Source organism: Amphiprion ocellaris, chromosome 10, assembly GCF_022539595.1.
Source record: "Amphiprion ocellaris isolate individual 3 ecotype Okinawa chromosome 10, ASM2253959v1, whole genome shotgun sequence".
NCBI classification, from domain to species: Eukaryota; Metazoa; Chordata; class Actinopteri; family Pomacentridae; genus Amphiprion; species Amphiprion ocellaris.
In genome coordinates, this window is record NC_072775.1 from 1,025,742 (window position 1) to 1,097,830 (window position 72,089).

Below are 72,089 nucleotides of genomic sequence, written 5' to 3' on the forward strand. Positions count from 1 at the left end.
AAAAAGGAACCTCCACCATCTACAACTGCTTCACCTGCTGGGCTGTGGGTGGTTGAAGCCCACTGTCTAATGACTGCCTGTCAAACACTGGGAAGCAGAGACACATTCACACCTACAGACAGGAGAGTTTCCAGTTCACTTACATGTGTTTCGACTGTGGGAGGAAGCCCACACAGGCACAGGGCGAACATGCAGCTCCTCACAGGAAGGTCCCAGTTGACCACAGTGGGATCAAACCAGGAGCTTCTTGCTCAGAGGCATCGGTACTCAGCATTTGATGGAAACGGTCTTTTAGGTATATTTCTTAAATGTGCTAATGTGTTTTGTGCCTCTTCTTCTTTCTACAATCCATGAGCAATGGTAGCCTGCTAATTTAAGATGTTTCCCAGAATCCCACTGATACAACTGTGCAGAAAAATTCAGCCTTGGAACGGAGCCATTCTCAACAGTAGGTCGTGTTGCTCGCTTATCCACATTTAGATTAGCATCATAGTGCTTCCAAAGCTGCTGTGGCCGACAGCTGTTTATTTTACCAACCTTTAACAAACAGCATCTCCCATTAATGCTCCATCTTTGTGGGCTGATGCCACCTTCATGTTGTGTTGGAGTGGCCATAATTAGCTACCTGCCTGTAAATAGTGTTCATGTCAACATCTAAGGTGTAATTGTTACTGTAAAAGTTATGTAAGACTGTTTTTAAAAGCAGTAAAACAAAAAATTGGTATGTAATAGCAAGAGAAAAGCAAGTCAAAATGTCTGCAGTGCAAAGGTCTAGAGCTGAAAATGTTGTATTGACACACTACTACTACACTAAATGTCCAACTCTGCAGCACTCATTAGTGGATGTTGTTACACTTTTCAAATCACACTGCTGTACAGTATAGTTTCCCGACTAGGTAGAATGATATTTTAGCAAATGTAGCCATAACTGAAAGCATGTTAAGATGATACCAGTACCCTTGAGTGGAAGGCACCTCCAGTGCAAGGCTAAGGCATAGCTTGCACTCTCTTTTGCAACATGGCATAAGCCTGTTAATTTGATAGCATTGGTTCTTATATTGGGTGTTTGCAAGACATATTGGATACCTCTGCTGTAAAAAGTGCAATTTAAAGATATAAAATATAAGGATGATTTATTAATTAAAGCTGCAAACAGAATTGGTCGGGTCCTCGCATCAGGAAATCTGAGTCCACCAGGTGGCACTGCAACTGAGAATGTATTTCAGCCTCTGGCCTAATTGATGGCGATCCATCAAGACTGTCCTCCAGGTGGCGCTATCACTGTGAATGTACATTGGCCTATGGACGTGATGGGGGCGGGACTCTGATCACACATGCAGTGTTTGAGGCAGATTCACGCATGTACAGGCCAGTTACACAGTATTGTTGAAATTCCACCGGCTGCCATTTCCACGTCCTTCAAATTTGCGATTTTAAATGCAACAGAAAAAAAAGTAAAAATAAATAATAATAAACCCATGCATTCCAAGAGTAATTAGCTTATTCTTTAGGCCATAGTGTTCTCTGTGGTGTATCTGAAAATTGCAGCTCTTTTTAATGCACAATAAAAAAAGTTCTGCCAGTGCTGTTTTGTAATGTTTTTCAAAGTAGCCCGTCTAATTAGGATGTTTCTGATCTAATTAATTCAGTTCTGTGTTTCATCAACATTTTTTTTACTGATATTTGTCAAAACCCAAAGACGACTTTCGACTCTGGTCTCTGCTCGGCCAAAATCAGCCATGAACACGACATATAATAAAATAAATAGACGTCAGGTGGCCTCAACATAGAGCCACACTGTGTCTTCTCACCGTTCATCTGGTTTTACAGCAGGGAAACAACTGAATGAATGTCAGGTCCAATTTTCCTGCAGGCCAGCAAATCAATATCAGCTCAAAAGAAAACTCTTGTGAGTTTCTTTGAATATAAACATAAAAAGACACAAGTGTCTGAAAAAGTCAAAACTCTAAAGTATTCAGCAAAATTGTAAAGTTCAGCACCTGCAGAGTTATGAATTTTTCAATTTCAACAAGTGGAAATCTGGACAGCACCACTCTGCCATCCACGTTTACGGCTGGAGGCTGTATTTTCATACAGACTGGTAAAGTTATCAAGTGCTGCCCTCGATCCCCTTTAACTGTCACAGCATCACTAACATAATGCAGCATCAAGTGCATCAAATGAAAACAGCAACGTCTGTATTAAACCATCACCCTCAGCTCTGTGACTGTAGATGAGCAGAGAAACTGAACAACTCTGTGCTGAGCTGCAGAAACAGAAGTTCATTGTTATCAGTGTCATGTGATCTACTGTTGATGGGAAAGTATTGATTAGCACTTTGGCCTTGCAGCTAGAAGGTCCCCGTGTCGGCCTTCCCGGGATCTTTCTGTATGGAGTTTGCATGTTTTCCCTGTGCATACATGGGTTTTCTTCCTCCCATGGTCCAAAAACATGCTCAGGTTAATTGGTAATTCTAAACTGTCCGTTGATATGAATGCAAGTGTGATTGTTTGCTTCTATGTGTAGTCCTGTGATACACTGTTACCTGTCCAGGTGAACCTGTGATAGACTGTTACCTGTCCAGGTGAACCTGTGATATACTGTTACCTGTCCAGGTGAACCTGTGATACACTGTTACCTGTCCAGGTGAACCTGTGATATACTGTTACCTGTCCAGGTGAACCTGTGATATACTGTTACCTGTCCAGGTGAACCTGTGATACACTGTTACCTGTCCAGGTGAACCTGTGATAGACTGTTACCTGTCCAGGTGAACCTGTGATACACTGTTACCTGTCCAGGTGAACCTGTGATATACTGTTACCTGTCCAGGTGAACCTGTGATATACTGTTACCTGTCCATGTAAACCTGTGATAGACTGTTACCTGTCCAGGTGAACCTGTGATAGACTGTTACCTGTCCAGGTGAACCTGTGATAGACTGTTACCTGTCCAGGTGAACCTGTGATACACTGTTACCTGTCCAGGTGAACCTGTGATATACTGTTACCTGTCCATGTAAACCTGTGATAGACTGTTACCTGTCCATGTAAACCTGTGATAGACTGTTACCTGTCCAGGTGAACCTGTGATACACTGTTACCTGTCCATGTAAACCTGTGATAGACTGTTACCTGTCCAGGTGAACCTGTGATAGACTGTTACCTGTCCAGGTGAACCTGTGATAGACTGTTACCTGTCCAGGTGAACCTGTGATAGACTGTTACCTGTCCAGGTGAACCTGTGATAGACTGTTACCTGTCCAGGTGTCCCCTGCCTTCACCCTCAGTCAGCTGGGATAGACTCCAGCTCCCTACGACCCTAATGAGGATTAAGTGGTGTATAGATAATGGATGGATGGATGATTAGTGCAGCTTCAACTTCCACAGAAGTCATACGTCAGCACTTGATGTCTTGGTTCAAACCAACTTAACTCTCATGTTTTTGGACCTTTTCACTCTCCACCACATTATGTGTCTCCAACTGAAGGCTTGGATTGATATTTTTTAAGCTTTAATTATTGGTGCAGATAGGATCGCTACTTTTATTTCAGCTAAAATGAGTATCCTCAAGATGCAGGGTGCTTAACTTCCTCCTCTCCCTTCATCCTCTAAATGATCTCGCTGTTGTTCTGCCCATAAACTGCCCCTATTCTCTATTTTATTTGCATTAAGCCCTTCTTCCTAATTAAAGCCATTCCTTTGTTGATGATGAAGCAGATTCCTGAGGACAAAAGAATGTTTTTTTCCTCATTCTGCTTGTCTCTGCTTTGTACGGGCCTTGCTCTCATTATTGGATGTTAGGAATGATGCTAACGCTATAAGTTGTTGCACTGCGTCACCGTTTTGAGAAGTGCCCTATTAGGGAAATGTTCTTTTTAGAAAAGTCTGTAAGTGTGTGGGTGCTGCCATATTTTACACTGGTTGGCTCTGTGCTCCAGCACGCTGAGCTGAAATGAAACAATGGCTGTGTTTCCATTTAATTATCAAGTTAATTGAAGAAAACTTTTGAAATGTCGCCAAATTTTTTTTCATTTGACTTAGAAACATTACACTGGAAATAAAGTCAATTTTCTGTAAACTACTGGAAGACCTTGAAGAAGCAGAAGAAACAAACCAAGGTTTGTCTGTCTTGGACAATGTTTTCAATCTGGAAAGTTGTAATTATTCTTTATTGTCAGCTAGTGTTGAACATGGTTTATGATGCTTGTAAGAAAAGATCAATATAGAAGTTATTTGAAAAAAAGTGTAACCGTTTCCCACGAAGCATATTAACTCTTTTTGAGAAAATCATGTGAACTGAGTTAAATTTGCAAACTAAAGGTTTTTGTTTTATTTATTTATTGATATTTTTATTAAACTTTTTCTAATCAAATTCTTCAAGATGCACATAAATATGTGTGTATATTGGCTCAGCACCACTAGCTGTTATGGAAGGCAAATTACACAGAATATTTGTGAGAACATCCTCAACACATTGGCAGCAGAAAGAATTTGTGAGAAGACACGGAACATACTTTCAATGTTTTTTCAGGATCTACTTTTGTTGTACATGGAAGACATACTGAATTAGTTTCTAACAGATCATGTATTAGAAATATGTTGTCTATTTGTTTAAAAGGTACACTTTATACTTGGATCACAGTGCATTAATTTGTTAATGGTGTTTTGAATTTGCAAACCACCTGGTTTTTGTTACGGAATCACAGATCTTTTGTAAAAACACGTTGGAATGATACCAAAGTGTTAATTTTCTTGAAAAACTGGGACAATTTCAGTTGTTTTAATTTGGCCATTTTTTAATATTAAAAATGTAAAAACAAAACCATTTTTTGTTGTCTTTGTCATTTAGAGCCAAAAGATATCTACTGGTCATATATAAATTCACTTTGAATCAAAATTTTACACACACTAGCGTTCAAAAGTTTAGGGTCACTTAGAAATGTCCTTATTTTTAAAAGAACAGCATTTCTTTTCAATGAATATGACATTAAATGAATGATAAATCCAGTGTAGACATTGTTAATGTGGTAAATGACTATTGTAGCTGGAAACAGCTGATTTTTAATGGAATATCTCCATAGGGGTACAGAGGAACATTTCCAGCAACCATCACTCCTGTGTTCTAATGCTACATTGTGTTAGCTAATGGTGTTGAAAGGCTCATTGATGGTTAGAAAACCCTTGTGCAGTTATGTTAGCACATGAATAACAGTGGGAGTTTTCATGGAAAACTGAAATTGTCTGGGTGACCCCAAATCTTTGAACGGTAGTGTAGGTCTGAATCATATCAGGCAATCTAACCACTAGCACCTAATCTAAATCCTCTGATTCTAATTTATGGATATCTGTTGTTTTAATAGCAACATCACTTTCTCCTTCACAATGCTACCTATTTTGTCAAGTGGACCTGTCCTTACTGCCACTCAGCACCTCCACAATATGATGCTGCCTCTACCGTGCTTTCACAGTTTTGGTTGTTTCCTTTGGCTTGCAAGGAACAATCAACTGAGTGTAGGTAAACTTCGGACCCAATTCAGCTGTGATATAGTTGATTTAAAGTGAAATGATCTGGCCAAACAATTGTTTATGAAACTGTGTGCATGAAGTCGATGTCTTAACTGATTTGCCAAAAATATAATCTGCTAACATAAAATCTGTGGAGTGGTTAAAGAGAGACAGATGATTTTAATGTATTAATGTTTCTACTCATCTCCATTCATGTCAAAAGAACATTCCATGGATGTTGTTGGCTTTTTTTTTTTTACATATTTGGACAAGCAAACATTCAATCCTTGTTTATCCTTTCAGTGCCTATAGTTAAAAGTGATATACTTCAACAACACCATAATGAAAATTAGCTTCTTGCAAAAACCTTCATCTACTGCCGTCAGACATCTTCTAAAAGAAAGTATGAAGTCTATGGAGTGGCTAAAAAATGAGTTACCTTGTAGCATCCATCCAATCCATGAAATGCCACAAAAAGGAAAGATAACAAGAGTAAGTGATTCTTGAACCATTTAATAGTCTGTGAATCCAGAGTTGTTCTAGTGGAATCAGGGGCTGACACACGTTCTATATGCAGCAACTGGGCATTCCATTCTATACACCGTCACCACAGTCACTTCTACTGTGAACAAGTACAAACCATGTGAGGGTCTCTCAAGAGAAACTGTGTGAAAGAGTGTATTGTTGTCAGTCATCAGTATTTGTCGCTTCGTCTTTAAAGTGAGGGTTTGGTATGGAAGTGTGTGTGTGTGTGTGTGTGTGTGTGTGTGTGTGTGTGTGTGTGTGTGTGTGTGTGTGTGTGTGTGTACATGCATGCCAGTACTTGGGAATAAAAGGTGTACGGTATGTACAGACTTTGCAGACCTTTTATACAAGGACTCACTGTTGTCCACACAGGAATGGTGACGTTGTTTCATGCCCATGGCCACATTTCTTGCAACATTAATGTGCTGAGCTCTACTGTATACATAAACAACATGGATCAGCATTTTATACACCAGCTTTCCGTTGTGCACATGTGCAGCATGCATGAAGAAAACATAAAGATGTATTTTCATTCAGCGGATGCTTACTATCCCACGAGGTAAAAATGCTGCAAAGGAGACCAGAATTGGACTTTTAGACGTCCTAGAATAAGTATAGAAAACATTGTATTTGCATTGTGTAGCAGTGTTGAGAACAGTTCACAAGAATCCAGGAAGCACACACACATTGCTCTAATGTATTGTTAATGAAACTAAAATTTTGCAAAATGATCTGTGCAGATGTAGTATTAGACCTATTAGCTCACTGCCCCATTTTCACCAAGAAGGTATAACCCTTATCCAATGCCAGTACATTTTATGTTCTGTCCAAATTGCCTTTTTATTTGACCCCTTGCATTGAAGGGAATAATTGATTAAATGAACAATAAAAACAAAACAGAATATGTACTGAAACAATACAAAAACTGTAAACTGTAATGCTGGAACTCCATTACTCAGATTACTGATAACAATACAGTAAAATAGAATTTTGGCCACTTTAAATAAAAACATACCATTGTAATATAGCCTAAAACACACCCATCCTATTATTTAGGACATTTGTTCAAAATAAATGCATTTTATAACAGTTTGTTTTAATGGAACATTATGTTGGTAGCAATTATACAATATTCATATATATTTGCCATTTCCGATAAAATATTGTCAGAAGGGTGTGTCTTATTCCGTCATCACACGTTTTAATATTCACAGCAGAATAATTATTTTGAAACCTCAAAACATACTGAAGCAATACCTTATATTACTGTAAAAATGGAAAATGTGTTCATTTTGTGTCTGGATTGATTTTAAAATACACATTCACATATTTAATGTTTCACAGTAAGAACTTAAAGTGATTTCAAGGCAACACATTCTTTTCCAGCTGTAGTGTAGCTGACTTGATATCCTGAATTGCCTGTTCCAGACAGACAGGAATTCCAATCTTTGGAAATTCAAATATCATAAATTGAGAGTCTATCAAAAGTCCTTAGTTTTTTGGGGGGTTCTTTGTTGTTGTTTTTGTTTTTTATTTTCCCACAGCAAATAACAGAAATAATGGGGCTTGAAAGCAGTCACTTCGGTTGAGATGGATTTGAGGAACACTAGTTGGCCTACTGTAAGATGTCTTTGTCTTTGTCTTTTAGAGCTGCCTGTTCACACGTCTGTCTGTAAAAGGGGTAGAATGAAGAATGGATTGTTATAAATAATGTGATAACTATTGGCTGAGTGTACGTCACATCTCAGTATTTAAACACTAAAACTTCAACTATCCAAGACTTCATTCTGTATTGTGGACTGTTAAGTGTATTGATCTTCACTTGGGCTAATATTAACTGACTGTACCAGCATCATTCAGGGGAGAGGAATTTAGCAAAAACATATTGTCTTGTAGACAGGTTTCAATTAGGATTAGTGCTTTTTAATAAATGCAAATACTCATACATTTTGTGATCCATACGCAGACAACTCACAAATAAAAAGAAAAGCCTCAATGACTAGTCCCTATGTTGAGCAGACCTGGGGGCTCTATTGTGCTGTGGGGGGCATTTTGCTGGCATGGTTTGGGTCCACTTGACCCCTTAGAGAGAAGGATCATTGCAATCCTATATGCTCTGCAAGATTATATTTATCCTATGATGAAACTTGGTGGGAACGATCTCCTCCAAGATACCAATGCACCCATCTGTATGGCACAGGGGTGGATTTACCAGTTTGGTGAGCATGAAAGTGATGCGAGTCATATATTATGGCCTTCACAGCCAATAGATCTCAACCCAAATAAACAGTCATGGTAGATTTTGAACCGACAAGTTAGACAGCGCTCACCATCATCCAATCACCAAATGGAGGAATATCTTTTGGAAGAATGATGTTCCCTCGAGTAGGGTTCAGACACCTGGAGAATCAAAGATGAAGTGAAACCATTCTGGCACCATGTGGTGACCCAACACCTTACCATTTATGGTGGTTCTTCATACATAGTCTTCACAAATATACATGTATTTGACCCCCAAACTCAGACGTAGACTCTAAAATTTATTCTGCCACTTCATAACCTGCGGGGCCGAAGCCTGAACTGCCCCGTGAAGGTGTTTTTAATATTCCTGAGCAGCTATAACAATATACTATAGTCCATCAACAGAACATCCAGTTTCACACAGTGACTAAAATGTGACTGAGTTGCTGCTGTTCAGTATAGATGCACACTCACAAGGATCAAAAATAAACATTCTAATTCCAGTTATTGTAACCACAGTGGCAGTGTTTTCCAACTGCGTACTGCTTACATGGCTTGTGCATTCTGCCGAACGCTTCCCTGGAATGTAATTGGCATAATATATTAAAGAAAAAATGGAAAAGGAAAGGGGAAAAAAGCACAAATATGGATTGCAGTGGGGGTATAGCAATTTAAAATACTGCATATGTAACTGCAGTTTAAGTCTGGTTGTGGAACTTTGATGTTAACCGTCTGAAGGTTAATGGATCCCTGTGGTGAACAGAAGAAATGACATGAAGTTAAACTGTGTTCCATGATATGAGCAAGTAGCGCAGCCATTAGACAGAGGGGACCCACATTCTGCACGATTGTTATTTTGGCATTTTTCTTGTACTGGATAGTTCACAGTACATCAGTGAGGTAATGACAGGAGGAAGAGCGATTGGTGTGCCCCTTAATAAAAGTGTTTTTTTTTTTTTGTTTTTTTTTTACTGATTGCAGACTTTTCCACACCAACGCTGCTGTTGTCAGCACATGTTATTGAAGCATGCCACTATCAAGCTTAAGACCAATATCTCCTTGAAAAATTAAGTGCGCAAATGCTGCCTGACTGCTCCTTTTCTTTTCTCACACTACGGAGCTTTTGCATTCTTATCCTAATCCCAGCAGGTAGCAAATATGAACAATACAAAGCAAGGAATCAAGCAGTGGGTACACCAGGAGAAAAAAGCTGAAATGAATTACCCCTGTGAAAGCTTCTATTACTACAAAATTACAGGAGGTAAGTCAGAATGCAGAGAGATGACAAGACGATGTCAAACCATGTCAAGATGGCGATTCAGTGCATCACGGGGGCAAATGCATTTCTTTATAATGGGTTTTGAAAGAAGACAAACACAACAAATGCCTGAAAAAGCAACTCAACCATGCAATCAGGGCGTTTTAGTGGAACTCCAACTGTATTTTATGACAGGCGGATAATGGGATGACAAGAAAAGCTGCGCATATGTTCGAAAAAGAGACTCGCTTATAGATGTTTGATGACATTCAGAAACTTGTTAGATTAAAATTTTGTGAAAAGAAAAGCTGTGAGATAAACTCAAAATAATGTTCTCCTAAAATATTCTGATATTTTTGGGAAAGGCTTCAACAGGATGGTTAAAAGATATGACAATAACAGAAGGAATACCAAAATGAATGTGGCAGTTGATAAATACCAGCTAAAATTTATCTAAAAATGAGAAAATTGCAGGTGCAGTCTGGTATTGAGGAGGCTTTTTACTCAGAAAGTGCTAGTTTTCATTAAAGGTGAAGGTATAAAGTATTTAAGCTGCCAGACGGGCATTAAGAGTGTCCTGGAACACAGCAGACTTGTTACCGTTGGTCTTTGACGTCACTCACATTGCCTGTCAGGTAGCTCATCCATTGGACAGTTTAAGTGACTTTTAATTCAGAGACATCAGAGTATGTGGAGCCGCATGGGACAAACAAAATCACTTTACTGTGTTTGCCTGACAGCAAATCATGATGAACTGAAGTCTGACTGTACGCTTCATTGTCTCTGGTGGTCTGACTGGCTGCAAGCTCACAATAAAATAGAGATCAACTGCAGCTCTACTGTGGAGCCCCAAAGTGTTTGATATTAAATTAAAGAACACATTCTGAAATAACTGAATAAAACCGCAAAACATATAAACAAACCAACAATTTGTAAGGAAACTAGAGAAATTCATAAAACTGTTTTAATGGAGATAAAATCTTTAGCTGAAGGAGCAGGAACACACCTTAATCAGTCCCCTTCCTGTCCTATGTCTATACATACCACTTTGCCCTTCTTACTTGTTCATTCTCACTTCTCATGCCCCACCCTCCCTTTACTTCTGCCTCCTTTTCCTGTCTTCTCCTTTTCTTTGGGGGTTCATCGGACTGGGAGTGGCTGCTGATCTCCGACTAATCTTTTCCCTCCACACAGCGTTAGCTCTACTCAGTCGTCACCAACAAAGCGATCCTTTGCATCCAATAAACTATCAAGCTTTACATCAGAGGTTTGGTCCTTGCTAGTGAAATGTACATACTTTTTATTTCAAAATAGACTTCTTCAAAAGACTCTTATTTTCATAATGGCATAAGATTCAATATCACCTTTATGTCAGGTGTTACTATCACATTTCTCCATGGCCTTTTTTATTTCATGACGTCACTTTTCATGATGCCTCGACTTCTACACAAGCGTCACATGGCGATGCAGTGGTTTGCTCTGGGTTCAAACGTTCTGGTCAGCTGGGGCCTTTCTGTGTGGGGTCTGCATGTTCTCCCTGACAACATACATGGTTGTCTGTCTCTGTGTGTTAGCCCTGTGATGGACTGATGGACTGTACTCTGCCTTTCACCCAGTGTCAGCTGGGAAAGACTCCAGGCCCTGCGATCACCTACAGGATAAAGCAGGTGTAGCTAATGGATGGATGGATGGATGGATGGATGGATGGATGGATGGATGGATGGATGGATGGATGGATGGATGGATGGATGGATGGATGGATGGATGGATGCCCTCAGCTTAAGCTCAATGGAGTCTCCCGCTTTGAAATTCCTCTGGTTTTTGGAAGTGTTTTTCCTCATTGTGTAAAAAAAATACCCTTGGACCACAATTATTAAACAGCTGTCTGTAAAACAGGACACCTTCAACTTCTAAGAGGATCACTTTTCACTGTTTTCATTATGAATTTTTAATCCACTGAGGTTTCATATTTGTAAAACGTCCTAGACAACAGTTATATTTTTGTATCGGTGTCACAATCTAAAGTCCATGAGTGGAGCAAAACAGCACGAAGGAAATTCCTGTGCACTAAACTGGCTTTCTTCTAGTGGCCAGTGTGCTTCACATGATAGATCTGGACATTTTAGGAATGATGAAGTTGTATTAATGCGTTGCTAAAATTGGCCTGTCACTGGGGTTTGGCATGTGCAGAGTGCCTTAAAATGTGGAAGTAAACTCAAAAAATAGAAACTTCTTGAGCTCAAGTCTTTCTGAATCAACCACCTAGAGATGATATTTCTATAAATTCACCTGTTAAACCTTAGTTTGTACTCATGCTCTGTAGCTAGTTCTCTGGCAAGGCCAGCTTTCAGCTTTTGTTATCACTCAAGATTAAAATGAAGAGCCAGCCCCAGCAGTGGTAGGTAACCTCTGCTGGCTGGTGTCAACAGGTCTGACTGTCATTGTGCACTTCAATTTGTGTCGTTCTTCAAGGAATTTATTTGAAATCAAAACATTTGCAGAGATGTGGCTCATATATAAAAACTATACGACTTGTGCTACATCCCAGCTGTCTAGGGTCGGCTGGGAGTAACAAAAAACGTGTTCTGGGTTGGGAAAAGCTATATATTGCTTAGTGATGTAATTAACAAACAAAACAGTGAGAAAACTATGAAGAAAAGAGAACTGGTGGGTGTTGCTAAGTGAAAGAATCAAATACAATTGTAAAATTTCATGTAGCAGACACTTTTTTCCAAAGCGATGTACATCTGAGAGTAGATACAACACAAGCAAGGATCTAGTCAGGAGAAAACAACCTGGATAAGAGCCATAAAACTTCAAGTGTGATAGGACTGAAGAAGGTGAAAAAATGAAACAAAACAGCAAAGCAAAACTCCCTAGCCAAACTTAAAGGCACAATAGCAACACCCACATTATAATATATGAGCGCAGTGTACAAAAATAACTAAACAAAGTAGTGCCTCAGAATGAATACCTACTCGTAACCATTTTGGTCACTACAGGACACAGAATGAGAGACAACAAGTAACTTCTAGACTAAGTTAAACAGCTGCAAACAGAATTTACATTTTACACAAACTACACGGACAACGAGAGGCACCGAGGCAAGCTGCTGATTCCTGCAGTGGAATACGAGAGGAAACCAATCAGCCAAATCGGTGGGTGGGGAGAAGGTCTGAAGCTCCAGGACAATCATCCCTGATGTCTCGAGTCTGGAGCTCTTCAGCCAGCTACAATCAAGTCCATGTCAACACCCTCCGCACATAGAGGCCACAAAGGATCAGACCACCACAACAGAAGGCATCCAGCCACCAGCAGCCATAACAACTTGATTTCCAACGATGTTAGATAATGAAAACAATCTTCAATTGACACCAAATGTAATCATAGTTACAACCTACATATAGCTGTGAGTCATCTCCACACTAAGTCTTGTTTGAAATACTCATGAACTCATCATTGCATATATATGTAGGTATCTAGAAATTTTCAAATCAATGGATTGTGATCATTCATTCAAATGAATTTATATAGTGGTATAAAAACTAACACTTAAAGAGCAAAGTTATAGATTAGATATAGGATTTCATAACAGCACTGGACTTTTTGGTTCATGGAGGTTTCAAACACCCTCACACATTTTTTAAAATTTATTTCCCTCTACTTGACAGCAGTAGTGGAGATACAGATGGGAAACATAGGGAAAGAGCAGGCTATGACATGCAATAAATGTCCCTCGGCCGGGAGTTGAACTGCTGTAGATATGTGGTATGTGTCTCAACTATTTGGCTGCTATTGTAGGTATTGATCCTGGAGTGTTAAAAGGAATCAAGAGGTTGGCATCCCCAATGTGTCAACCACAAGTCAGTCCCTGGTTCCTCACGCAAGAATGGTTTCATCACAGTCATAGCAAAAGGTTGAATATCGACCATCCAGTCACCTCATGATGTCCTCATTTGGTCTACAGGAGCTACATGCTGAAGTCACACAAAATTGGATTTTGCTTGTGCACTTTAGGACACGAGAATGTGACTCATATCACTGCGGTCAATGGAACTCCAAGTGCTAACAGCCAGGCCTCCTACTCATGCTGCTGAGAATCAGGGGAGCTGCATTGCGGTATAGAAAAAGCTGCCGTGCACTGATGCTGACAATAGGCTCTTGATTGGTGGCAATGGGACTCCTCAGCAAGCATTTGAAGGTAATAATTGTCAGACCTTTATGGAGCCATGATGAGACTTAAGTGGTCGTAGTCTTGAAACAGCTGCAACATTCATTCACTCAGCAGCTCCTAATGTTGGTTATAGGAAGAATGGTGAAAGTTAAAACTGAAAAAAGCAATATCAGGCTTGGGCAAAGAGACAAAAAAAATTATCAATTATTCTGACAGAGAAAGGTTGGGTCTAAGTGTTTTAAACCAAAAAGCTAATTAGCTAAGAGTTGTGGTTGTATTATAAGAACTGGATACTTATACTGGATACTGGATACTTAAATATGGTCTTCACCCAGTTGATGAGAATTGCTCAACTGGCACATGAACCGAAACACTTTTCTAGATTCCGTTTCCATGTTGTGCCACCCACTGCCTGCCACAAAGACAAACACACTATTTTAGATGCTGGGGATGTGTAGGAAATATAAAACATCCATTGATCAAAAAAGTTCATAATAAAACAAGTAAAAGTTGTTTGTTGAGGTATCAGGGCTTTTTGGGCGTTTTGGTAAATTAGCAACTAAGCTAAATGGTGGTGCGATAATGCATCAGTGGCTGACGTTTTCCCAGTGGTGCCCAGAATGTTTATTACAACAATACAACTGAATTAAACACTAGCAAATGATAAATGATTTACATTTATATAGCGCTTTTCCACCTTAGAGGTATTTAAAGCACTTTATAATGTTCACCCACACACATCAATGCCCAGTGCTGCCAAAACCCTTCCATCTTCTTCATATATCTTCTCCACAGCAGAGTGTATAATATTTTTTAACAGGAGAAACCATTTCAGATTTTTCATTGTCACATAAGTTTAGAATAACTTTGCTCCCCATTTGGTGAGATTTTGCTACCAGCCTTCTTCCTGTCCAACTTCCATGAATTGCAGAGCATCATAAATGTCTCGGTTCTGGTAAACTATGATCCACAGTGTAAATATTGAGGATTGATGTTACAGTAGATGGTTTCAGATCAATACAGATTTGAATTTCTGATCAACTAATCTCAGCTGTTCAATATCATTTAAATTATTAGTGTATTTTTAGTCTGCGGAGCAAAGATGACTGGCGGGAAGCACAGGTTGTGGCTACTGCTGTTGCTAGGTGACTACAATTTTTTTAGTGGCTCAAAGCTGCATTATTTTCAGCTCCTCACTTTCCTAATTTCTCCAGCCCACACAAAGGTCTAAAGATGTTGTTAGAAATGCAGTTGGCTCTCTGCCGTGTCAGGAACCTGTAGAGTAACCTACACAAATCAGTGAGTGATTTAAGGTGCTGCACAGTGCAGATGGTAAGTGCTCATAATAAAATATACAGCAGCTACTCTGGTATAACAACAGTTAGATGCAGTTCATTACAGGCAGTAATTTGTTTTGGGAGATTCAGTTGCACTAAAGAAGATGTGCTTCTGGGTAATTGGAAGAGGTGTCTGGTTGTGAGGCTGCCAAGATTTACTGTTATCTTGATGCTCTTGTACAGTGACTTGAATTGGTTTTAATTGTCAATTATGTGTACTGCAGTCGGCAGAGCTACTTTTTTTCAGTTAATTTTGTTGTGTGTGTATTTTGTGGCACAAGTAGCACTTTACTGTTGTATAAAAATGATCATTTTTAGGGGGCCAACATGTTGTACATAATTGTGTTCCTGGTATAGTTTGTTTGTAATATATGGTTACATAGAATTATATGACATGAACGTTTGAATGCTACTTTGAAATTGTAGCTTGTTTGGGTCACTGTTGAGTACTATAAGTGCCAATGTATGCAGAAAAACTAGAATATCACAGTGAAGAAAATTGTACTGTCAAGCAGTATATTAAACAAACGATTCAGTATTTTGTGATACAATTCATTATTATTTCAGATTCTATTGTGCATATTAGCTATGAATAATGAGAAATGAATCCCTGGAAATTAAACAAGCACTAAATAAATGCAGTTCAGTTTGTTTATTGTCCTTCTATCTAACAGCTCCTTCTAAGTTTGGTATAGTGGCTACATTTCATTTTTCAGGATTAACAGGGTGCAAAATGAAACCTCCAACCCCTCTCAAAATTACGTTTTGATTTGTACATGCTTTCCAGTGACGCTGCCCAAAAACAGTTGAAAGTTCCAGATTCTCCAAAAATCCAGTGCTATGCCCGCCCACTGCACTTGGAACGGAAGGGCATCAAACTCCAGCTGCAGGCTATTCTATAGCGTTTGGCACTCCGAAGCCGCTACAGCCTAATCTGTAACTAGCTGCTGTACTCTGCTGCTGTATCCTGTAAAAAGCATAAAGTCACAGTCAGCCTTTGAGAAACATCAGTGAGAGCCCTGTGTGTTTGTCTTTGTTCGATGTGAGGCGCAACGTGATGCATCTAAGTAGCAGGAGGATACATACGCCGCTCATAGATGAATGGAATCGTGTGCATGTCCTCTGTACGCATTCAAAGTCTGCAGCAGGTCCACCATGAAAGCCAGAGTCACACAGCCTCCTCCAACAGTCCAGGCTCACATGTATCTGCTATTTGAACATGTGTCATTAGTTGGGGATTTCTGAGGCTGATAACTCTGATGAACTTTTTCTCTGCAGCACAAGGAACTCTTGGTCTTCCTTTCCTGGGATGGTCCCCATGAGAGTCAGTTTCATTACTGCATTTGATGGTTTTGATGACTGTAGTTGAAGTAACTTGCAAAATTCCTAAATGTTTTATGTTTTGAAGTAATGATGGATGGTTGTTTCTCTGTACTTGTTTCAGCAGTTCTTGCCATAATATGATTTCCTACAGTGGTTGAGCAGCACCAACACCTTGGAACAATACAACTAATGGTCTCAAACATGTTAAGAAGGTAATGAATTCCACCAGTTAACCTATACCAGGGAATATCTGTTTTCCAACTTTTTCCCACCTGTTCATTACTCCCGTCTTCACCTAACCATTTGCCTGTCTCAATTCTTCCTTGTGTTCCTTGTACTTTTTTTTTTAGATTTGAGGTTTTTGTGTTTTGTTTGCTCATGATTAATATATTTAGATATCCGTTGGACCTTTAGTTTAGGTTTTTCTTTGTTCACCTGTCAACACTTGTTAAATAGTTTTAATTAAAACTTTTGGATCAGCCTTCTTTCTTTGAGTGTCTGCAGCTGGGTTCTTTTTGATTTACCCCAGACAAATTCCTCATCACTTTTGTTCTACCCTGTTGGCATCTGTTACTTGGCTTCTTGTGTTTTTTGCTTATGTCCAGAAGTCATATGTAGGAAATGGTGAAAATAAGGAAAAACCTTGAAGGAGTAAGTATGTTTGATCTATTAGAAGCTAAGTCTAGGTGACATGAGCTGTAACTGAGTTATTTTTATCCTATTCCTGTGTGCTGACAGCCAATAGGAAGTATGCATCTCATACTACTTAGTTTTATGGCTTCACTATTCAGAAGCATGCAGAAGCTTAAGAAACTTTTTCTGCCCTTTGTGCTCAGTGAGCAACATTCATATTAATGAGCAGAGAACCATCTTGAACTTTTATTTCCAACATCCACAGGCTATGGGCGAGTTCCTTCTCTGTCTGAGTTTGTTAAATGGCTTTTAAACTTTGGTATCATTAAATTAACTGATGTGTGAACTGTGTGTGTGATGTACAGCTATTTCTCCGTTCCTCAGTCATTCGGTACTCAGTAGGCGATCAGCAGCACGAAGGATAATCTCAGACCGGCACCAGACCAGCTCTTCAGTGCACAGTTTTCCTTCAGCACTGCATGGGGCAGTTTTTCACTGACAGCTGCCTCCAGCCACTAAAAACAAAGCTGATGACAGCAAAGTTCCTGGACAGTAAAAGCCATAAGTTAGAGGAGACTTAAAAACTCAGAAGAGCTGATGGGAACTTTAGAGCTCAGTGATGATTGTCTCCTGCACCACCATCAACTTTACATTAGTCATTTGATTTACTGAAAACATAAAGATAATGACATAAAATAGTATCTGCACCATTACCGTTGATAAAGCTGAATGAATTTGACATTGAGAACATCATTCATTTCTTCAATTTTATCTGCTTACTGTGCATTTCAATTAAAATGTAAGATGATGACTTTTAAGATTGTGTCTGTCAGTAGGAGAACAGTTGCAGCCACGTTTTACATAATCACACCCACCAGAAACATTCTTAATCAACTTTACTACCTCATTTGCATAGTTAATTTCCATAGACATCATAAAAAAGGCTGACGTCAAGTGTGTAAATATCATTTTATGTCTCTACTCTGTGTTTAGTTTTAGTCAAGAGTCCTAAGGTTTTGTCATGAGGGTATGCAAATCATTCAGAGTCGCTGTAATAACATGAAAAGGTTTTTTTGTAGATGAGAGTTTTATAGATAGAGTTCAAAACAATCACCCTTCATCCAGGTGGTGATGAAACTTTACTATTCAGTTTTAATGATATTCATCAAATCATGTGCTGTTGGTGCCATTTGGACATACTTTTAGGAGTGGGACGAATTTAGGATAGTGAATTTAAAAACTGAGTATCAGCTTTGTAATTTCAAACATGAAAACAAAGCGCTCGTTCTCTTTGTCAGACTAAAGAAAGTGAGACAAAGTTTTGGAAACTTGGCTTACACAACACTAAAGACTTGAGATTATACTCAACATGTTGGATTTTATAAGAAAGGGCGTGATATGAAACACACGACACTAGGCTCCTTCCACTGTATTGGCGGTATTTAAGAGTCACATGTCATGAATTCAGTCTGACTAGCTAACCTGATTCCACTGGGGAGAAGCCAGAGTATTGGCAGTCTCATTTTGCATTTTCTTTGTATGCAGTCTGTACTTTATTTCTTTTGCTATTTGAATGAAAAGTTCACCTGAAGCACTGTCAAGGCTTAAGGGACAATAACACAACACTGCAATTTTATTTATATATTTATATATATATATATATATATATATATATATATATATATATATATATATATATATATATATATATATATATATATATATATATATATATATATATATATATATATATGCCTGTACCCAAATACATCTGTTTCTCTATTTCAAAAATGTATCCACAGCTGTTGGTGTTGATTTATCCGGAGCTCATTCTAATGATTTCATTGTAGAAACTGAGAATCTGTGCAGCAGCACAGCTGTTTGTTTGTACAAGAGCATTTCATTTAATAAAGGTGACACGTGAGATCATAATGACCTGTCAGATGATTGAAATAATTAATGAAGTCACCTGCTGTGCCACATGTGTAAACAGCTCAGTCCCTATCAGAAGACAGCGTGAGTCCTGCTGCTGTGTGATGCTACATCTGTTTAATCAAGTCAAAGAGAACAAGAAGAGTGTTCTACATTTGTTCTGCATGAAACAGTGTCTGAAAACAGATTTGTAGAATTGGATGTCAGTTGGTGATGCTGTGATTTCGAAGGAGACTCCTAGTAGGCTCTGGCCCAATTTTCCTCATCTGCCAAGATCTCTATATAAAACTAGTTGTTCCAGGTCTTTGAAAAGCTACCGCATGTTCTCTGCTCTTCTACTGCTCTAGTTATCTCCTTACTTCTGTCCTCCTGTAGTTAGTCCAGCAGTATATTTAATTATTAGTTTTGTAAACTTTGTAATAAGAGAGAAATATGAAGTTTAAAAAACCCCACAAAGACACTCAGAGTGTGTTCTTTGTGCTTGGACCCAAACAAATGACACTGGTGTAAATAATGAATCATTATAATGAAGCTAAAGGCTATTCAGAGGCAGCAGATGTGGGAAAAAGTGGACACAGCATTGTGGTTTTACTCGACTTTGAGTTGTGTGAGCAGATCTTTGGGTCTCAGCAGTCTGAAAACAATTCCAGACATAATCAGTGATGATTGACATGACCAACTTAGACAATATTCTGCCTCTCCACTCCCTCAAATGAGAATGCTGGGCTCCGATATATTGGACTAAACAACAGCTGATGGCAGAATCTCACCACAGTAGACTGAAGGTATGTCTGTCCAGTGAAGGTAACAGAGACCCTAAAGAAAATATGATGGATGGTAACCTTTTCTTGCCAAGCATGCCCTACTAACAAGGTAAAGAAAGTAACTTCACATGGAATTGAATTTTAATTTAACTTGAAAAAGCAATCCATATGATTTTTTTTTAATTTGACATGCTGCAAATTTGGCAAGGATTCACAAAAATACAGCATAATTTTGAAGATTGGTATGAATCAGGTGTTGTTTTCTTGTATTTACATGTAAAAATGTTGACCTATATACGTACAAGTGTATTCACTGTGGTCATCAGTGTATTACTATCAATAGTTAACCACCTTTATCAAAGCAGTGGCAGACAGAACAGCAGAGTAAACAGAATGTGCTTATTTGTGGTTAATTAAGGATCAAAGACTTCAGTAAGTACATTTCTCACTCAGGCTCATTGCTGGCTGCTCTGATGCTTTTAGGCTGAGTGGGTGGTAGAAGTCTCTGCCATACTGCAAAGCCGCAGTGACATTTTGTTCAGGGACAGTCTCATTGTTCGTCTCAGGGAACTCGCAAAGCACAAAGCAGGCGTATATAGCAAAGGAAAGGCCGTTTGTATATGTGCCCATTGTATTCTCTCAACCGGTTTCATGAGGCTGTCACCTGGAGCCTTTGCAACAGTTTTGAAAGAGTTCCTGCATATGCCGAGCACTAGCAGCCACCTGTTCCTTCATTCTGAGCTCTAACTCGTCCCAAACCATCCCAGTTGGGTTTGTGGAGGTCAGGTCATCCCATGCAGCACTTCATCGCTCTGCTTGTTGGTCAGACAGTCCTTTCAGAGCCTGGAGGTGTGTTTTGCAAGGGTTGCTATGCAGTATGGAAATTTGATTTGATTTCAAACAGGCGTGTCCCAAGTGCCTTATAACAATGATTTCAACCATCTTGCTTCCATACTTCACTTGTAAGTAACCTGTACATTTGCAGAGAATTTGCCCTTTTAGTTCAGGTAGTTGGTGGGGTTTGTTGTACGCTGTTTGATTTCAGCCTGCTGACCGTGAACACTGTGGCATGCCTCATCTTTAGAGGGTTATTTGTCAAATGTGTGTGAGTTCTGCCACTGTGGGCCAAAAATGTGTGCAGATGTAAAAACTGTAGTACAAAGCCTTTTGTGTTTTCAGATGGAGCTGTGTGAACTCTGATAAAATGCCTAAAGCGATTTCGCTCAAGTGCGTATCGATTGGATCTAAAGACCAGTTTGAAAACCAGAAAATAAAGGTAGGTGTGGAGTTAGAACATGGACTGTATATAAAAGATGGTCATACCAACTGTGACATCACCCATTGGTTGATGAACTCCTGGTTTAAGGCTTGAGTGTTGCCTTTGCCACATTTTTCTTTGAAACCAGACATGATAAGTGAGGGGTAATCTTGAGGACACTGTGCCTGGTGATGCAGTAGCGATCTGCCAATCACAAGGTAAAACATACCCTGCATTATCCTCTGCTTGACTCAAAATAGGACCATAATTTGAATATCGTGCTGAACTGAAGGAAAACTGAACCCAGCGTTTTCTCTTGACTTCTGCACAGTCAGACCTCTTTTTATCACCAGAGGAGTCGCACTCTGCAGAATGCACTTTTAAGACACTTCCACATTGACTTTTTAGTCCCGGAAGCGACACCTATCTTTTCTATATAGTCTATGCTTTAGAAAGAGCTGACCTAGCCCAACCTTTGCTCACCTATGCTGCAGACTTGTGGTGCAAAGCTACATCAGCAGCTAGTAGCATAACACACTCAAATCTCACACTGCAGTCATCGCAAGATCATTTGGTCTACATTCTGTGGGAACGTCGCGGCCAAATCAGACTGTTTGCTCCTCATGATATGATTGAAGCCTTATCAGCTCCATGCTTGCTAGCTTCTCCTTGTTTTACCAGCTTGTTAGCCGTTCTCCAGTCAGCCTCTTGACTCAACGCACCTCAACCTCCTGCCAGTCAGCCACTTTTCAGCCAAATCACTCCTGGGTCAGTCTCTTCACTCCTCAGCCAGCAGCCAGTCACTCACCTGCCGTAGTTCCTCCCTGGGTGCTCATCTGAAAAGCTCCCAGCTTTTCCACTCAATAAATTTTTATTCCTAATTGCATATAAACTCACCTTTCAGACTATTTGCATGCTGTGTTTTGAGTCTTGCTTATCAGTCCTAAATTTATCCAAAAGTCAGTCACCACATGCATTCCTTTCTGCTACCTCCAAACATTTAAATGGTAAATGTTGTATATGAAAGATGAATGTAGCCTCAACATTCAGCAGGGGGCGACTCCTGTGGCTTCAAGTATGTTTGAATATATGAATATACTTATACCTTAATTTGTTACCTCAGTAATTCTTTTCATAATTAGCTTATGGCTGAAATAACGATTTTCAAGACTTTTTGAACACAGCATGATGTTAATTTTGTAAATTATGTTCCCATTTTCTGTAACCTTGACGATAAAGCATGGTATGTTTTAAGTCGTGGCTACCGTGTGATTGACAGATTGCAACCACATCACCATGTGTTTTGTGCTCATGTTCTCCAGTCAGAGCCACCGCTTGCTCATTACCTCTGGTTTCAAAAGATCAATATGGTGACACCAAATGCCAATCCACAAACCAATGGGCGACATCTCTGTCGCTACATTCATTTTCCACATACAGTCTATGTTCAGAATTCTATTGTCAATCTTTCTATTGTTGTTCTGAACCCATTACAACAATAACCCTTCAGACTTGTGTGTCCTGGAGCTGCAAATCGAAAGTAAAAGCTTTCCTGTCAACAAAAATCTGAAGGTACTGGTCGAATTGTAGTACTACACACAGCTGCTGCAAAACAATACTTTTCTGTTTCTACATGATGCTTTGAAGAATTTTGGTAGAAATAGTGAGTCCTGAGAAAGCTCAGTGATTTACATGTAAGGTAAGTCAGACCTTAATCCGACTCATTGGATGTGGGATGTAGGTATAAGCCACCACTCATTTTAGGTGGATTTGTCCTTCTCTTTTGCTGTCTGTGTGCTACCATTTATTATCAGAAGCAACCTACTTCACTGAAAATTTCAGGCTTTGCAGAGGATTTGAATCATGCACTAAGGCAGCCATGCTCATCTCCCTGTATGCAAATGTTCCACTGCAACGATTCCATCAGCACTATTCTGAGGAAACACTGAAGCTGCATCCTTTGTTTTGCTCCGCCCACAGCGACAGCAGTCTGTTTAAAGAAATACAAACAAGCCATAGTGGTTTTTCCTCTATTGCAGAATGATAGTGTGGTGCAGCCACACCATTATGTTCTACAGAATAGCAAAGTGAGTCTAGTGAGACCCTGTTTACGCCTGACATTTACGTGTCTTCAGTGACTATTCCCACATGTTCCACTCCACTTGTAAGCAGGTCACCCAAGACACAAGTCAATATCTGGTGTGAAAATGGCCTCACTTGCTCTTTTTCTTTTTTTTAAGCTAACCGTGACTGTAACTATTTGTTCTATTCCTCATTGCAATATGAATCACTAACAAAAAACATCAAAATATGTCCACACCAGTTGGCCATGGCCGCCCTGTTTCCAAAGAGAACAGCAGCAACACAGCCTGGATCCACCTACACACATGGGAAGGGGAGAAACTGTAACTATGGAACTATGTGTCTAATACATTCCCAGCATTCCAGTATAAATGTGCACAATAGCAGAATTTTGTTGGCATTTTATAACAGCTTGCTAGCATATAATTTTTGGATTGGTCTTGCATGACTGCATTGTGTTGTGGCAATGTGGAACACTTATTGTAAATTTGCATCTACAGACGTAAAAGATGAAACCTTCCTGCTGCTCTAGTCAGTCAACACAATGAAAAGACCTTCATGTATCCAACAGCAAATGCTGAAAAGTATAAATATTCTACCTTTAATTATTGCTATAACTTGTTTCATTAGATTCTATTAACATGATGTTTTTTATTTGCTCAAACACTAGATAATAACATGTTGGTTTTCTACTGCTACATACTGCTACCAAGAAATACTCTTATGCTCCTACTTTAAAGTCTGACACTGACAAAAGCTTTTGCTGTCTGCCATGTCCTCTGCAGTGCAGGTGGTGTCTGACAGACATATTTTCCCCTTGGGGCTTACCATAACTGTATGCACTGAGACGATTCAGTATTACCAACATGTGTACTTGCCTTAACATGACAGATGCTGATTCCTGCACTTGTGCAGACTAACTCCATTGCTTGACACCCCCTGTACATCCCAAGATTGCAGTCAGTCCATACATTGAAGAATACATAACACACTAACTGGGATTCCCAGCAAACTTGGTGCTTGTTAGCCTGGGGATATTAATGCTGATTCCTACTGCCTGCACACTTTGGAGAGACTCCATGCTGCAGTTTGGTTAAATTGAGCAACTTTTAGTAGCCTTCTCTGTTCAAGGTTATCTCTCATTTCCAGTTTTCATGTTACAACATATTTAGTTACTGCAGAAAGTAATGTACACATTGCAACTATGCAACTATGACAGAAAGCTAAAGTCAGCTTTATATACCCAAAGATGTCATAATATGGAATTGTGGTACAGCTTATTGTTTGAATTGAAAGTGTAGCATGCAACCTTCACAGCACCCAGTATATGCTGAATGAAAATAACAAGCAGGAGCTTGAAGCTGTAGCTTTCTTTTCTGTTTGAAACTGATGTTCCAACTGTTTTTTCAACAGGAGTCATCCATACAACCTGATGCACAGAATTTAAGATGTAGGGAATGTATGCCTTGGCTGCTTTGTAACCTCAACTTTAAGGCCCTGTTCCAGGTTTTTTCTTATTTCCACTACTTTCATGATACAACACATTCAGTTAGTATGAAAAGTAATAGACATTGTACCTATGCAATTATGACAGAAAGCTAAAGTCAGCTTTATGTACCCAAAGATAGCATAATATGAATGGGTGATGGAGCTTATTGTTTGCTTGGAAATGGAGCCTGCACAACACCCAATATATGCTGAAAAAATAACACTTAAACCCTTGAAGCAGTAGCTTTCTTTTCTGTTTTGAAATGGTGTTCCAACAGGTTTTCTAATGGGGGTCATCCAATCAACTTGATGCACAGAATTCCACAGTGCCCAGTTTAGATTTGGGGAATGAATGCATTGGCTGCTTTGCAACCTCAACTTTAAGTCCCTGTTCCAGGTTATTTCTTATTTCCACTACTTTCATGATGCAACAGATTCAGTTAGTATGAAAATTAATATACATTGCATCTACACAATTGTGACAGAAAGTTAAAGTGAGGTTTATGCAGCCAAAAATGTCATGTTATGGGATGGTGATGATGCCAGCATTTGCCTTAAAAGTGTAGCAACACACTTCTACAACATCCAATATATGCCAAAGGAAAACAACACTTAAAACCTTGAAGCAGTGGTTTTGTTTCTACTTGAAACTGGTGTTCCAACAGGTTTTCCAGCAAGGGTCATCCAGTCAACTTAATACGCAGAATTTCATAATGCCTACTCCAGATTTAGGGAATGTATTGGCTGCTTTGCAACCTCTGAGTGAGTTTACATTTATGACATTTTTGTGCATATTCAGAGATTTCCAGCTTTACTCTACAAGGCCTAAAAGCTGAGCTAGCCTAGTTTAACCTTCTGAAACTTCACATAATGTGTTTTACTGCAATTGTGAAAAGGAACGTATTAAATGTGGAAATGAGTCCAAAGTAGCTCCTGAGTCTTTATGGCAAAAACAAATTCAATAATAAATCAGCTGTCAAGCAGCCAAAAAAGTACTGCTGTTACTGATGATGGGGTCAAAAAGACCACCTGAAAAATGTTAACTGCTCGAGAAAATAACTGCTTCCCAAAGCTTGACGGGATAGACAGGCTACACAAATATGGAATTTCCATTTGATTTTGCTGGTATTAGTGGTATTTCACAAAAAAGACTCACTTGTCCTTGGATTAATTGTATTTCAGGTAAACCTTCAGCATTCGTGGCCACACATCTCAAAAAGTCATTTTCCAAAATGCGTGTAGGAATCAAGGTTGTCCTGTATTCCTCTTTTGAATCTGATGAAGAATATGCAACCAGGTGAGGCATCCCCACAAAGGACTTTTTATAATGTAGGACAGGTCTTACCTAAGTGTACTTTACACTGTGTGGTTTTGACTTGTTTCATGTTCACCTGGTTAATGTGCCTTCCCTTCCATAGCAGCAAATAGTGAGTCACCACAACAACAAACAGACAAGACAAAAAGCTCACTGCGTCACTTCGCTGATGACAGGTGCATTGTGCTTTGCACAATAGGCCACTTATTGTTTCTGACTGTACTAAGGCCCAAATGGCCACAGTACATCTGTGGGAGACTGGTTTCTTGAATAGTAATAAATGTCTCTGATATTTCTAGCAATAAAAAATATGCTTTTTTTTTTTTTTTTTTTTACTGAATTATTCCCAAGCCACATGACAGGTGAACAAAACATCATACAGGGTGGCCGCTACTCATTTCCTTTTTCAAAGTGACAGTCAGTGTTGTGTTGCCTGAGCACAACTGCTTTGTATTGTTATATATTCCAAACCATGTTATTCACAGGTGACAACTTTCCATTACCAGCTGGAAAACTTCAATTCCGTCAATTCCATGGATGATCTGTTCTACTCCTTTGTGTCCAGTGGCAAATGTTTGATTCCGCGAACATCACAAATGAAATTCTATTCACCAAAAACCTACATTTTCTGGACAAATCTCACCAACTATCTGGATGGATGGAAAGAAATTAATCATTTAAAACTTTTTATCTTAGAAAAGAGGCCACAGTGAATTTGAGGGGGAAAGGTTCACCTCCATTAAGACTGTGTTGCTTATCTTAACTAATGTCGTATTATTAAAGAGATGCATATTTTTTGATAATAAAATTACAGATACATTAATAGGATTAAATTTTTCAAGGGCAGTGAGTACACATTTCATATACTTCTCCATAAACATTAGATCCTTGTTTGACATGTTCAGGAAGATCTGCTTTATCTTTGAGGGCAATTTTACTTCAATCAGAAAGAATGAAGAACATGTTGCCTCAGCCCAGAGGTTACAGGTCTGAGCCCACTGTCTATCAGTAAAACTGCATTTGGCAATATGAAATGCAGTTCTTTTCCGTCTCTTTCAGTAAAAACGCTGAAAAGTGTCTCTATGTCAGAGGTCTCTCAGCGTAAAGTTCCACACAACAATAACCAAAGTAAATCAATAAAATTAACTCAATCAAAAACCACTGCAAATTCTATTCATGTTGAAGAATGTTTTATCTAAGTAAAGATACTTCTACACCAATATAAGATCCTGTTGTCAAATGTTAGTGTTTAATTATGAGAGGTTGCATCTTGTATAATGCATTAATGTGTAGAAAAACTGTAAAAGTCCTGTAACTTGCTATGGATCAAACTTTTCACAAAAAATAGAATGAAAATTCTAGTTTAAATAGAGATCAGGACTGAACCTAAGGTGGAATGCTGTAGCAAATTGCTTTGACTGCAGGATATAAATCCCTGCGTAAGATAAAATAAGTACATAGAATGCTGTTTGATGGCGGCCCATTCTGTCTCAGTGTTTTTGGATATGGTTTATAATTATAAATAAATTAAACAGCTGTTGAACCACATGTGTAAATGCAACATAACCACATGTAGTCGGTTTAGTGATAAGCAGAGACTCCTACAAACAGCTGGAAGCAACAAAACTTGGAGTCTCAGTAACATTTAGGCAAAATCTGGATTACATTTAGTGACATGAGGAGACACTATGATTGAGTCTTATTAATCGAACCTGTTATGTACTCTATTAGCTTTAAGAGGTACGTTTTTATTGGGTTGTTCAGTTTTTAATATATGAAAGTGATTTCTTATTTTTTTGCCCTAATTTAACATTGATGTTGCCACATCTTAAAATGAATTTATTTTTCCATTCTGATTTTTCTATACTTCTGTGTGTCATTCTAGTCAACAAACACAAACACAGTATTTTATCATTTAATGTGCAGGACCTTTTGGTTTTTATGCCCAAAGCCACTGACTTTAAGGCTTCCTTTGGCCTTACTTATTTTACTGCACAGCAACATAAAGTTAGTTTTTAGTCTCACAAAAGGCATTTGTCCAAGCTTTTCTTAATTTTCTGATGTTTATCTGATATCACTCTGCTCTGGCATCATGTACAGAGTATAGTGGCGATGAGAATGTTGTCTAAATATTTGTCCACAATCCATAGTATTGGACACATCTGAATTTGGACTAAAGACCACAAGAAAAAGTTAAGGTACTTCAATTCTGGAGGTCCACGTGTCAGTATTTTTTTTGGGAAGATTTCAAATGTCATACTAGACTGATGATGTGGACGTGGAGGCTTTCAAAATTTATTTCAAAATCCTCACAAGTGCCTCTTTTCCATAGAGCCCAAGGATGGTTATTTGGCCTGAAAGCTGTGAAGCTGTTACTGACTGAATTTGGGGATGTTTATTCAGGTGGAAAACTCAAAAAACAGTCGAGGGCCTGTGTGGTTAGGGGATCACCAAAGGTCTTATTGAGAGGGAAGCAAATGTTTGTACGAACAATGATACCAAATATACCAAAAATATTTCAGTCCAAAAAGAAGGCTGGATTGACTGACAGGCACCCTTTAAATAGGTCCATGAAATTGTCACAGTAAAACACGTCATTTTGCTCTTGTGAAAGGTTCACGCATGGAAACAGCCACATGTCAGTTGAGCAACATTACTGGATCACCTTTTTTTTCTTGTAACAGCTGGTGCCCATTAGGATTGCAATAAGATGCCAGTAATTCAGAGCCAGATAGCAGTAAAATAAACACGTTGTTATACGCAGTCCCTGATGGACGATAACCCACTATATGTCAATGTGCACTCAGCCTATAGCCTGTGATGGCAATTACTTTAACTACAGTATACAACACGAGAGGCTACACACCTGTGCAATAGCACTTAAATGTCAAGTGATTCAAAGCGTATCAGCTGACTATAATTCCTTCATTCTGAATTGAAGATTAAAAACTAACACTTCAGATTTATTATGTTAAAAATACAGCTCCCATAGTGGCAACTCAGTGCAACAAAATCTTTCATTACTCAGATTCAAATATCAGATTTTTTGACCAGGTACTTGACCAGGTCATAGTTTTCTTTTTTTTATGCTGCAGTATTCCTCTACTGACAAACTTCTGCCAGTATTCTGGTATATCCACAGACATTCATGGTGCTCATCATAAGTCAACATCTTTTGCACTAATGCAGCCCCTTGTTATCACAGTTACACATCTGTACTTCACTGTTGGGGCTATGCATTCACTGTGGTGGTTCTTGGTCAGATTCATGCCAAACATACTGGACCCAGACAATTCATCTTTGTCTCACATGGCCAAAGAATGTGCTCCCATTCATCAGGCTTTTTTCCCCATCATTTACTAGTTTTATGTAGCTGTGTGCCAAAGCAAGGTTTTTTTTCTTAGGTGCTGTCCACAGTAATTGATCTTATGCAATGTCCTTAACACTGGCTGAGCTATTACGGGAACTCTGACTCCCGCTGATAATCCCGATGCAACGTCTGAAGCACTTTCTTGTATGTTTTTCAAAGCTGGATTGTACAAGTAACTCACTGTTCGTGGTGCCATTTAAGACTTCTACTCTGATCAGTGGCAACATGGCTCCTATCTCCCTAATTAATGCTGCAACTGTGTTTCAACTGATTCTTAGTTGATTGCCAATCCTTTTCCATTTTTTGAAGTCTCATAATCAAAATTCTCTGATAATTCTTTTCAATGTGGAGCCATGATACCAACATGCAGATTGACACAAAACTGGGAAATCCCCAGTGCTCACAGGTCATTTAACGATGTTCTTACAATCAGGCTGAAAAGCAATCACAGGCGTATTCAATTTGGTTTCAGAAATCACTGCTTTTCTAACTTGTATGTCCATGATCACAGGTGTACTGACTTCTGTTGCATTGGCTTTCTGCTCTGTGGTCTATATTTTTAATAGAGTCTTTTGAAAAAAGTTTTCTTGCACATGAGAGAAAATGCCTCGGTTCAGTTTTAGAATTATGAAATTATTCCAAGGTAACACAATTTAAAATCATTTGACATTTAAGTGGTATTGCACAGGGACGCAATAATGTGCTTCAGAACTGGGTTTTTATATAAAATACATTGCAACTGTTTGACCTGATTTTATTTTATCTACCTTATCGCTGATGAAATTATTGTTCACAGTGATTATTCTGTACTTGTTTTATTGTGCTGTGGTTTTAATGTGTCTGTAATCTCGACGGCATTGGAAATGAGGGAAACCTCAATGTCCTTTTGAGAATAAATAAACGTTTAAATGAATGAATGAACATTTAAGTGGTATTGCACAGGGATGCAATAATGTGCTTCAGAACTGGTGTTTTTATATAAAACAGAAGCATTACTTCAACGTTAATATTACTTAGCTGCTACACTATGAAGACAGATAAGAAACAGGCTAGCTGAGAGCAAAAATCCTTTATAAACCAGCTCTAGTAACTCATGACTTCCTGCAAATGGGTCCAGTGTGGATAGCATCTAATGTTGTTTCATATAGCTTTAGCTTGCTTAGCAAATACTGGTTGGCTCTTACTGCAGTTTGCCTGATTTCAGTGAGCAACATGGCATAGTTGATATACTTGAGTGATGATTAACAAATCCGTCATGCTATCAGTTAATTTATGCAAAATACACTTTCCTCACTAAATAAGGAGTGAAACTCTAAATTAGCATATTCCTTTGGCATCTGGCTTAACCCTCGTGTCGTCCTGCGGGTCAAATCGACCTGTTTTAAAGTTTGAAAATGTGGAAAAAATATATATTTTCACAGTGAAACTTCTCATGTCCACATTTTCAACATTTTTGGGAAATCTTTGAACATTTTTTGGTGGAAGAAAAGAAATGTTAAAAATGTTTCTTAAGAACATTCACAAAAAAAATCTGCCAAAATCAAGTGAATTTACAAGAATTTTCTTGCTAATTTTGGGAGATTTTTTTTATAATAAAACTTTGAAGGGAAACGTTTAAGGACTTATTGGAATTTTCTTCCTGAAGGTTTTGCAAATTTTCAGAAATTTGGGGAATTTTTTTGCTGAATTTTTGGATTTTTTTCAGACAAGGAAACAATATTTTTTGGTGCCTGTAAATGAAGACAACAGGAGGGTGAAAACAACATAAACCAGCAGAGTTAACTTTATGGACACAGAGGTAACATTACCCACTTCTTCCTAAAGTTCATTCACCTAGCATGGAAACTAATTAGTGATTATTAGCAGACTAACAAACAGCAATTTGGTTGTTCAGTTGAAATATAATAATTGATCAATGTAACTTGCATGGGAATATTAATGTTACTTGCCTGACTGTGGCATCACAACCTTCCAAAACCGCATGCAGACGAGCGCTGATCAGAACTTACACTGACTGCTAACTCTACTGCTAGAGCTGGTTTACTCTCCATAGAGTTTTAAATACTCTACCTAGGTTAAAACAGGCTGACTCTGAAATATTGACACTCCATTTTTACAGTATACCGTGACTAAACACAACCTTAAACTCGTTGGATATTATTCCCACAAACTACATTCATCTAAGCAGACTAAGACGGTGCAACCTGCTGTTTCCAAGGTCAAGAATGAGGCAGAGCAGTGAGTAATTGGTATTCATGCTGTGAGCAAAGTCATATGGGACCGTTGGACTAAACCTTTGGCTCCACAGTATCGCACATTGGATTTTATCTTTTATTTTTATTTCATGTGATTGTGACTGATTGAAGCAGCATAAGTTAGGTAAGCTAAAATCAACATTTTGGATTAAGCATTCTTCTACTAACATACAGGCAGTGGCAGGTTAAAACCATATAGGATATTTAGTAACCAGTAAAGACTCAACATTCCAACAATTCCCAACAGAGAAATAAAATGAAATCAAATTTCCTGCAAACATGCACCATGATTAATGACTGCAGAGTCAGTCACAGCTCGGGCTGAGATCCACCTTCAGAGCAGCTATGAAAAATTTACAACGAGATGTAGCCACAAATTACATTATTTCACAGTGCACGACACGTAAAGTAACTAAACCCAGTGGGAAGTGAGGCTTCTCCAAGTCTCTTCCATTATAGCTGTGTCATCTCTTTAGAGCACTTTGAGGTTACACATGCATAGTAACAAGGCTACATGCTTCTCACCCAACAGCACCAACACAGTTTGATGCATTGCTACAATTTAAAGCCAGTGATATAATGCAGTAGTCATAACTACTTAGACCATTTACAACACTGGAAATACTGCTGACACACTCTGTTAAAGACATTACATTGCGCTTTAACTTCTAGTACATGACGACCATTAAATAACTTATGAGTACTTCTGCTAAATTAATGAGTAATAAGTACTCAGGACTGTTTTATTTCTGTGCACAGGGACTAGAACTCCAAATGCTGGTGATTCAAATACATACACACAGTCTCTCTCACACACACAGAGTGATTAATGGCTTTCCTTGTGCACCCTGGTGTGGCTCCGTCTTTACTCCGCTATGTATTGCGAGCGGTGGTTGACTAATAGCCTGAGGCAGCAAATGAACACTGGCTGCACGGCATCCATGTTTAATGTGACACCTACTGTCAGGGTTCATCAGCCGCCCCCCCCCCCCACCCCACACACACACACACACACACACACACACACCCAGGTGCACACCAAAGTCATGACATGACATACAGCGACAAAGTGCATGCACGCTGAAATACACGTGTACATGTGCACGTGCACACACACACACACACACACACGCACAGCACTTTGACTTCCGCTTGGTCCTGCTTCATGCTTGCATGGATTTTCTAGTTTTGTTTTCGTCGTCATTTGATTCATGTGTGGAACCTTTGAACAGAATTCCAGTAAAGTCACCGAATTACAGTTCACAGCTAGAGCAGCAATCATAACTCAGTCTTTGACTTCAATAGTTCAAAAGTGAGCTGTGATTGCTGATTTGCCTTTGTTCCAATGTGCCTTTGCCCAGCAGGGCAGTAAGGAACTTAAATACCACTAAAACAGTTGCTCTTGTGAAAGTCTCATTAACACAGTTTTTTGGTCCTGCACTCTAAAAGTCGAGCACATACTTTAGAGAGCATCCTATTACGCTCTTGATTTTTATTAGATTTATTTTTTATAATATGCATACATGTATATACAGCATGGAGTACTGCAAAGTCTGAACACACAAAAGCAAAGAGAAAGGTAGCTACTTTAAAGGATCTAAAATTGGAAATATATCTTGGTATATTTAAACCATTGTCTTCACTACATATTTCCATATGTGCTATATCATAATTTTGATGCCTTTAAAAGATAACGGAAATAAAAGAAATGAGTGGATGTATCCAAATTCTGATCAGGTACAGAACATCTATTCAGAAAGTATTCAGACTTCTTGTAAACTTAATTTTAAACGTGTACAATTTCAGTTTTCTCTTGACAGTCTGCCCTCAATAAAGCATAATTACAAAATGAAAACGTCTTCAGAATTTTCTTAAAATTCAACATCAATAGCTGAACTATCTCATATTTTATGAACTTTAAAAGTATTTTTTATGCTATCAAATAACATCTCATTTATCAGAAAACATGAAGCTACTGAAAAAGCCAGAACTGCTATGATTTAGCAGCATGTTGCTAATGACTGGTTTATGTCATGAAATAACGGGCAGTTTCTTGATACATAATAAATAGTGACATTGGTACTGACTTCCAAAGAGGCTTTTATTTATTTTAGCGTCTCCTGGGCAGCTCTTTAAACTCTGTTCAGCCACAGGTTGCCAAACCTCATCTCACCAGTTCACATTTCACCATGAGCTTTGAGTCTGGAAAATATCCCGATAACTGATTTACTCTGCAGATATGCGTAGGACCAATCAGGGAGCTGTGGGAAATGTTTAGATGGCATGACACACCGCTTCTCAAAAGTCCTGACCCCACTCTAAAAGTAGAAGGCCGTAATTTATTCAGGAGGTGACTTGGATGGCTCGCTTTGGAGTGGACTGACAAGTTTGAAAAGCTACAATTTGAATCGAAGAACAGTCGCGTACTGGCGAGTGGGCTGTTTATCCAACTTATTGTGAGATGAGATCTTGTTGATGTCTGAAGGAAGTTTAGAACGACTGCCCACTGAGACTTCCCAGATCGCAGCAACTGATTGAGATCAAGACTGAAATTTGCAACAAACTCTCACTCAGGTCTTTATCTTAACCTTCAAACTGAACAAAAGCAGAATTGCATTGGCGCCACAAATGTACTGTTTGAGTCTCGATGTCACCCTCCAGAATTGTGAACACAGAACAAAGCTGGGACAGAGGTTGCACAATACTGAGGGAAAAAGAGACAGGCATTGAAATATTTAGTTTTTCTATATATATTTAAACACACCATTGCATATGTGCAACCAAGTCTGCTTGGTGGTCCCCATTTGAACTCAATGAATCAACCTCAGAACAAATACAAAGTGCTCATGGTTGCTTTGAATGCCATGCACAAAGGCGGCATGAAAAGCTGCCCATCATAGCCACCAACTTCACAGATGCAATAATTCTTAGGCAATAAAGCACAAACATTTCCATGCAGTCTTCCCTGGAAGGTATTCTTTGTGTGGCACTTGGCTGTGTGTAACTGTGAGACCCACAACAAAGCTGGTCTTATTCTAATTTATCATTTTATCATTGTATTTTTATCTGTCTTGTAAACTTGTCATTTGAGATACAGTATACTCATCTGCATGTGCAGTTGAAATGTTCTAATGTTTTTTTAATGTTAATCTGTGGGGGCAAGAAATAAAGCTCACGACGGCACTTTAGGCAGCTAGAGGGTCCGTAGATGAAGGCAGCATGTGCATCATTCAGTAGCAGCTGCATTGTGCTAATTTGCTCTTTTTTCTGCATTTGCAAGTGAGCAAAAGGAGTTCTAACATGTATAAAATGTAGCGACATGGAAGTATAACGGTTGTGTTGACACTATGAACTGTTGCTAATGCATTATGACATTTATACAGGAGACTGCAAGTAAATGGGAGAGCATGTTGTTAAAGAGTGTAGCCTGCTAGAATATAAGTTGTGTAAACGTGCAGAACATTGTCAGTATATGTGTTAAAGGATAAACAGATCCATAAACTTCTCCAAGTTCAAGACTGAACATGAATTGTTGAGTACAAGTTATTAATTTCCCAACAGCTTGCCAGAATGCAGCTGCACTGTGCTAACGTGGTTTTGTTTCTTTGATTTGCAGAGTTAAGTAAAAACACTGTTTTAAACATATGCAGGCCTGGAAGTCTCCTTTGTGAAAAGGGGAGATGATTGGGAAGTTTTGACATTACTTCAGAACAACGTTCCAGAAAATCTGAACATTTAGAATCTGCTTTAGCCATTTATTTTAGAACCTACTTTGAGTCACTGCAACATCAGGGGCTGGTATTTCAAGCATAATGTGGTAATTTGGGGTAAATTCAGAACAGTCTCACCTCCAGGTCTTTATCCCCCCTCCAAACTAACCAAGAACAGCGTTGGTTTTCATTCCAAAGACTTTTCAGCTAAGCAGGCATGTCGTCATGTTGCTTGCCTGAGGTCAAACCCGGTTTCTTCTACTAAGGGGTCAGATCAATGGGCACTTTAACAAAGCCCAGCGGTCTGTTGTCCAATACACTCCATGGAGATCCTCTCCCAACCCCCACGCAACACATATACACTCCCTTTTCCCTCAAGGGCCTCTGGGCTTTAGCACCATATGGATCAAATCCATTAGCAGGCACTTTCAGACCCATTTATGTTAATGCTGATGCGATCAATGTTTCAGTCTGTGATTCATTTTAAACAGTTCCTTAATTAAACCTTGACCTTGGAGTCAAGTACAGCAGGGGTGGAATCTGTTGAAACGATAATACTGTGGAATTAAAATAGGAAGCATCAGGAGAGACAGAGTGACGATAAAAGCTTTAGACAGATGTCAACAATGAAATGTGTAAATTCATGCAACACCTATGTGAGAGGACGTAGGCTTTAAGTGTGGAATAAATCTATTAATCAGTTTGACAGACAAATAACAAGACGTAGTTATTGGACTATGAATTTCAATGAAAAGACCAAATTCAGCAATTTATTGGCCCATTTCTCAAGAGTTTGACTTTTCCTACCCGGTCACTCAGCCTCAAGCCTGCTGAAGAAATGAATGTCACATAAATATAATTTCATTTTTAACACGTTTCATTTCTTAAAGCAGCTGGTCACTGTAGATTTTATCACACATTACTCAACAGAGAGGGACTATTTTTAGGGTTAGATTAATCCACATTCCACGTCCTTGTGAGTGGAAGGCAGCAGTGGCTTACTGATGTTGTTTTTTAATAGTTTTTGGATAAACAATGGAGCTCTACAGCACAGAGGAAAAACATATATATGAAGAAACAGGCAGTGCTTGGTTGTGGGACACATCCACTATTGGCTTTGGTGTTTTTAATGAGATTTTAAGTTGGCTGAGAGCTCTATGCACTTCAGATTGAGAAAACACATGCAAATGAAGAAGCTTTTCCACTTTGACAACATTCAAGCAGCATAAAATAATGTGCTGCAAACACTGTAAAAAAAACAAAACAAGCAAATGTAGAAGTGACAGATGGGTATTGGAAACTAAATAAACAAACTTTTAGTAGTAGTAGTTGGATTTCACTTCTTTTTCTTGTTTCCCCATAAGCTTAAACATCCGTGCATGCCTGAGTTCATATCCAGTCTGAAATATATGAGTGAACAACACCGACAGCTAACTGAACAACCTCAGCAAATGACCTGATGTCAGTAAATAAAGCGTTCAGAGCAGCTGACGCCTGTCATTCAACTAACAGAAACCACATTTACACACGTTCAACTCAAGTTCGGAACTTTGGCCACAAATGACACAGGTTTCTGACATCATAGCAGCATATAAATGACAAATGACAGCAACTGTCGTATTTCCCCATTTACTTCAGCGTCTCAGTTTAAAGCACTGAAATGATATTTTTCAATACAACGAGCAACTAAAATGCCATTGGTGGTTACAGATGTCCAAATCAAAACACCATGAACACAACTTTACCTCTTTAAATTGTTTAGTTTTAGCTGAAAAATCTGCCTGATGAGTCTTTTTATGCTTTCATGATTGCAGGGCTTCTGCTGTGGCGGAACCCGGTTTGGTTTTTATTCCAGAAATCATTTTCGGTAACTAAAATGTCACTTTCAAACCGTGAAAAGGGAATTATTTTGAGATAAAACTGACAGTTATTCCATAAGTGGGGTGAAACAAAAGAAGACAAAACAATTGCGACTAATGGAAAAGTGTGTATGTGCATGCGAGTGTGTGTAGGTGAAGATTACGATGAAAAAAATCGTAATGTGCCTATCTATCCTCCTGTGTGCAGCCCTGCTGCTCTTATTGCATTACACATGTGAAAGAGCAGGAGTGTGTCTGCAATCCATCCTCAATTGGTTCACATCTGTTGACTTTGGAAATGGCTGATCTTAAATCTGATAGCCATTTGGTGTGTGTGTGTGTGTGTGCGTGTGTGTGTGTGTGTGTGGAGGGGGGAATGGGGGTAGACAGGAGGGTGGATACATGCCAGAGGGGTGAAACAGCAGGGATGGAGAGCCCCTAGAGAGGAAGAAAGACCACTTAGTTAGCCTGCAGGGGATGCTGTATGTGTGTTTGTGTGTGTTTGTGTGTGTTTGTGTGTGTGTGCTGTTTTAAGGCTTTCTGCAGTTTAGTCGTCCGTCTGTTGCCTTGTATCTGACCTCGGGGCTTGGCTTCTCAAATAGACAGTTTCATCAAACAGCCAGTGGGAATTGGATTTGGACAATCGCTCTTATCTGAAAACCCCATAAGTTTAAAGTTGACATGGCTGTGTGGTTAGTTTCATCATTCTGTGACCCGTCAGAGCTGCTTGAATAAAACTGTATGTTTTCTAAACTACTGCGGCTGATTTATACATAGAAATATGTATATGCCTTGCTGCACTGCAAGCTGTTTTTTATAGATAAAGGGTCGCCATGCATCCACACATGACATACATGATAAGCAGCGGGATGTATTTCTGATGGCGATGCAATAAAGAACGCCGGATAGGTTTAATGGAGAACTTAATAAATCACAGAGACTAAAACAACAATTGAGCTCCATGGTTGTATAGAAACTATTAAAAGACATGAGTGAGCAACACTGATGCATTGGCTGACAAGGTCTTTCATCACCACGGACACACACTCTCTGCTTCATTTTGACTCAGCCCCACACACCGCCCTGCTGCTGTAACTATTTTCTAGAGCTAACGGCAGTTTTATGCCCATAAAGTGTTTTTTTTTTTTTTTTTTAAAGGAAACTTTACATACGCCACCTCTTTTTAATAATTCTTTAGCCACAGACAGGACGTATTGAGGGATAGACAAACACTTTATTGGTTAAGATTTGCTGAAATTTGGGAAAATGTAGTTTAGATTTCATGCTGTCTCTTAGTTTTTTATCTGATGGCATTTACATCCACATTGGATTATTTATAAATGATTCGGCTGCTAATTTTCATGAAGTCACAATAAGCTAAGTACGAAACAAATTTTTGGCAAACAATGAGTCAATTTGCAATGTGTCGCTCATGCTGCAGTTTATCTACAGAGCAATTTAGCATCTTTCAGCCTATTGTTTTGACCATCAAGCTGACATCTATGGCAGCAGAAGTTGCTTCAAGGTGTCTGTGGATCAGGAGAGGAGAGCTATAGGTGGTGTAGTGCTACTTAAAACATAAGCCAGGCCTTGATTAACCCTTGCTGGGTCATAGGCATGACAGTATCTGATGTTGATGAACGCCAAACACCAGATGACCACAGGTGATGTGTCCAGGTGTATAAATATGATGTGTGTAAAAAGCTCTTGCCTTGAAAAACCAGCAATTCGGTTGACCACAAAGAACAGAGTGGTGATACAGTGGACAGAACAAGAGACAGCAACAGAAAGTAAAGTTTAGCAGAATCCTCAGAGGGGAAGGAACCACAGCAAGGTACAGATAGACCTCTGAAGAAAAAATACGGATGTTTTATTCAGGTATTTTTGGCTTCTGATATGATCTGAGTCATGGAATATTTAGTATCTGCCAATAGCCAATATCATTTTCTCGGACAATAAACACTTCAAGTATTGTAGATTATCTATCTGACTCTTTATTGCTATAGCAACCAGATGAGGCTGGCCTGTTTGTTTTGGCAAGCATAGAGCAATAAGGGAGTTTGGCTAGCAAAGGAGCACTCTAACAGAGACTTCTTATTGACCTTAAACCGGCAAACGAGTGACAGATTAGGTTGGGTTTATGTAAGGTAGTGATCTCATGTCCCATGGGAACATCTGGAAGCTTCTCTTGTCACTTTTTTCCCCACGTTTCTGCATTAAAACAGTGTCAGGCATTGGTAGGTGCCAGTACCGATCACTCTAAAAGTCATGTGATCGGCCCTGATCCCCTTGCTGCCACTAAAACAGCTCTAACCTGTTGGGGAATCGATATAGAAACTCTTGGGGTGTAATGTGGTGACTGGCACCAGAACACTGGCAAACCTGTGGGTTGAGAGGCCTTCATGGAACCAGTTTGTTCTGGCACATACCGCAGATGTTTGATTGAACAGGGATCTTGGAGATTTGGAGACTGTGTCCAAGTCTTGGGCTTTTTGTTGTGTTCTTCAAGCTCTTCTTGGGCAGCGTTTACTCAACATATATGGAAACTCCTTGGAGAGTGCTGGAAAGGCTCCAGGTGACAACTTCATGAAGCTGGTTGAGAGAGGAAAAGGATGTGCAAAACCAGTCTCTAAGAAAAAGGAGGCTACTTTGAAGAATCTAAAATTGAAAAGATATTTTACTTTGTTCTCAATTTTTGGTTTACGAGATAGATCCATTTGTAATATGTCATACTTTCATACAACAGACGTCACGCTTTCATTAACCTTTATAATAAAACGTATTACTGATAGACTAGGGTGTTGGCGCATTGTTTGCATGGCAGACTAACCTCATTTTTGCTTTAGAGTTTCCAGGAACACCCATGTTGGCCTCCTACCACCTAGATGTGCCATGCAGCAATAACAAACAAATTAACCTCATCTGTGCACACCTCTGGCACAAGTTCAGCACAGATTAGACACATACAGATAGGTGAGATGGGAAACAACAATAAGTACAGCCAATGCACGTCAACATTTTAGAAAATAGAGCATCTTTTAAATGATTCTTACACATCCAATTTTGCTTTCAGCTCATTCATCTTGTTGTCACTATTTAAGATGAAGAAAAGGAAAATCTTTGAATGTTTCTTTAAAAAAATATAATGCCCAGGATCAAAAACAGTCAGGAATGTCACTGTCCTTTATGTCATTGCAGGTTTGGTTTGCCCCATACATCTCCCTGCAAAACAAGCTATTACTGTCAGTTTCCAGTTGCAAGTCTGTTCAAGTGTCAGTCCAACTTTATGCTCTGTCAAATGTTCAACACAGAGGCAGTAAAGAGATGAGACACAGAAGAGGCACCGAGATGACACCAAGGAAAACTGCAAAATGTGTAGAATGTGGAAAAGAAGGATGAATTCAAGATCTGAGGGAAAAGATAAGAGGAAAGCAGGGTGAAACACACTCATACATGGGAGTCAAATCACAGAGAAGCATGGATTCCGAGAAAGCAGATACAGAGAAAGAGAAAAACACTGAGAACTTAGACCAAAAAAGGAACAGCTTAAATGCCATCCCTGTGGTTGGAGAGAGAAACTAAATCAAAAAGAAAATCTGTTGAATTTCCTCCAACACTGGTGACAGGAGGAGAGCTTCCTGAAGAAATATTTCAAGTGCAAGTGTGAGGGAGGAAATCTGGTATAGTTACCCAAAAGTTTTGTCTGGCACAGCTTCATAGTTAAGAAGTAGCGGTTTATTAAATGGAAAGAAAACTTCCCACCCTTAACCCCACGTCAACATAAACAGTAATGGAGTGGAAGAAAATGCACCTCTGGTCAAGACAGACTCACTAGAGTTTACATGTGATTCATCTGCACTGACACTGTATGAATGGCCGGTTAGAAGAAGCAATTTAGCTGCACACAGCACAGTGTAATGGTATTCAACCGTCCTGCAGAGATAAAGATTTGTCTATCAAAGTTCCAGCATCTGTCATTGAAAATATTCAGTATTAGCTTTTCAGCAAAGGGTCAAGTAGATATTTGTATGCAAAGGCAGCAAACTTGAACTTGAAAGTGCTGGAGAGGACAGAGTCTTTTCGGTCTTTTCCACTATGGGAACTTATCAACTCACTACTAAAATTACCTAACTACTCCCCTAAAGGGTTTTGCTTTTCTTTCTGTTGTCCTGCTCTGGGGACAAATTTTTGGAGTTATAAATTAGCATCTTGTAAAAAGTGAATATTCTGATCTTATAATTGTCTCATTGCACATTTTCCAACTCCAAACCATTTAAAGTTGTAGACTTACTGGATTTAATCATTTTCATGTGATATGTAATGATGTATAGAGGGATGGTTTGGCCTAATGTGATTAACACTTCATAATAAGGTATTCATAGTGAGGTCAGCACCATTACCTCATCTAAAATAAATTTTAAAAAGATATTTATCTAATATTGCAAAGTAAAAAACTCTTCATCCGATGCAAAAACTATTGATGCGTGACTACTGCTCAATAACGTGTTTCGTTGCAAACAGGCAAGGGGGTTACAAAAGCCACACGGAGAAGCAAAATTGCAACATAACTGCAAAAGACAAGAAAAATGTACTTGAAAGCCACAAGGAAGGCATTTTCATTTATTTCCACCGTATTTTAATTACCTTCAGTGGCCAGACGTAAAAGGTGTTGAATATTCAGAAACATGACCAAAGGTAATCAAGGCTGAATCATGAATAAGCAGCTAAATTGGGCTGAGAATAACTGAGTACAGATTATTCAAAGTGTTTATTGATGAAATGAAAGTGACTCTTGATGGAGCAGATGGAGGGGCTCATGGCTGGATCATTAATGGACACAGGGCACCACTTTGTGGCACATGCCAACATGGTGGAGGAGGGGAACTGATCATTGCTGCTATCACTGAGGATGACCTAGTTGGACCTTTTCAGGTGAAGATGGATGGAAACTCGCATCACTGACCGACTGCTAGTTACTGGAAGATATTTTCCTACAACAGCGGTACAAGAACAAAACTTCTTCTTTCAAGAAGGCCAAGATCTTTATGCAAGACAACTATCCATCACGTCTAAGTACGAAATTTACAGTGAAAGAAGACAGTACACCCATTTGAACTGCATTTTTATGGCTTTGGCTGCAAGTTAATCATGACCAGATCAAGTAATTAGTTGAAGAAAGGATGGATGCTTAAAGGGCTGTTGACTGTGACTGATAAGATGTCAACAATTAGCATTACAGACCCTGTATGCTTATGAAAAACAGCATTTTTTTTCTCAGTTTGCTGTAACTCTCCCAGAAACGTACAAGCCGACATGCACACCCACTTAATGCCATGACTGAACACCTGTGTGGAGGTGAGAGAGGAGCTCTTCGTAAACAGTCTTTGTCTGCGTGAGGAGCTCAGGTAAACCCCTCGTGGAAACAGCAACCCACACAAATTGCAGAGGAAAGACGGGAAAGGAGGAAAGGAAAAAACAGCCACTCAGGTTGTAACTGGCCGGAGATGATACATCATGAATCCCTAGCAATTACTTTAACGTTGCGCACTACATGATTAATGGCGCACTTTTAGTCGAGAAGCCAAATTGGTCACACTCTGGAAGCTAATACCGTCACGTTTTTAATGTTACACAGTGGAGTCCAACAGTATGAGAGCACTAGTGAAGATACTTCTGTTTACATCTGTTTTGAATTTAAAGTCCCTCTCCAGTCAATGATTAAACCCCTAAAAACTTCCCACTTGCTGCAGATTGAACACACCTGCTCACCTATGACTATGGTGCAAAAGGCAAGTTCTAATATGAGAGTAAATCTTCCATTAAACTGGAAAATAATTCAGAAGAAGAAGAGTGACACAAAAACTGCAAATGGAAAGTTCCACAATATCATTCTCTCCCCAGTTTACTCCTTGCATACAGCCATCTAATACTGTCTCAAACTCGATTCATCAGTATTTAGCCATGTTACACCTCCTGATAAGTGTTTCACAGATGCATCCATGGAGACAGTGCTCGACACCCTTCTAAGGATAGGGATAAGGATGAACTTTATTGATCCCACAGTGGGGAAAGTTCACCATTACAGCAGCTCCAAAGAAAAAGTATAAAAGTATGAAGGCAGTGCAAGAATAAATAAGAAAAAACACGGTGCAAAAATTGCAGAGAACATTATATACAGATGATTTTTTAAAAAAATACCATGTAGAAGTCTATATACACAAGAGGATGAGGTATCAATTATTGCACCTAAGTAGGAGGATGCGTGTCTAACATGGGGGAAGAGAAAAGTGCAGCAGTAAACAGTATACGGTGGCGTTTATAGTGCGGCATTGTACAATCTGACAGATGCTGGAATAAACAACCTGTGGAAACGTTCCTTCTTACATTCAGGGTGAACCAGTCTGTTGCTGAAGGAGCTTCTTAAGGAGTTCACAGTCTGATGCAGAGGCTGGGAGGAGTTTCTGATGATAGAAGACAGTTTATCCAGAGCCCTCCTCTCTCCCACCACCTCCATGGAATCCAGGGATCAGCCACAGACTGAGCTGCTCTTTTTATCAGTCTGTTTAGTCTGTTCTTATCACACTCAGATCATCCCCCTCCCCAGCACACCACTGCATAGAAGACCATGGATGCCACCACAGTGTCATAAAAGGTCCTCAGCAGTGACCTGCTCACACCAAATGATGGGAGTCTCCTCAGCAGGTATAGATGACACTGACCCTTCTTATATATTCTAGCACAGAAGACTTGCACAGTTGTGACAAAAGAGGAACGTCAATAAAAAGACTAAAACCAGGCTGTAAATATGTTAAAATATTAACATTGTGGAGACTGATTCATTTTTGGAGGAAGCCTCCAGAGGCCATTGGAGGAACTGCGGATTTTGGCACTTCCATGTTGGCTTCATTTCTCTGCCCCGGAGGCTGCTGCTTGATGAAAACTCAACCACACATTCCACCTTATCTATCCCAACCACAGTGGAAGCTGAGACCAGCAGACTGGATGAATCATCCTGAGAGTGGTGTATCCAAGCACAGATAAACACGAAATCAAAGCTAACCTCTGTCTTCTAAATATTGACTAGTGAGGACATCCAGATAGATCAGTAACATTATACATACACATAGACACTTACACATGCACACACAATCACAACACCAGTCTGAGCTATTAATATTTAAAACAGCGTTTGGGGTATCGGATCAGCTTTCATATTTGAATGTCAGTGTTGTAAGTAACATGTTATTCTGCAGTGAGCATAGAAATCAACCTGGTCAATCATTACATTTTAGAGAAACTCATCATCGCTTTCATCTTCTTTTTCTATCCTCTAGGCCTGTTCTCACTCTAGGTTCATTTGCTTTACCTGCTGACTGTTATTTGCCGTCATGCTTTCCTCATCAAAGTGCAGTTTTTCCAGTAATATTTGTGAAAAAAAGAGGTAGGTGTTTTAATATATAGGACTGTAAAATAATGTATCACGTGGGAACAAGATGCACTTGAAGGCTATTTTCTATTCTTCCTGTGAAACGCATGAACTATAAGCAGTTTATCTGATTTGCATGTGGGTCTGGATGGTCAATTAAAGGGGCAAGAAATAAAATGCCACCATTTGTCAGAACAAAAGTACTACAAAGTCACGGAAACTTATTACTAATTCCTGCACACATGCATCACTCTGTACATCGATGAATTAGAAAGTCGACATTTCGATCTCGTGACCGTCGGCTTTTTAACAGATCAATGCTGAGGTGATACATGTCTGCCAGGACTGACTGCTTTTCAATAACTCGCATGTCTGAGGGATTTGATTCGCAGCACCACAAAGGAGACCAAGCAAATGATGTGCACGTTGTCTTCTACTCTGAAAACTTGCCATCTAATCACATCCAAAGGCAAGTGTTTGACGCTAATTTGAATTCAGCCATGGGGCACAATTATCTTTTCTCAAAGGTAGTCACGTTGTTGCCCTCCCTTGTACTCATCAAAACAGGAGAAACATGAATGAAATCTAAGTTGAATGCAGTAGGATAGAAGACAATACATCAGAAATACTAAGAAAAATCAGCTCCAGCTGTCATGAAGTCCTGTGATCTAATCTCTGCGGAGGTTATATTTCTTTATCTATGGGTAACATAACATTGGGAGGATTCTGAGGATTCAAGCAGGTGAAATATGATCATCTCACGGTGGTTTGCATAAAGCATATAAGATGAGTCGCCCTTCCAAAGAGATATCCATCAAAAGCATCAACCGCCATAAGTTTGTATCCATAAAAACTTTGCCTGCTGAAACAGAGCAGCAGTGAAAGGGTGATCTTAAAAAAAAAAAAAAGTCAAGTCAAGTTGCCATTATCTATAGTGCACAGCAACAGATACTGAGAAGAAATCAATGAGAAGGGCATTAAGGCTACTTCTACTGGTGAGCCTTGACTTGTACACTATTAACACTTTACAGTACACTAGGCAGAAATGGAAGATTCAGCAAAACCCTGGAGTTCTCTTCTATATCTTTAAATGGCAACTGCAGTATGATTAGGGGGAAGATTGTGGTTACTGCAAATTAAGCCCTGGTAAGGTATGACTAGAGTCTGACAACTAAAACATAGAAAGACCATGGTTCCGGTTTGTTAAAAATGCAAGAATTTATTAACTCTGGGCTCATAAAAGTCAAACATGCTACATCCCAATTCACAACTCACATCCTATAAAGGTCTTTCTAATTACAACAATGGCACTGGACTGGAATTGGAATTTTCCAGTTTGGATGTGATTTCTAGTAATAGTGTGCTGACTAAACCGGATGGTACATGCGCTGCTTGCAATTAAAGGACATGCCCTATTTTCCTTCAGTTTCTGGACATGCTCCTCTGATGACAGCAAAGCTAAAGGTGGAAGGTGGACCTGTATGTTGACAAGTTTTCTAAGGCAGGCTGAGTTTGCTTTAAGGTGGAGTTCTCGATACAGAAAGTGATGATATGTCTGTTGTTTTTCAGTGTTCTGTCTCGCAGTTGTCAGCGCAAACAATTAAAGTGCTTAAAGAAGCAAGATGAGACGGCACCTCAGGAGAGGGATCTTTCATAAGATCAGACATGCCATAGTGATAGGCATCAAAGAGCAAACTAAGATTCAGCTCACTCTACAGGAACTCCACAGAGCAATTAGATTTAGCAAACTCCATGCATCCTTCCATCATCTTCTTTGTCTCTGGTGAAAATCATTTAACATTCGGGCACACTGAAGATTGTTCATATCCCACTATAGCACAGTAAAGCACAGTAATGATACAGGCCACGGCGGAGTACCCAGAACCAGAAGAGAAGCTGCCAGACTGCTGTTATTTCATCTATATATAAAGTATATGACTATATTTATGCTATTGAGGACCTCTAATGCTTCTTTTTTGTTGAGAATGTTCTCCAGGTTTTGTATGATTAATTCCTGGATCAGCCAGAATCCAGAACTGGATCTAAAGGTCTGGAACCAAAACTGACTGGTTCTCCCCCTCTAATATCAAAGCATTTCTCTGGCTGTTGGGAATACTCACCCACCACAAGCTGAAAAAGCAAGGCTTTGGTTATCTGTCTGTGGGTCTCCAGAGCAGCTCATGTCTCACTGTGTAGTAGAATTACATTATATAATATTTGTCCTAGATTTGCGTTAAAGCTGCATCTATAAACTTCTCACCAGTGCTGTGGAGCTGTAATCCTGAAGATCCAGGTGTATCCACAGCTCCAGAGCACTGTCATGAACCTAGCTGGCCTCTGACTGACTATTGGTCCATATCACAGAAGTAAGGTCTTCACGCATGATTTTAGCAATGAAACATTTTCACTTCTTTAAAGTAGAATCCCCTGGGCATCAGAATTATTGAACTTTTGCAGTTGTTGAGTGTATCTACCTTGTGTAATGGAATCCTGCTTTGTTTCTCCAAATAAACACAATTTCAGCGGTTAAGTGTTAAATTCTTTCCTACACTGGTATTAGCCCCTAATAAAAATCCATAATGCTTCTAACATAACAAAAAGAAAACCTATGTTTGCACCATCAATTAGTAACCTATGTTACGATTTTCTGAAGTTTTGACATCGGGTCGTTAAAGTTCCAAGAGCAAAGTGAAATAAAGGATTCATTCAGATTGACCACAAAATAAGTCAGTAAATGATTGAGTAGTCAATTAGATTACATTAGATTGTACATAAGAATAGTGACAACATTGGAAGGGAACATTTTAAAGGCATGCTCATTATGTAGCCCAGTAATGTTATAACAACATACTTTGTAGAGGTGTATAGGAGGTTTTTAACAGAAGTTTCTTAAAAACAGAAAACTAATAAAAACAGGATTCTGTCCAGGTTATTAATATAATGTGATACAGGCTGTTAGTGCTACATTTCCTTAAACTTAATCTTATCTGAATGTCGTCTGAGGCCACAGTGAGGATCTGACCCCCACCAACAGAGAAGGATGCATGCAGAAACAGGACAGCAACAGGGTCCAGTAATAAATGTTGTTTATGATTGTATAAAAATCAATTCACTGCTAATTCAAATAGGGATGTCATGGAAACATACAAAATCATTAGCTGAAGCTGAAAGAGGAGAAATCAGAATACAGCAATTTAGACTCAAAGCCTTAAAAAATTACTACCTACCTCATGGACAGCAGTGAACACAACAGGTAAGTGACATCTAAAATGCTGGAGTATTGAAGGGGAGTTGTTGCCTCCACTCAGCTATCAGAATCCAAAGGGTTTACAGGCTACCTTTTCTGAATACATATCAGTCTTGATTGCTGGTGTTCATAGTCTCTGTGTGGTGTCATGGCTACCCAGGAACAAAGGGATGAATTTTAATTGAAGGAGAAGCACAATGAAATTTGACACAGAACAAAATATGAGTTGAAATGCCTAAGGGTGGGTTTTTGCTTGTGCTCCATAAGACATTGTTTTCACTGTGTGGTGATTCATTATCAAAAGATGTGCATTTGTGCATGTATGTGTATGGTTTCTTGCACTTTTTCACGGAGACTATATTTTTGACCAACTTTTCTTCTTTACAAGATTAATGTGGTTGCTATAGTTGTATTAGTACTTAAAACATAAATTGACTTCTCAAGCTTTTGCAGTGGAATCCTTGCAAGACAACCCAATCTTTAGAGCCTTCCGTTCATGTTTGACTAGTTTGCGTTGACAAACAATGTTGGGGAATAAGATACTATAACTCAAGTTCTATTTCTTTAATTTTAATAATGAAAAATACTATATTGAGTGTAATATATTTACAAGAAGACTTCCAACATAACATATTATTTTCAACATTTCATTTTATTTGTTTTGTTACACAAAGATTACTACCATGTTGGAAAGAAACCAATAGTGATTGTTGGGACATTTTGCATGCATGGCCATCCACATCCAGCTCTTCTGAACAAAGTAATGCAGAGGTCATTAATGATGGTATGAATGTATGGAGTGAAAATCATGTCATATTTCAAACTGAAAAAAAAGAAAAGCTTTGAAATTTTTAAACTGCCTGAATATTGGGGGAGTTCAACACAGGGTCAACAAAGACAACAGTTTGTGCTCACAGTCACAACAATGGCATGAATGTGAAACCTAGAATAAGCTTTTAACCTGCTATGCGTGACTGTTGGAACAACCAACACAGGCGCAGGGAAAAAAACCAACCAGCAACTGGGAAAACACAACTTTCCTGCTGTGAAATGACAGTTCAAACCAATGTTCCACCATATTAAGAAAGCCGATCATCTTGCCTTTACAAAAACTACATAAAACATGAATATTAAGCTAACTTGTTGCCAATCAGCCACATGTTTTCCACTAAGTTAGCCAGATATCCACAGTAAATTTGTGGCAAATGCAATGTAATTTACATATGAAAGTATGATCTTGTTTCTTATTATTACCAGAATGTTGCTTAAAGTTTGTCAGAAATGGACAATATTGGCCAACTTGTGACATTTTGTGGAAAACTGCTGTCTTTACAGCAAACCACTCACAAATTTGTTGCAAATCTATTGTATATATTTTTCATTTGTTGGAGTAGTTCACAGGTTCAGTTCAAGTCTACCTCTACACTCACAAGCATTCATCAGTCACAATATTAAAACCATCTACTTAATAGTAGTATAGTATAACAGTAGTGTAGACATGGACTCCACAAGACCTTAGAAGTTATCTCAGACTTGGGGGCTGACAATGGAGTCCAGCACATTCCACACATGCTTGATCAGATTGAGATCTGGGGAGTTTGGGTGTCAAGTCAATGCATTTATTCCTTAGTCATACACCTGAAACCATTCCTGGGCAATTTTGGCAGTGTGGCAGGTAGTATGATCCTGCTAAAAGAGCCCACTGCCATCATAGAATACCATTGCCATGAGTGTTCATGGTCTGCAACAGTGTCTCAGTAGATGGTATGAGTAGCATCCACATCACTGCCAGAACCAAAGGTTTCCCAGTTACCCTTGCTAGCTTACATTCTTCCAACAGTACATCCTGCTGCCATGTCTTTCCCAGGTAAACAATGCATATGCACCTAGCCATCCACATGATGTCAAAGGAGCAGCTCTGACGCTGACATGCCCATTGTATGTGGACCTGGATGAGCATGGACACTATGCAATCCAATCTGTAGGAATCTGCAATGCACTGGGTGTTCTGAAACCTTTCTATCTCAGCCTTCACTCTCCATGTGCACCAATGAGCCTTGGGTGCCCACTGCTCTGTTGCTGGTTCACTGGTTGTTCTTCCTTGGACTACTTTTAGTTGATGCCAACCACTGCATACTGGGAACAGTCAACATGACCGGCCATTTTGGAGATGCTCTGATCCACTCATCTGCAATTTGGCCACTGTCAAAGTCGCTCACATCCCCACACTGGCCATTTCTGTGCTTTCAACACATCACCTTCAACAACTTACTGTTCATGTGTTGTTTCAAAATTCTCGCGTCTTTACAGGTCCCATTGCAACAAGATAAAAAATGTTCTTCACATCGCCTGTCAGTGGTGTGAATGTTGTGGCTACTCCATGCAAATCTATACTTGCTCTTTAGAATATGAAACTGCACTTTAGTAATCATTGCTGCTATCCACTCTTTTGTTGCCTCGTTGTGGGGAGTGACAAGGCCAGAACCCATACTGTACATGTTGTACATTTACATAAGAATCCATGACAGGAGTTTGCTGAATTTGCAGAGTGCTGACTTGTCAGGAGGTTTATGTTGCTGACTGGCTCTCATCCCCATAATCAGGCACAGGAGTAAAGAAAATCATATTTATGTTTTATCAATAAGACTTTCCATCTGTAAGTATGTCTCTACTGACCGATTTATGTCTTTTTAATGTTATCACACTACTTCTTCTTTAACTATTCAACACCCAAACTCTTTCCATGTTTCCCCTCTCCATAAATACATGTACACTCAATCACATCTCCTGCTCAGTACCCCAAACCTAGCACCTCTAGGATTTCACTTTCTACATATTTCATTTTCCTTGTTTGTGGGATGTTGTTCCACTGTTTTCTGGCATGTTTGTATTATAATTCATTCTGTTTGATTTGACTTGTTAGTTTTCTCTATTAGAATTTTGCTGTTGTGTTTAAATAGCAAGCTTTGTTTGGTAAACTAACAACTTAAGACTGTGTCTGTGGCATTTTGTAATGCTAAATGCATCTACTTACACCTTGCACTTCCTTTGCTTTGCTTTAATGCCAAACTAAACAGTGCTACTTCAGATTTTTCTCAGCCCAGAGTTTTACCTTTGGCCTAAAAAAAAATAAAATTCATGAATTAATAATCTAGCTGTAGGGTTCAAAGACTGCATAGGGTTATAATGAAATAATGAAGCAGTGTTCACATGAAACATCCCTGGTTTAGCTGTGTAGCCCACCAGGCATGGAGATCAAATAGCTGCATCGCCCTGGCCGTATTATTTGATCTTGCTGACGTGCATGCTCAGAGACATATGCACATACAAGGAAGACTAACAAGGGAGACTAAAAGAGAGATGTGCGAACATAACACACCCAAACACACACAAACCAGACTACAGCTGAATAGGAAAGGGGCTTTTGACAATCAGCAGTCAATTATCATGCAGCAGGAAAAGAAAGCGAATGATTTCACCAAGTGATTTACTGCCAAAGCAGGTGGGTGGCCAGGCTTTGATGCTATGAACCACAGGCTTTTTATGTTCAGCTGCGGATTTCACTAAACATTCATAACATGTATGCTTAAGTTACATGAAATGTATGGGCACCTTTGTCTAACTCTGCAGCAAAAAACTTGCCTGACAGTCAGATTTTTGCCGTTTCGTTACATCTTGTAAGCCGGTAATGACCTGCAGCCACAACTAACATCCATACAATATGTTAGTAATAAGCCTGTCACAGCATGGGGAAAGTGTGAACGCACAACTTCTGCAATTATGTACGTCAAGGCTAAAGAAGGAAGTGAGTTTTAGGTAAGAACTTTAGTGCTCACCTTCGTCTTTCCATGTGTGTTTTGTTAACCTGAAGATTTGTTCATCTCCTACCTGAGAGACAAAGCATCTCAGTCAGAGAAGGCAACTGTTGATGTTCTTGGTATCCCTCAGGGTTCTATCTGTCACAGGGGGCTGGGGGCTGGAACACAGAGTGCAGACACTCAGCCAGGCACAGGTTGCAACAAAAGGTGTTTATTGTAACAAAAAAACAATAAAGACGGGCAGACTCCCAAGACAAACAGAGCCCAGACAATACTCACAGAGCTAGGAACTAACTGAGGGAGAGGGGAGCTGGCCGGCTCAGGGAACCGGCGTTCCTGGGGACGCACACCGGCGCAGCTGGGCGTGCCGCGGAGAACGGCGGCGAGAACGGTGGCGGCTGGGCGTGCCGTGGAGAAAGCCGGGAAGGCACTGAAGGCACTGAAGGCACTGAAGGCAAGGCAAGCAAGGTGACAGGTGGGGCAGGCAGACAGACAGGCTGGCTGCGGACCTGCGGACCGGTGGATCCGGTGGAGAGGACGGTGTGTAGCTGACGCTACGATCTGGCAGACAGGTGGAGGGCGAGCCCGGCTTTATCCACAGCTGATGATTGATTGGATCCAGCTGCGCTCCCTGCGCAGCTGGATCCAATGAACTCCGATGACCTGCGCAGCCAGAGGCGCAGCTCTGAGGGGGGTGGGACCGAGAGAGAGAGCAGGAGACAGGAGAGAGAGATGTCAGGAGGAGAGAGAGGAGAGAAGATGAGGAAGTGAGGAGAGAAGATGAGGAAGTGAGGAGAGAAGATGAGGAAGTGAGGAGAGGAGGAGGGAGAGAGACAGGAGAAGAAAAACAGGGAACCAGACTGGGACTCTAACACTATCTTAGAGCCCTTCAGTTTTCCTCAAAGCACGCTGCCTGTGGTTTACATTTCCAAACACCACATTATCATAGTATCGCTGCTGTGCTGATGACACACAGTTTTACCTGCCTGTTACACCTGACTGAGCTTGTTCAGTTATGAGCCTCTTCAGCTGTCTTGACCACATCCAAAGCTGGATGGTTAGAAATTTCCTTCAACCAAATGAGAATAAAACTGAGGTAATTACTGTCTTTTTGGTCCACTTAGTCAAAATAAACAGATAGAAAACTTTCGAATGAGAGGCAAAATGTCTTCAAGGAACTCAAGCAAGCCCAGTTGCATTTAATTTAACATATTCATACACCTTGACTTGAATGAGTGTGAATTTTAAAATGTTCCGTTAATTCATGCTGCTAATTTTCTAGTTGCTTGTTATGTGTGGACCAGCATCACAAACAGCACAAGTATTAATTTTACACAGGAGACCAAGCAAATCATTAAATTTCAGAAGCTGCACATATGCAAATGCTATTTTTACACTGATTTTTATTTCACCTGATTAATTAGAGCTAAGTCTCTACAAGTTTTAATCCTGCAAGATAACCTCAGCGCTCGCTCATTTTGAGTACTAAGCAGTAGGTGGAGTTTTTGGAATGAGGACCTGCACAATGCTGGCTCTCTGCAGTGCAACTCTTGATTAACTGATTATTGAAAAGGTCATTGATTAAGCTTCTGATGAATCAATTAATCGGTTAATCATCTCAGCACGAGTAGGCTCAGCGGTAAAGGAGATAAAGGAGGTGCTGCTTTGCTTTTAGTTACATCTTGTTTACCATAGAAAGCGCCTGCTGACTTTGAGTAAAGGTGATCATCCACTAGAGTCAAATTCCTATCAAGCATTTACTGTTGACTTGTTTTTCACAGGGAAGTGTATCATGCTACAGTAATGGTCTCAGAAGCTTTTCATTTTGTATTCATTGTACAGTGTTGTGTAAAAATGTATTTTAGAGCCTCTAATCAAGTGTACAGGGACAAAGAGGTATCAAGATTATGCTTTCATTACAGTGAAAACGTATCCCTCCTCTAGATTTATATCTACAAGTAAACCAACAATAGACTGAGGGCAAATTTATTGCACTGGATCGACTCCATCATAAGTCACTGGGATCAAGTCACTTCCACTTAACAAGTCATTCATGCAAAATCTGCAGTCTAAAGTTGTAAAATGTTACATAGAAATCCTATAAACTAAACTGTTTCTCAAATTGACAGACAAATGCTTCTACAAGCAATCTGAAGTCAAACGTGAAATGGAAAAATCAATACTGCAGCATACAGTGAACTTACAGTTCAACAGCTGCTGTACAAATGTTACCACAGAAGTCATTTAAGATGCAGCAGTTCAACAAAGATGTAATGAAAACCCTTTGGGCTCTTAAACACACATGAAGACCACTGACCTTGTGGTTAGCTGGAAAATGTGGTACTCAGCTAAAGGAATTTAAAAGGCAGTGGTTCATGAGAGGCTGTTCTGCTCTCTTCAATAGACCACAGTTTAGCCTGTAGTTGCCATAGAATAGGGAGAATACTGAGTTACACACAGCCCACACAGAAACCTTTGATCAGCCAACAGGAAGGGTATCAAACACAGACATAATCCAGCTGCAGTAAATGGTATTGTCTTCTTAAGTCCAAGTATCTGATGCTTAGTAAGACATCTGAAACAACTCAAACAGTATAAGTTTCTAAATGCAGGATAGATTGTCTTGACATGTTTTACAGATGTTCTCAGTCTTCAGAGGATACACTGTGGAGCACCTTAATGGTCACCACAGGCATATTTTGAAAACTCTTTTGCATTACATACAAGATGATTGGCTTTGCCTTTCAAAACACTTGCATTACCTCTGACCCATGGAGAAAGACTGAGCTCTATTGTGACACTTTAACGCTGGTTGTGACTGCAATGAGAACCTGCTCAGACATATTCTAAGTTGAGCTAATGGCTTCAGGCTGTTCCTACATGTTTGCAAAGACAGATGTGGCCTTGGTATCAGACTAACTCTAGGCAAGACATAGAATATGACAATATGCTAAAAACCATGCCATCTTACAGTAATTACTTCTTAGATTAACAGTTGGGTATTTTCTTAAGTGTAAAATTTAAAACCAACAGCTTAGCTTTACTATAAATAAAAATACAGGGCCCATAGTAGGGACTGAAGTCAGCACAGATTTTATTACTGGACTCTGATGTTTTATTTTCTCAATACTTCATATTTCCACATTTATTTTGGAGGAGAGAGATGCTCTGTCATTCTTCAGACTGTTTTATCAGCTGCTTTTTGCTGGAGTGGTTAAATTGTTCCGTCTTTCTCTTTAAAGTATCCAAAAGGCATGCATTTGGATTCAGATCAAGTGACATACATGGTGAAGTCATAGTTTGAACTTCTTCCTTCTTTAGAAACTGTTGTGTGATTGTAGCAGTGTGCTTTGGATCATTATTATGTTGGAATACTCATTTTCTCTCAAGCTTTCTGCAGACTGGGAAGCATCTTGTCAGCCAGTCTATTACTACATCCACAGGCATTAATGGGATCATCTATAAATGTCATCTCCCCCACATATTTCACACTTTCAAACCCCAATATCAACACAATCCCACCTGTGTGCTTCACCGTCAGGACTGAGCATTCACTGTGGTAGTTCATGTCCAAGTTTACACGAGACATGTCGGTTCCCATTGGAGCTGAACTAATCTGTTTTGGTCTCATGTGACCAAAGCATGACTTCTATGTATTCATTGGGTTTCTTTTCATGTTTTTTAGCAAAGTTTAATCTTGCCATTTTCTGCTGACTATGAGCAACTGAGTTATTTCTGAGACTTTACGTTAACGTCTTTTTCTCTGAACTGTCACAGAAACTCTGATTTCCATCGATAATCCCTGTGCCAAGTCTGAAGTACTTGCAGACCTAGATTAGAACAGTAGCATATGTCTGTGGTGTCACTTTAAGAGGTCAGTCACTGCAGCTTTCATTAGTGATGCTACAGCTAGTCCTTGATTACTGCTGCAACTGTGTTTTACTGATTTTTAGTTTGCTACTGATATCCCTGTATCCGTTCCCATCGTTGGGAAGCCTCGCAATCAGATGTGTTACTTCTTTGGCATTTCATTTCCATGTGAAGCCATGATGCAGACATGCGGATAGACACAGCCCATAGATCCAAAACTGATAAAGTTTTGGTGTTCAGAGGTAATTATATAATCATGTCCATGCTATCTGGATAATATTCAGTTACGTCTGCACTGTCTGTAGGTCTTATTATCACACTTGAACTTGTTTTATGGCTCTTATCCAGGTTGTTATCTCCTGACTAGATCCTTGCTTGTGTTGTATCTACTCTCAGATGTACGTTGGTTTGAATAAAAGCGTCTGCTAAATGAAACTGTAGAAGTGTACATTAGCAGCCTGTTTTGTTTCAGTGAGCACAGATTTTCTAACGTGTTCATATGTGTATTCATTTTTGTTGTTTTTGAGTTTCTATTTTGGGGCCTGTTTTACCATACAGATTCTGAAAATGATTGTTTTTTTTAATGTTAAGAGAATTTACTGTGCTTGTCAGTTTAGAAATAATGCATTTATTAAGCGGTGACACAGTTTTGAATCACGTGACAACTAAGCCATATTGTGTCCAGTTCTGTTGAACGCTGTAAATCTTCTAATTGTAAACCATTGCTTCATGCTGGTGAGCTTCAAGATTACATAATGTGTTCACAGAATGACCCAGATTCAAAGTTGACAATAAAGTACAAAATAACAAAATGCTTTAAGTTAACAAACTCAGAATCATCCACATCTTCTATAACCTCCCCCCAAAACAAGAAAAGAAATACATCCCCCCCAAAAATTCTGGGCAGCAGCATTCGGCAGGGTCAGCATTTCTGTCTGTTTTTCCGGTGTTTTCTTTATCTGTGAGCTTTGAAGTCCCTCGACTGTATTCTGAAGAATAGTTCCATTACAGAGAATCTGCTTTGTGTTCTACATTTATGCATGCATTTAGTGTTTCTGTTAGTGCTGTACTCCAGTTCCCACAGAACAGAAGGAGAGAGCATGAAAACAGAAGACAGAGATATAAAATGAATGCTGTCCTCATTCCTTCAGACTGAAATGATGAAAAGCATCATCAGTGTCCTACTTCTGGAGTTTAGGGGTTACACTGTCATATTTACAGACTCCCTCTCTAAAACACATGCATGCGCAACCTCACACACTCTGTCTTTTACTCGTGAGCTCATTTAGTTTTCTCTCATTTATTCCCAGAGAACAGCCTGTGGAACTCTAAGCTCCAGTTGGTAACTTTGACATGTTAATACGGATCTGCTCAAATTAAAAGATGTAATATTAAACTTGCTTGGTTTACTTTTAATCAACTACAAATAAGTAGAATGTAATTAAGAGGAATATACACCAGTGAGCCAATACATTATGACCACCCACAGATGAAGCTAATAATGATTACTGTATCTGCATATCACAGATTGGGATGTATTAGAGGGAAGTAAACATGTTGGATGTGGGAGTAGGTGGCAGGTGTAAATACTTCAGTGACCCTGGAACGGACCAAGAACCAGCCACTTAATGTTGGGGGAACAGCTGGAATGAGTCCCAACTGTGGATTCAGCTTCCAGAACTGAATCAGGATCTGTTACTTGTGTCTCGGTACCTCCGGGACCTTCAGAGGTCTTATTGAGTCCAGGTCTTGGTAGGTAGGAGCTGGTTTGGTGGCATCTGAAGAACTAGATTGGTAGTTTAAGTAGGGTGTGCTCAGGTTGGGTCATTGTGGGGCTTTTTTTCTGAGCAAAGTTGGGCGGTCGGACTCAATTTATCACATTAGTTGGTGGAACAAGTTTACATTTCAAGGTCCTAGATGGGCCAAGATTAGGGTGGACCACACAAGCCAATTTAAGACATGAAGATAGGTTTTTAGCCATGTTACTGGCACTAACCTAAATATTCTGAAAACTACTGTATAGTTTGTTATGTAGTTTGTTATGTATGTATCCACAGCTAAAACCCCTTAACTTTGGAGATTCCTTGACTATTCATCTGGCACCACAATGTGGATTGTCCTAAAATTTGCCATTTTCATGATAAATATGATGACTTTTTTGATGTCATGTCTAATTCTCTTATGCAGTTAAATATTTCTGCATTCTCTTAATGAACTGGAATGGATTTTTCTACAGTCATTCGTGGTTTCTTAATAATGTTTTCTATGGAGCTATGGAGCCAAGGGGACTTTGAGGAACTCAGACATTTTGCCGATCTTTTTTGATCTGAGTGATTAAGTTTAGCTCCTGCCTTCAAGATTTGACTGGCTATATCAAAATAAGGTATCCATGGAAACCTTTCTGTTGAATTATTTCCATCATCAAACCATAATATCTTATTTCTTCCTTTTGGTTCTTTTCTTTTCCCCAAAGGAAAGCACTGAAAATGTGACTAACTGACTAATGTGCACAAAATGCAGCTTCATTGCAGTTTGACTAAAAGCAAATAAATTGAAATATTGGCCAGTTTTTATCAAGATTGCTCATTAGGGGTATATTTGCAGGCAGTGTGAGAGCAAATTAGTGTATATTTTTCAGTATCCTTTATTTATGTAATTGAGATCATAATTACTAGATGGGTTGTCCACACTCAATAGTGGACTGCTTAAATTATGATTGAATCAAAGCAAATCAGTATCTATTAATTCTGAGGGTGCTTTAAATACATATTTCATCTCTTTTATTCACCTGTTTCATCAGGTTTATTAGTCTTCATTTCAGCGCCATTCACTGTTCAAATAGTCTGGCAAAGAACAAAACACTCCATTTATTTTAAATGAGCCATTTATTTACGCTGTCTTTTGCAGTAGGTTTCTGTTTAGGAGTAGTAATGTAAAAATCTCATTTAAACAATGAAAATCCATCTAAGTGTAGCGGACTAGGACAAGCCTGCACATTGGTTTGTTTATGGGACAATTTTTAATGGCCGAACGTGCCCAGTGAAATTCACATTTCCTTTACTTTCTGTGGAATGTCATCAGACATTATCAGCTGATCTATAAACAGCTGATCCACAGCGACATCCAGATGTTTCCAATATCTAATGTGAACAGATCAATTTCCGCATATATATTCCACAAACCACTCACCTCAACCCCGTCTGCCTTCTTGAAGCCTGTAAATCCGTTCGACCTGCAACTGCCACTCAGGTTTAGAGCCGGGCTGCACAAATATTCTCAAAAATCTTTTATCGTTTCTTTGCAGCAGATAGACTGGCAGTTCAGATGCAGATGGCCTAATCCTGCCTCTGCTTGAAAGTTCAGAGATGGCATAATTTTGGTCTACAGTGTACATCGTCTGTGTGTGTGGATGTGTGTGTGTGACATGACAAAAGAGCCTGAGAATAGAGCACTGTATCTCTGGGATCGTATGAGCCATAAAGCCCAGCTAATACTTAAATCCTGCTGATATTAAGTACCCCACTGCACTGCTGGAGGAGGGCCAGCGACTATAGCAGCTCATGTTTATCTTTACATAGAAAGATACTTTAGACTGATACCTCAAACCAAATACAATCCAGGATTTGTTTGAATACAGAATGCTGGAAACAGGGTTGGATTAACCTCCCAAAGAGCCCCAGGCCAAAAAAAAATATTGTTTGTGGGACCCGACTGACCCCTATTTGGTATACTTGGCAGTTTCATTATTTTACTCACCCGGGATCCAACCAGTACTGCACAGCTGAGAGGGCAGCTCCTTCGATAACTATTCAATGATTTTAGCTGTTTTGAACAACAACACAATAACAACTCCCTATGTTATTGAATATTTTAACTTGGGCATGAGGGAATAATGATGGTGTTGTGTCCTCTGCTGGTCGTGTGGTTGGTAATGGACGCTGTAGAGCCTCTGTGTGTTGGGATGGCTTGTGGAGACTGCATTGAAGGCCGAGCTCCAGATCCCACCTGGCTGTTATCAGGAAGGTTGTCCTGGAGCTGCAGAGCTGCTCTCAGCCCTGGTCCTCCAGACCTTCCAACCCGTCAGATTAGTCCTCCCACAAAGATCCCAACCATCACCACATCTGAGTGTAAATCTGCAACCAAACTCTCAGTCAGGGCAGCTGGGATTTAACGTCACCAGTTTGCCCTGGTGCCTCTTGAGCTGTGAGTCTTTTGTGTATGTTCTGTGGGTTCCAGAGGTTCTGTAGTCACAGAACAAGGGGTGGCTACTCGGAAATTAGAGCTTCTGTTCACGGCTGCTAATTCGGTGAGGAGTTACCAGTCTTGGTGAAGACTATGGCTCTAGTTTGGTGAGAACACACACTGGGATACATGCATGATCAGAGGAACATAAATGACACATACAAGTACAAGCCAACATTGAAACTGACTCATAGTTTACTGTTATAGTGTGAGGCTCTGGCATTAAATATACTACATGCATAGCTGGTAGGAAGATGCAAACAGTGTGTAGATGAGCTCATCAAGCATAGTGAGGGCGATTCAGAGTAGTGTTGTGTCCAGTTCAGAAATGTGGGTTTTTAGGCACTAGTTTTATTTAGCTAATTCTACGCACTGGGCACTCATTTGTATTAGTTTCTGTTGTTTGTGGTGGGTGTTGCTACCGTGTTTAGGTAGTTTAAGAACTATGTTAGCCTTTGGTTTTATATGGTTCTTTGATTTAGCAACATCCACCGGCCCTGTTTTTCTTTGTTTGACCAGTTTTGTGTTACTTGTGTCACAGCAATAAATTGCTTTCCCAAACCAATGACAACTGCTTGTTTTTGTTACACCCAGTTGACCCTAGTGGTTTGGGTCATTTACACTTAGCTGTTTTATAACACCTTACACACTAAACAATACATTTTTTATTATTTAGATTCTAAAATCCACTATCAGACATACTGATGACAAAAGTATATAAGGCTGCAGATTTGTAATACTTAGATGATTAAACAGTTTATTCTTGCAAAAGGTTTGTATTCCGTCCACAACTTGCTAGTAGCAAAACCCAACTTTACGACTAATTCTCTCAGTATAAACTTCAAGATTATGATTTCGAGATGGGATCCTTCTTCAAGACTGGAGCTAAAGAATGGAGGACCTGATAACACATTTCAGAGGTTGAAATGTTTTACCAAATTCACAAACTTGTATTTAATTAAATTACGCTGACAAAAGTAAACTCAATCTGTAATTTTCCTTTTTTTCCTGACAAAAACAAAAAGGCAATTTTACTTTGATGGTTTGGAATGTGCTGCAAATTAAAAGAACAAGTGGAAAATGTAGCGAAAGGTTCTGCTTATATTAGAGTTTAACAAAAAAATCTCTTGTTTCTAGCCTTAATTTTCGGTGACTATAAATTCTCTGCATTAGCTTGCAAATAGAGCTGCCGAGGAAGGAATATGAATAGAGACATTCCTATTTTTAAGAACATGGTGACAGCTCCAAATGGATCACACAGAGTTCATGATGTATTTTAATTGTATTTACAATAGGTCTAGAAATATCTTGTGACTTCATCTGCATAACAAGAGAAGTGATGCTGCAAACTGTCAATCACATGAGCCTCGGCTAAACCATAACAGGTCTCATGGGGTCAGGCCCTCATAAGTGTTATGAATATTGAAAATTGTCCCTACACAAAAAATATGTGACTGGACAGACATGTCCTCGCTGTACTGTCTAGTGTTAAACTGGCTTTACTGTGTAGTGTTTACTGTGCTCATCCTGCCTCGTGGTGGTGATTTTGTCAGTGAGCAACAGTGAACACAACAGGAGTGCAAGGAGAAGCTCTGGTCCACTTTGCATTCTCTGAAGGTCATGCATGGGTTCCCCCACTACATAATTAAAACAGTCTGTAGATATGCATGTTAAATACAACACACTAAGTTACTCATCTTGTTGAGCACGTTTTGTGTGTCTGGGTTCAGATTGGATGATTATTAAATCATATTTCTTGATTTTACTCGGTTCAGACATGATTAACTACATGTCAACCAGGTGCCCCTGTAGATCAACTGGTCGAGGGGGAGACCCAAAAACAAGGGCTATAGTCCCGATGTAGCGGTCCTGGGTTCGAGCCTGACCCATGGAAATTTACTGCGTGTCTTTCCCCCACTCTTCTCCCCATGTTTCCTGTCTCTCTCTCCACTGTGCACTATAAAAAAGGCCAAGACAACAACAACAAAACTACATGTTTACCTGCCTGAAACAATCATGCTTTTTATCCTTCAACTTGTCTTTCACTTCAACATGTTTTGTGCAGAAAAGTGGTCGGTGCCCCCACTGGTCAGCATATTGGAAGTTGGACATATTGGAGTTAACATGGGGTGAAAGAGGGTAAAAAAAAACTCTGACAGTTCTATTTTTGTAGAGATGTCCAGAGGCGCCTAAAATGTTGTCACTAACAATGATATGCTACACGACATAAAACAATCATTTGTTCCTGATGCCCAGTTTCTGATCATACATTCAACTTTGGGTGTTTCTGTGCTGACATTGTGCAGTCGTAACCTGATATAAGGTTTCCCTGCCTGGATGAACATTCACTGTGTCATCTGAAAACTGGGTCTGATAGTCAGATTTTTCATTAAAATGCATTTCTGTCACGCATTGCAGTTTCCGAGTGCACCTGGAGGACACATCTCATGTCATGGCTCTCCTCTTCCTACATCCTGGATTCCTTTCCTCACCTTCACATCTTAGTGGAGGCAAGGAAGAGAAACGAGGAGAGAGGAGTCGAGACAACAGGCAGTTATCAAAATGAGACACATTTGCTTCTGAGCTGTTGTTTTAAAGTGTCGTAAATTAAACATGTCGTGCAGCACTGATTTATTGTTTAATTAAAGCTGGATTTGATGATCTCCATCAGATGTGCAGAACAGTCTTAATGACAGTTTAATGTATGTATTCATTTAAAATTCAATTAACACTGTCATAATGTGACAAACATGTAGGGATGTCACTTTCTTTTTTTAACACACTTGTACTGTGAAGTATAAACAAGACGTGACTGACAATTTGTGACATATTCTGATTGAGTGATGTATATTACACACAGTAATTTATCAGTCCTCCTCCCAACATGGTTTGTACAGTCCAGATGTGTTTCACGCCTCGCTGCCAAGAAGACTTCCGCAAATGATACATTATGGATACACCTGTGCATGTTTGTTCAGAACTCCTCCAGCAAGCCTCCTCTCTTCTCACTTCCATCCACATCTGAGGAATTGAAACATCCCTCAAGATGGTTAAGATCGATTTCCGGGTCGCAGGCAGGAGGAGGAGGCTCAAAATAGAGAAAAGAACTCAACTTGTGTGTTTTACGAAACATCCAACATGTAGGAGTTATTACTGAAAGTACAGAGAAGCACTTATTGTTTGACAGTTTTAACAAAAAAGATCTAATCTGCTTCTGTGCCTGATGTGTTGTTATTTGCAAACAGGAGGCTGACTGACTGACAGAGTGACTGATTGGTTTCATTTTCTGGTGTTTGTTATTTACCAAATCTGCAATTACTGTAAATACACAGCATATATTCAAATACGGTACAAAACTTTCAGATTAGTTTAGCAGCAGGCTAATGACAGCCAGTCAAAATCACAAAGAGTTATCTCAGCAAGAAGAACAAGGAGTCGTGCAGCATATACAGTGACCCCAACACACCCTGATCTCAGCAACATACGTTCAATTCGGATTATAGAAGAAATATGGCAAGCTCTCCAAGATGCTAAACAATCTACCTGCAAAGAAGCTTCAGAAACGATGTGCAAGTGTGCTGAGGAAAACTGACAAAAGGTGCTCACAACAACTTTTGATTTGCGCTGTATCTGAAGCTAACTAATAAAAATGTTTCATGTCAGTCGAGTAATGGAAAACAAGTGATCCGTGATCCATCAAAATTCTCCCGGCACAGTCTGGCACACACGTGAGCCAGTGATTCATGGCAAAGTTTCACCATCGGAGAGTGGAATATAGTTTTGCTGCCACTGTTGTTTTTCTAAGTTACTAGGAGTCTAGTTACTTACACCAATGCTGATATCCTGCCCAAAATCAATCTGCTCCACCAACATTTGTGATCCTGCTTCCACACACACAGACAACATACTTCCACCTTGGTGAGGAAAAATCCCCCCCCCCCCAATCTTGCTGGAGAGTTGCACTGACAAGACACGAAGCAGTTGTGTAGTGTGCTGTGCATTTGATAGGGGCATTTGTGGTGGTATCTGTGACTCAGAAGCTGTGACACGAGTCAGACTGTTAGCATTATTGTTGAAATTACTTCACTTGCCTGCTTTGAAATGTTTGCACAGCTATGCATACAAACATTCCATCTGCTAAATACTAATCATGTTGCAATATTGTGCATTTTAAAGACCAATAAGATTCCATTTCTAAATCTAATTGCAAACTTATGCATATTGTAATGTTTTGAATAAAACATTAAAAATATATGTGGGTTCAAGCTCTTTTATTTAACATGGCTCATGCATTGTTCATCTGCTAGCCAGTAACAACGTAGTCTGCTTCTACTGCATAGGAGGCAGAGTTAGCTTAGACAGCCCCCTAGCGGTGTAGCTGTATAACTGCACACACTCAAAATTAACACTATCAGCACATCCCCTTTTCTTTGAATGATAGCTGAACCATATCAGAGTAATATGCATTCAACATATTGCATAACATGCTAAACTCATCAACATAGTATTTAAACATTTCTTTTAACACATTCTGAATTTTATCTTTTAGTTTGAATTAACTTTTTTTTTTTTTTTTTTTTTTATATAACATCAAAGCATGTATTACTTTTTAACTCATTTTAAACAAAACATGGATTACTTTAGATTTAACTCATTTAAAGATTCAGTCTCTCAGGTGGTTTAACCGAACGTCCCGATCTTCTGAGCGCTGGCGCTTGCTCGCTGTCCTTTGCAGGTGAGGTTAGTTCAGGTGTTGTTTTATCGTTGTCCTCACACCGTCCATCATCTGTTCTCAAAGTCTCTGAAGTGTGCAGCAAACTCCTCCGGTTTCTCCTTAGTATTAGTCCATCTTCAGTTTTCACATTGTAGGATCTCGGATTCACTTCCTCAAGCACGGTTGCTTTCTTTGTCCAGATGTTTGAATCTTCCACTCTGACTGTATCATTGGGTGCAAGTGGTTTTAAACTTTTTGCCGACTTGTCGAAGTTGACTTTTTGTCTCTTCTGCAAACGTTTCATTTTGTCTTGGACTTGCTTGTGTTTCTTGGTAGTTGTATAAGGAAGAGTAGTCCGCAGTTGTCTTCCCATTAGTAGTTCTGCAGGAGATTTTCCATGCTCTAATGGTGAAGCTCTGTAGCTCAGTAGTGCCAAGTAAGGATCTGCCTTACTGTCTTGTGCTTTCTTGAGTAACTGTTTCACAATGTGTACCCCTTTTTCTGCCTTCCCATTGGACTGCGGGTACAGCGGGCTTGATGTCACATGTTTAAAGTCATAATCTTGTGCAAATAGTTGAAACTCTCTACAACTATAGCAAGGTCCATTGTCACTGACAACAATCTGAGGTATTCCATGTCTCGCAAAGATTGATTTCATATGCATTATGACACAAGTAGCTGACATGTTGGATAATAGTGCCATCTCTGGATAGTTGGATAGATAGTCAATAACTAACAAGTAGTTTTTACCATCCAAGTGGAAAATATCTGTCCCTACTTTCTGCCATGGTTCATCTGGAATGTCTGTTACAGTCAAAGGCTCTTTTGGTTGCTTTGCCTGGTGTTTGATGCACGTGTCACAACTTGAAACCATTTTCTCAATGTCTGCATTGATTCCTGGCCAAAAGACTGCTGTTCTGGCTCTCCTTTTGCATTTCTCTATGCCGAGATGTCCCTCATGCAATCTTTTCAGCATATCCTCCCTCAGTGAGTTTGGAATTACCACTCTGTTTTGTCTGAGTAAAAGTCCATTCACCACACTCAACTCTGCTCTGATGTTGTAGTATGGTTGGCATTCACCTCTTGGCCATTTTCCATATAACAGTGCCATTACCCTTTGGAGATAAGTGTCTTTTTGTGTCTCAGCAGCGATTTGCTTTGATTTCATGTCTGACATTGGAAGTGACTTTGCAACCAGGTTTACGTGTACATTTACATCTGTCTCTGTGGAGCTTTGTTCTTTGCTTTGTGTAGTGGCCCTAGAGAGAGCATCTGCTAACACGATGAGCTTACCTGGTGTGTAGATTAAGTTGAAGTCATAGCGTTGTAGCTTCATCATGAGTCTTTGAATGCGCGGAGACATTTCACTCAAGTTTTTCTTGATAATGGCTATTAACGGCTTGTGGTCTGTCTCAGCCACAAATGTCGGTAACCCGTAGACATAGCTGTGAAACTTCTCGAATCCGTACACTAGCCCTAAAGTCTCTTTTTCAATTTGAGCGTAGCGACATTCTGACACAGTCATTGTTCTTGAGGCGTAGGCCACCGGCCTCCAGTTGTCTCCATAAGCTTGCAACAAAACTGCTCCAATCCCATCTTTTGATGAGTCTGTGGATATCTTTGTTTTTCTCTTCGGATCAAAATATGCCAAAACAGGCTCGGCTGTCAGTGTCTTTTTCAGTTGTTGCCATTCCTTTTCAAGATTGTCACTCCACTTGAATTCACATCCATCATGTAGAAGTTGTCTCAGGTGAACTGTTTTAGACGACAAGCTCGGGATGAATTTTCCAATGAAATTAATCATTCCAAGTACTCTCAGAACACCCTTTTTGTCTTCTGGACGAGGCATCTCTAGTATAGCTCGTATTTTGTCTTTGTCCGGCTCGATGCCTTCTGCTGTCAACTTGTCTCCAAGAAAAGTGATTTCTGTCACTCCAAACTGACATTTTGCTCTGTTTAACTTCAGTCCATACTGCTTGACTCTCTGCAGCACTTTATTGAGTCTTTCATTATGCTGTTCAAGTGTGGATCCCCACAAAATTATGTCATCCACATACACTCTCACTCCTTCAATGCCTTCAATCATGTGCTCCATTGTCCTGTGGAAAATTTCAGGAGCTGAAGAGATTCCAAATGGCATTCTCAGGAAGCAGTACCGTCCGAATGGCGTGTTGAATGTACAGTATTTTGTACTGTCCTCATGAAGCTTGAGTTGCCAAAATCCTTGTGAGGCGTCCAGTTTGCTAAAAAACTTGGCGCCACTCATTTCACTTGTTATCTCATCCCTTGTAGGTATCTGGTAGTGCTCTCTCTTTATGTTAGCATTTAAGTCTTTCGGATCCATACATACTCTCAGAGCACCAGTTGGCTTATTAATGCACACCATGGAGTTAACCCATTCAGTGGGTTCCTCCACTTTCTTGATCACTTCTAGAGACTCCATTCGATCCAGTTCCTCTTTAAGCTTGTCCTTTAGTGCAGCTGGAACACGTCGAGGTGCATGGACTACAGGCTGAGCTCCATCTTTCAACTGTATCTTGTAGGTGAAAGGTAAGACTCCAAACCCTTTGAATATATCTGGGTACTTGTTCACAATAGCTTTCACACTACTTGGCTCTGAACTGCTTATGCTGTAGACCCTTCTGACTAGGCCTAATTTCTCACAGGCTTTGTCTCCTAAAAGTGAATCATGTCCTTCTGGTACAATAATAAACATCAGATTGTGATATTTACCTTTTACTTGTACCTTGAGTCTGCATTTACCTTTGGTGTGGATTGGCTGTCCATTGTATGCTTGAAGTGAACTGTTATTTTGGGAAATGAATGGCTTTATTTTCATAGCTTTCACATCCCGCTCACTCACCAGATTTGCTTTGGCTCCTGTGTCCAGTTTAAATGTGACCAGGGCTCCGTTCACTTGTAATGTCTCAGTCCATTTGTCCTGCTCCACTGTATTGACCGTTACTTGCTCCATGGGTGTGTCCTGTTGTGTCACCATCCCCACGAAAAACGTGTCACTGAGGGCAGTTTCCTCCACTGTGTGTACTCTGTCTTTTTGATTTTGCTTGTTCTTTGTAAAACATTGCTTAGCAAAATGATTGTGTCCTTTGCACTTGTTGCAGATTTTTCCATAAGCTGGACATTGCTGTTTTGCATGTTTTGTGCCACATCTTTTGCACTGAAATGTCTCTGACTCGTTCGAGTAAGTCTTTTGTACCTTTTTGTTCTTGTAGCCTTGCCGTGTGGTTACTGCAGCCACGGCTGACGCTTCCATGTCCATTGCTGAGCCGTGAAAGGTTTTTGCATGTTGAAGTGCGAGTTCACTGGCATGACATATTTTGACTGCGCCATCCAATGTTAATTCTGCTTCTCGCAAAAGTCTCTCTCTCATTTTCTTATCCTTCACTCCAAACACGATCTGATCTCTTATCATGGATTCTTGTAGTTGGCCAAAATTACAGGTTCTTGCTTTTAGCTTCAGGTCAGTCAAAAACGTATCAAAACTCTCTGTTGGTAGCTGCATACGTGAGCGAAAGACATACCTCTCAAATGTTTCATTCTTTTTGGGTGAACAGTGTTCATCAAATTTTTTCACAACGACGGCAAAATCATCTTTCTCCCCTGGAGTGGCAAAAACAAAGGTGTTGTATACCTCCACAGCTTGAGGACCCGCCACGGTAAGAAGCAGTGCAATCTTCCGTGTATCAGACTCTTCCTCCAGGCCGACAGCAGCTAGGTAGAGGCTAAACCGCTGTTTAAAAGTTCTCCACTCACAGTCCACATTTCCAGACCAATTGACGGCATCTGGCGGCTTCAAACTTTCCATTTTGCCCGTCTTCAGTGGCCAACTCCTGGTACCATGTAATGTTTTGAATAAAACATTAAAAATATATGTGGGTTCAAGCTCTTTTATTTAACATGGCTCATGCATTGTTCATCTGCTAGCCAGTAACAACGTAGTCTGCTTCTACTGCATAGGAGGCAGAGTTAGCTTAGACAGCCCCCTAGCGGTGTAGCTGTATAACTGCACACACTCAAAATTAACACTATCAGCACACATATGTTTAATTAATACGTTTAGTAAACATAATGCAAATGATAACAATTAATATATCCTCAACGTAGGCATTTACAGTTTAAGTATTTTAGTCATTAGCCAATGACTCTGTTTCCACCCTTGACAGTGTGTCATAAGCGTAGCTCTGAGTTTTAAATGTACCAGTGAAACACATAATTAAATTGAGACCCTACATTTCAAAGTGCAATCCATCACTGCTGCGGGTGAGTCAAAACTGGCTGATTTTCAGATCTGTATTAAAAAAAACTAAAGAGAGAGAGAAAGTCAGAACTGTAACATACTCAACATTGTCGATGTCGGCTGACGGAAGGACGTGTTTTGTCGGGCTCCCGCTCCCACATTACTATTAGTCGCAGCGAGACAAACTCCTTGTCCTGCCGTGACAGACTTTTGACAGATTTTTATTTTTGTACAAAGCTACACCTTCTGATGAAAAGACTTTGAGCGTAAACCACCTTGTAAAGAACATTCAGACTTGGACGGAGCCGCCGGTCAGAGGCTAACCGCAGCTAACTGCTAACGGACAGTGGCTATCAGCAGCGGCTAGCTAGCTGCGGTGGCTCAATCACGTCGGTGTGTTACAGTGTTTGGATGCTAACAGCAGCAGATTAGGGCTCTATAGCACCACAGAAACAAACCTAGTTCACTGTTTAGTTCTTTCGGAAGCCAGGGACATGGCGGACACAGCCAGGGACTCTCCACCGGACACCACTTCCTTGTCCGCCCCCCACACCTCTGATCTAGATGCAGCCAACACAACCATCATCCGCCTGAAGGCAGACATCCGTCGTCTAACCGAGGAGCTAAAAATCAAATCAGATATACTCACCTCCTACATGAACGTCGCCTGCAAGCAGTCCCGCTACCTCGCTTCAGTCCAGTCCTCCCTCCACGACACCCTCCCGTGGGTCCCCGTCAGCCCTCGGCCCTCGTCCTGCTCAACTCCAAACCGACATCCATCCTGGTCCGAGGTTGTCATTCGTGGCAGAAGCAGCTGCAACGACCACACCGTCTCCCCGGCCCGACCAAATCTCATCAGCTTTGCGGCTCTGTCCCTACCGGCCAAGCCCCGGCCCGCCAACCCGGCGGCGACGCTCATCGGCGGCGACGCCTCCTCTTCCTCCAACCTGCCAGCTGCCGGAGCCTCTACGGCTCCCATCCGAACAGCCGACGGACCGCCAAAGGCTCTGGACCCCCCGACGTCCAACGCTGCGGATCAGCCGGCCTCCTCATCGGGGGCGGCTACCTCCCGGTCGCCGCTGGACGCCGGCGCAAAGACCACCTCCGCGCAAACGTGCGGTGGCCCCCGGGCTCAGCCTGGCTCCACCTGCAGGGTCTCCCCTCCGCGGGCGACCGGCAGCACTCGGTCCTCCTCCGGAGAGCAACAAACCCAGCGGTCCCAAACCCGGATATCCTCCGCATCCTCCCGACGACGTCTGCTGCGGGACGCGGTTCGCCGCCACTCCGCCGGGTCCGTCGGCAAAGATTTGGACCATCATAGCAGCTGTCTACAACGCGAGTTTGTAGACTCCTCATCGCTGCGTTTCCATCGCTCCACCATCACCTCCCCCCTTACCGACACCGAGCCACAGGGACAGCTGGCACCCGCGGCGGCTCCTCTGCACACCAGCCCCGACGCAACCTCAGCTGGAAGCCCTCCACTCCACCTCTCCCGTAAGTTCACAACCTCCCGTCCACCACTTGCCCCACTCTTCGCCCCCACTACGCTCATCATTGGCGACAGTATCATGAGAGGCATCAGGTTCTTTAACGCTATCACACTGTCATTCCCCGGTGCTACAGCTGCAGATATCGCTGTTAAAATTCCTTCCGTTCTCCGCTCACTCCCCTCCTCTGTACACCGCATTATCCTTCACGTCGGCTGCAACGACACAGCGCGCCCCCAGTCTGAGCAGACAAAACGTGATTTTCAATATCTGACGGACTTACTGAAAGACTGCGGAAAGTCTATTTTTATTAGCGGGCCCCTACCAATGGTGAACAACAGTTCTGAGCGCTTCAGCAGACTGCTCAGCCTGAACACCTGGATTAGCTCGTTCTGCTGTGCCAGCAGAATTAACTTTATTGACAATTTTAACTGTTTCTGGAACAGGCCAGAATATTTTAACAGTGATGGCATTCATCCAAACAGGTCCGGCAGATCACTTTTAGTCTCAAATATCCAATACACCGTCCACACTTCAGACTGACTAGTGCCAGTGTTTACATCCATCTCTTCTTCACGCTCCACTGAACCGCCTCCCAGCTACAGCGCCCCCCTCTGTCCCCACCTGGAACTCCCCCCATCTTCCCCTCCAGCACACCCACTGCCTCCCCCCTCTGGCTCCCCCTGCCCGTCACCCCGGCTCTACCAGAATTCAACTAGCTGCCAAATCCCCACCATCATCAGCTTCAGACAACCTCGGCAGCCCTCCCTCAGAAACTGCCATTTTGCTAACCTTCGCCCACTTCCACGGACCTCACAGCCTTGTCCCCAGAAGCCCTCCCCTAATCACACATCCACACTTCACCTGAACTTTGCCCTCTTCAACACCCGCTCCGTCACCAGCAAAGGCCCCATTCTACAATTATTCATCCTGGACAATAAACTGGACTTCCTCTGTCTAACCGAAACATGGCACAAACCACTGGACTTCTACCCACTCAACCAAGCCACTCCCTCCGGATACACGTACCTCAACTCACCCCGCCCAGAAGGTCGAGGAGGCGGCATCGCAGTCATCCACAAACAGGTCTTCACAACCATCCCACTTTCCATCCCTGCCTCCCCCTCCTTTGAACACCTTGTTTTTAAATTACCCGGTCCCACCCCAATGGTCACTGCTATCATTTACCGCCCACCTAAACCAAACCCCTCATTTCTCCCTGACTTTTCCCACTTTGCCACCCAGCTATTAGCTACATCTCCATCAGTCCTCATCCTTGGTGACTTCAACTTTCACATGGACAACCTTCACAGTAAATCTGCCTCTGACTTCCTAGACCTCCTACAATCACTCAACCTCACCCAGCATGTCAATTTCCCCACCCACAACCATGGACACATCCTCGATCTGGTTTGCTCCTCTGGTCTTACAGTCCTAAATATCTCCAGCTGTCATCTCTCCATCTCTGACCACCTAGCAATAACTATGGACATCAGCCTCCCCACCCCCCTGCCCAAGGAAAAACGGACAATCTTTTTTAGAAACACTAGATCACTCTCCCCCTCTGTATTCTCCGCCTCACTGACCACTGCATTGTCCATCTCCCCTCCCCCATCAATCAATAACCCCACTGACCTCATCAACCACTATAATCATACTCTCTCTTCCTGTCTTGATCAGCTTGCTCCCCTCAAATCCAAATTAGTCACTTTCTCCCACTCTGCTCCATGGTACACCCCCGAACTCCACCGCATGAAAGCCCATAAACGACAGCTGGAACGTCTTGTCAAGAAAACAAACCTGACAGTTCACCGTCAAGCCTACTCCGACTTCCTCCAACAATACAAAGACGCCCTGAAATCTGCACGGTCCACTTTCTACTCTGACCTGATCAATACCAGCTCCAACAACCCCAAGTCCCTCTTCTCAACTGTCAATAAACTCCTTGCCCCCCCGGACACCGTCTCAAACTCGTTCACCACTGACAAGTGCAACC